A 65986-nucleotide genomic window follows, 5' to 3' on the forward strand; every position below is an offset into this window, starting at 1 on the left:
GACAAAAAAGCTGGCTACTATAGTCGAGTTCTTTCACTTGCTTTTTTTCTAGGAGGGATTTGTTTTTATTGGTGATATACGGCATGTGGCCGCTATAAATAGGTGGTCGCTATGAAAGACAAGTTTGATTGTATTAACTTACATGTATATTACTTATGGCAAGGAGCTTCAAACAGTTCTAGAGATTTATAAAGGCCGTGTCACACCTTTCCATGCAAGCTTTGCATGCTACTTGCAAAGAACAAATTTTGCAACCTGGAGGTCCCAGCAGATGACCCTCACATGACCCGCAACTGACTACCTAATCCTATCACGTATCTCACCCGTAGTTACCCGGAGTTGTGCATGCAAGTCCTCTACCTGCACCCAAGTTTTAGCCCTGTCATACCTTTCCGGGCAAGAAAATGTACCTGGGCTTGATGTGTGTTTGGATTTCCCTGCACGCAGGACAATTTTTTGCAGGTGGACAAGGATTTGGGAAAGTTTCACATGTGTCTTACTTGCTGGACCCGTGCTTCTTATGTTCAGAGAGCGACTACCAAGTCTCACGCATTGTGAGTGAGACTCGAGCATTTAGGGTCTGTCTCACGATCTCACGCATGACACCCATTTTTCTCACGCATTGGGAGCATAGCTTAAAGGATTAAAGTGAGAGTTGCAATTGAAGGCATATTTCCCTTTTGTCTTTCAAAATAAGTAAAAAATAGTCACTTAAGTATGCACTAGCTTGCACCATTAAGAGCTAAAAATTGATAAAGCTCCCTACCGTGGGAGGGCGGAAACCCCCTCCCACACCCTTCCCTCGCTCAGTCACTTCACTCCCTCGCTCAGGCACATGCGCGCGCGCCGAGATGCTGAGTCATGAAAATCTCACTCATAAAAATTTTTTGAACTTGGCATCTAGAATTTCTATGTATGTTCTACTTATGTCCATTCCGTATGACCTGCGTGTAGGCGCATGGATGGCGAGTGAGGGCTAACAACTTCGTGGAGGAATTCCTCTGAAGGAATTTGATATGGCAGACGTCCAACTGAATGTCATGCAGATGACACGCGCTTGCGGCGCAAAAGTATAGATCCATGGGCAACTTACATGCTTCAAGCAGGTCAACTGCCTTTGACTTGTGGCATCTACAAGTGTTCGTGTGCCTCCTACTGGTGTTCTGCGTGGACCTGTGCAGGCAATCTCCAGGACTCAACCACAAAAGTTTTGGTCATGCTCAAAGCTTGGCTGCAGAAAATCAGACTTGCATGCGCACCTCCGGGCAACTATGGGCGAGAAACGCATTATGTACTGTCGGGTGTGGGCCAACTGCTGGGAGGTTCGGGTAGCAAAAAATTTCCCCTGCAAATCAACCCACAATGCTTTCCCAGTATAAAGTAGACATGGTGTGACAAGTCCTTTAGCATGCTCAAAACTTGTTCCGGGTGAGTCGCGGGGGTTTGCTTGCAGAGGTACACGTAGAACACCAGTAGCAGCAGCACCTCGCAGGCAACTCCCATGCAGGTACTTCGCAGCCCCCGTATGTCGCTCTAACTGAAAATGGAATAGGTTTTGAAGCTCTCGCCAATACAGTGAATACACACAAGTAGCAGGTAAGTACATTTGTATACTGCGCCTAGCAGGTACAGTGTACGTACTAGACGCAAGTACGGAACTCACCAACATCCTTGTCCACCCGCAGAAAATGTTCCTGTGTACTGGAAAACCCCTACTCGCAACAAGCCCATGTAGCTTACTCAGAAAGGTGTGACAGGGCCTTTAAGATTCCTTAATTTGGAGGGGGGGGGGCATGGTGCCCATTTGAACAAACTGATAATTGATATCCTTTCATCCTAGGGATGCAACCTGACAAGTTTGGTGAAAATCCGTCATGGGGTTTTAAGAACAACATGAAAATATAAAGTTTATACACAACAGATGCTGGACGAAGAGCAATCACAAAGGCTCACTTGAGCCTTTGACTCAGGTGAGCTAAAAAAGTTATGCTGATGACTTACTTCTGTGCAATGATTTGTGATCTGTAATTTAAAATCTTTCAAATTAAAATATGTGCAACAGGAAATTGGGAAAAAAAGAGGCAATTATTCCTCCATAAAAGATAATGTAGATTCTCCTAAAAAGATATGCACAGCCACTCCCTCTAAAAAAACAAGAAATCATGATACAGTTGTACATTTGTATACATTTATATATGAAAAATATATGCCAGATTAGTATAAAATAATCTTTCCATATCTGTTACATATGTTACATATTTGATTTTATATGTACAAACTCTAGCAAGACCATACAGTGAGTCTTTATGGTAGATTGCTCTGCCAGTATGAAAGTTAGCATGTCTGAGTTAGGGGCTGTTATACAAGCAACAGGGTTATAATGATTTTTTTTTTTAATTACATTTTGGTGACATCTGCTTACTACATGTAGTTTCTAATGCTGTGTTTATACCATGTTCCTGGGAGCCATGACAGTTTCAGGCCACTGTGGACAAAAAGGGATGGACATGAGACAATGTGGTGGGAAGGGATGGGCAAACGTGATAGGCCATGACTGCTGTGGATGCCATGTTGGGTCTTTCAACTGTCAAAAAAATTTGCCACGGCAGTCCCTGTGCTAACGAGAAACCTTTTAGGCCATAATAAAGCGGAGTGAATGCAACAAAGCATGACAGGCCGTAACAAATCTTGGAGGTGGTCCGCAGTGGAATGCAATGGAAAACATTGTGTAGTCTATCCTCACTGGAGCGAACTGAAACAAACAAGACTAGAATATGGAGGGGGGAAAACATGAGAATATCCTATCTACCCATGGTGCACTGCATTTCAAGCAAATGGCTGCCTTGGCTGCCGGGAACATGGTGGAAACATAGCATTAATAAACTAAAACATGCACATTTACCACATATTTTGCAGTCTCACTATATTTGCCATTACTTGTTATCGAAAAGTGAAGAGTACTTGGAGATTGGTTATCTTTGACCTAATGGCAGTCATTCACTTCAAAAACAAAAACAAATACAGTGTATAATTTTTGCAGCTTTACTGAAGCCATCCATCTATTTGCCAAATGTTATGCATTTGTTTATTTTTATGGTTTCTGTTTTACTTTGTTTTACTGACCACAAATAGTACATCAATTACAACGTACATTAATTGAAGTGTACATACTATGCTTGTATACATTCACAAAAAGCATATGAGGAGAAAATGGTTTGTGGAAATTAGCACTGCATTACATTTAGGATAACAAACATGCAAGTATCCAACATTTTGATCCACATGTGAAATAAAACTACATGTACATGTACAGTGTCTATGACTCGCACCATGTCTGATCCTCACAAATGTGGTCTCAGAATGTGTGGAAAATATCAGAGGAAAAGAGAATGAAAGATAACAGGAAAGCCACTGCAATTATTGGCAGTTGAAGAAATTGTATCTCATGACCATAACAGGCTAAAAAAACAAAACAAAACAACATACCATGGAGCAGATTATACACAAGAAATGTGGTGTGTACCGTTATAGTGTAGGATTCCAGGCTTGCTTGGTCAAACACATTTTACATTAACATGTTCAAACCATGCAAAATACTGTATTTGCATGACTGGACAAAAATGCATTTACCTCAACCCTTTAATTAAGCGATGTGACAATATGCTATCCTCAAATCAGTTATGTAGTATGTCAAGCATCTATCAAGGCTATAAAATGTTGACTTTAGAACACAGTTTAATCCAACACTGCTTGTAAGGCTTGATTGCAAGCTGATGGACTTTTTTTCTATTGTTTAATGAGGTACACTGTACACCAGTATTTTTCAAAGGACAACTTATTTTTCCACATCAAATATTTTTTTTTTTTTTTTTGTCATTGTCCATTCATCCCAGGTCTTAGTAATGACTGTACAGCCCTGGTGATAAACAGATGAAGTAAAAAGAAAAAATGATAATAATAACAATCAAATACAATCAAATACATACAATGTAATAAAGAAAAAAATGTAGAGAAAATATGTAGAAGACTTGCATATGAAAATGGGTAGAGAATACAGCTTCCAAGTGTATTCAAATTGAATATGAAATAGCATGGTCACTCTAATGAGATACTTGTATATAAATGATGTCTTTTCTCATGACAATCAAATTCAATGTATACTCATGATTACCAACATGTCTAGCAATCACCTTCAACAAACCATATGCACTGTAATGTTACATTGTATTTAACACTGTCAGTATCACCATACTGTCAGGTAATCTTTCTTTTTTTTTTCAATTGATAAAGATGAATGAACACAATACCAAATAGAGTGACCCTCTTCAACAGTCAAAAGAGAGTAGGAAATGTACTTCTTTAAACTGACAGAATACAAGCAAAAAGATGATTTTTTTTTTACGCGCAAACACAATTTGTACATGAAGAGTTTGTTCGCAAAAACCGATAAGTCCATTTTTGAAGATTTTGAAGTACGTTCTCTGTCATAAAGTACAAAATGATATCTTTAAAATAATATATTGGTCACTACATGTAAAGGTACATTTTTGAAGTTATGGTCAAAAGAAGCAAAATTTTTCTTATTATTCTCTTTATTTTTCTCGACCTTTAATCGCAAATATCTCCATTTGGCAAATATGGACTTATCGGTTTTTGCAAACAAACTCTTCACATGTACATGTAACTGTGATATACATTGTATGTTATTCTAAACATCTATGTCTTTCTAAACATTCTTCATGAATGATGCAGGTACATAATATCAGTATATACAAAACATGAAGTCAGCTGTATGCTACACAAAGGTCATGACCCATTATATAATGTATAGCAGTGGAATTTTCACTGATACAGTACCTGGTACTCAAGATTTAGTGTTGCTATTACAAACAAATCCCCTTTCAAATGTCAGCTGTCAAAACTCAAGGGGATAACATTTGTTGAGGTTTCATTGTTCTTGAAATAATTATGCTATAAAAAGAGAGGCAGATTTTTTTTTTTTCAAAACTCAGTTGTTGAAGGAAAACTGACATGGAGGTGTAATTCAACAAAAATTGAATTGTATTACACTTTATCAAAATCAATTACAGTCATTCTAATCATGACATTGTGACAACAGCCTTATGATTACTGATCATATCAATATATACAATGGTCTCTACACAGGGGGGTGACATCAAGCAAGCCACAGTCATAAAGCAGTGGTGAGATCATTCTTTGGGTGGGTTTAGAATGCTGAATTGTGAGACACAATCTAAAAGCCACCACACAGGAACAGAACAAATTTTGTTCGTACGTATGGAAGGAGGTATCCTCTTGCCCAGGTGGTCATAAAGAATGAAGTGCGCACAGGCTGCTAGTTCTGACCCGGACTTGGCGTGGTAAGGAACAATGGTTGAGACTTGGATGACGTCATCATCTGGTTTGGGCTGTCTATTGAGGATAGTCCCACCTCCTAGCTGAATAAGGTTAGCCAATTCAGTCTTGGAAGGTGTTGGGTGTGTGAAGGTGCCAGAAAAGTAGAAGTGACAGCCATTAAACAGTCCTGGGAACTATTAGAATGAGAGCAAAGTGAAGGGACAAAGTGTCTTTACTAATCAGAAAAAGTTTCATTTCACTATACTATGCCTTTCCCATTGACATTAACATTGCCACACAATACAATGTGTATAGGCTGCAATGGGATAGCTTTGACTACAATCTCACCTGAAAGAAATCTGTCTATAGCAGACTGTTTGTAATTCGTATTACCTGCCAATTGTACATAAGAGTGGTATACACTTCGCACTTGTATTTACAAAGGTGCATTTATTCAAATACGCATGCTTAAAATGAACATATATTTCAAAATAACTACTGTAAAAGTGGATATTTTCGCGTGACTAATTTTTCACGCTTGGCCGGGTCGGAAGAGTTTCGCATGTTTTTAATTCCGCTGAATCAAGACATCACGCACAGGCACATATGGCAAGCAAAAATATTCGCGTGCTTTTATTTTCGCGCTAGTTTCTGGTTGCGCGAAATGCGCGAATATTTGAACACCGCGAAAATTTCCACTTTTACAGTACTTGGAATACCGTTGGTTTGACACAGCAACATGCAAGCAGACTGATTTTCTCATTTGAAATAGGTCGTAACTGTAGGACTCTTGTACTTATACCTTTATACACAATTACATTTCTGTACCAGTATATGTGCAGCTGTGTTAAACAGGTTTTGTTTTAATGAAAAATGCATGGTCACATTTTTCTTGTTAAAATTGGATTCACATGGACAACTATAACATTACTGAATTGGCATTGATTACCAGAAATCCATGGATTTTGTATTTAGTTGATCATGGTCATGTAATTCTGTCATGAGTATTCATCATTTTACAGCTTACAATCTTTCCTTCATAATAAGACACACAAAAAAATCATCTTGCAACATTTATTTTGAATTATGATTCAATATTTCATTGTATTTTTCAGAAGTAGACATTTGAAGTCTACAAAGCTAAAAAGCAAATGTTGATTGGTTGTAAAATGATGATCCCTGTTATTGTCATGAGGCAAGATCATGACTATGACAGTGTCTTTGTATGAAGAAAAGAATTCACCTGTTTCTGCAGGTTTTCTCTAGCCCTCCTAGGAGCTTGGCTCTCAGGATCAGCTACTGTTCCTTGAATCTCAAATTCAAATTCCTGGACTCTCTTTCCTTCATTGAGGCAGCTCTCCACCCCTGCAAAGAGACAAAAAATGAGACTTACAATTGTACATAGAAACTAAGTTTGTTACATTTAGTAGGTCTTACATACAATGTCTTACGAATAGTAGCTAGTTTGAGGAAAGTAAGCCATCTGTTCTGACAAGGTTACAGTGTGGGAAAAAAATAGGAGGGGAGGGGGGCAAAATGCCTGGGATGACACTATACATTTCTTAAAATTCTAACATTAGAGATATATATTTGATGTCTAATTTCACCTTGATGCTATTATCTCTGTAAATATCAGTAGACACACTGACAGTCTCTTTTTCATTTTCATTTTTTTTTTCTGTGTGAGTCTACTAGAATGCAAAGACTGAGAAAAGTGTATGACCCTGAGTATCCCAGATTCATGTAAATTTCAAAGCTGAGGTATACATCTAAAGCCTACCAAATCTATCCCAAGAAATATGAACATCAAAAACTGCTTATCTAAGGAATATCTGCTAGGTGTATTCAGTAATACTGTTTGCTTGGTTTGAGGACAGTGTAAAGTTTAAGCACACTTACATTTAAATGGCAGGACCCATCTGCCGGTGAGAATAGCTTGCATGTATTTCATGGTGCGCAAACACATGTTACTTTCCTCACAAGACGTGATAAGATGTGTGACTTCCTTGGAGAACTTTTCTACCACTCTCCCCTTCAGTAGTTTGGCACAGGTCTGTAAAGCAGCTTTCTCCTTAGATTGAAGCCCTGAATGACAGATAGAATAGAGAGTCAGCCTCTTCAAATCCTTGAAAACATATTATACTATGTTTGGTTCTGGTCCCTAGTAGCAGCAGGCATTGCATAATGATTCAGATTAATGATTCTTACATCAAGTTATTTTTACTGCAAACTGACTAACAAACTGCCCAGTACGTATTTACATCAACAAAACGTCGGGTGAAAATGATAAGGGCATGAAGTTGCCACTAAACCCATAGTGTTCGAGGCAACTTAACGCCCATTCATTCTCAACCAATGATGACTGCAATGTAGTGCTGGCTCTATCAATACACCAGCCTAGTGTCCAGGTACATTGTATGTACATGGATGTAGGAAATATACAGTGTAACATAGAAATTGACTTAAATCAAGTCCATTGGACTGAAGCATGAATCATATTTTAAGGCTGAAAGCTGATAGTCGTGGTGGTCACTAGTGCTCTCTTTTGGAGGAAGGGTAGAAAGAAGGATCAAATATTTCAAGTGAAAGAAAACATCAGTTTCCTCTTTTTCTGGACTTTCTCTGCAACAGTAAGACGATCAACACTTCCTGCCTAGAGAGTCAGCATCTTCATAGACTGTATGAAAGACATGTACTTTTAACAGACATATAAAGAAGAAACTATCATGCTTTCTAACATCATATTCGATACATATTGTGAATTTCAATTGTGTAAGACTGAGACACAAATTTCTGGAGGCTCATACATTAATAAACTGGTACACACACTGACATCTCATAGTGAAGGGTATCCTTTATTCATGATTCTCAATGTGCTTCAATCAGGAATTCTAGGCTACTTCAGTCTTCTATCAGTGGATTCACAGAGACTCCACCCCAAGCACCTTCTGATCTTGAGATTCTCCCGCCTGAAACCCCTAGCAAACGGGAGACCTCAAGTTGATGTGTGCGAAGCGCGAAGTTCCTATGGTTCTAGATGTTCTCTGGTGCTACAATATCTAAGGCTTATTTTTTCAACATACGATGGCAATAAGTAAGAAATCCTTTCCATCGGGAGACACAGAGCCAGGGCAGGAGAAATCAAATCTCAAGCAGGAGAACGGGAGATTTTGCAAAAATGGGCTTTCGGCGGGAGATCTCCCGTCGAAAACTGGAGAGTTGGAGTCTCTGGATTCATTGTACAATAGTATCAACACTTTGTGACTGAGGTGGAAGCAGCTTATTAGCAATTGTTTTTATATTCTCATGTGTAATAGTGCTCTGGTGAATAATTATTTACATTGCCATATCCACAATTCATATGTGTGATGACTGGAGACTAAAGTTGATTGTCAAATCAGTCTTATTAGTGCAGCATTTGTATTGATAAACATGTAAATCAAACACAGCAAGCATGGAGTACTGAGTAGATACGATTAGGGATATGATCATTGTATCTGCATATACTAGTAGTGATTACATGACCATTTAGTACTCTTGCCATTTGAAATCATTGTGATCAACGGTATATCTTTGTCAGTAAAGAACACTTAGTTCTTCCCAATATGTTGTAGTCCCCTTTTATCTTGTCATAAGCATAGTAACAGGAGGCATCTTACACCAAGCAACAATGGTGGTTACTGATAGCAGACACAAGTACAAAATAAATCTTGTGGACTTTCAATAAGTCTTGAAGTGCATAATTTCTCAGCTGCTTGCCCTCAGCAAAATTTAGAGTGATAAACCTAATCTACATAAAATATGCTTTTATTGTCAAATTAACTAAAAACCATGAGGAATGAAAGGACAGGAGGAGGCCAATTAAAATATAAGAACCCAATTTACCAAAACAACCAATCAAAGCAAGTACCGGTAGGGCAAAGATGACAATTAGCTAAGGTGATTACATAACACCAACTTGAACAAAGGAATCAGATGTGGGACAGAGCTGGGAGTGAAATGGACGAACACATATAAATTTATGATTAATGAAGGTAATGAGACAAGTACAGTAGCTAGGTCAAGTGAAAATGGGTGCCAAGCTAAAGACCTAAAAAAAAATAATACTAATAAATTTCATTAAATACCAAACCAGAAATAAAACCTATCTTGAGAAAAGGAAGCCCAACCAAATGTCATCTTATCTAATGTATACTTAACAATGACCTCCTGGTACTGCAATTCAACAACACTACAAATTTTCCTTTACTAGTACTTTTATAATAAAGTAAGTCACTTTATTGAATCCTTGTCTGTCTGTACATCTTACCGGAGGCCAGGAGGACAGGGTGCTGATCCCATAGATGCTGACGGGGAAAAGTGCCGGTTATATTTCGGTCTGAAGTGACATCAGCCAATGGTTTGGTCATGAGAGCCTTCTTCATCTGTGATGTAGCAGCAAGGTCCAGGGGGGTCAAGCCATGGACATTTCTGACAGAGGAACAAAAGTTTGGTGGTTTAAAGGTTACCCATTACCTTTGAAGATATTGATATCACCCTACTAAATACAATTCTTATGAACTGGATTGGTTTTGACACATAGACACAAACTAAGATAACTGACAGTTATCAGAGGGCTCACAACTAACTGGGCCCCATTTTATCAAAAAATATAATCAATTAATAAATTTCCTTACCACACATGCTGCCACAGACTTGTGATAGAAATCAACTTTATAATCATACCTCTTCATAAACAGGGCCCTGGTATCATGAAACTGATGCCATATTTTCTGTAACTATACAAGACATATCAAGGATACTTTAAATTTTACAAGGCTTACAAACAAAGATATTCTTTCTTCAGCACTATGAATTACCAACATATGATTTTCAGCCATTCATTGTGATGGAAATTGTTTCTACACAACCTCACCCGGGTCTGTTTCATAAAACTCGTTATCAGTGACAACTGCCACATTTCTATGACAAATTTGCTCTCAGCCAATCAGATGCAAGGATTTCAGTAGCTTATAACAACTATGACAACTTGTCACTGCAATAACAAGTTTTATTAAATGGAGCCCTGGTTTGAGTGTTTATGCATGCACTTGGTTCCAACCCAAGCTATAACAAAAGATTGTGACATCATCACTTCTGCACTCTATACATAACGTTTGTGTGCATAACTACAGTACAGTCAAACCTGTCTATAGCGGCCATCCAAGGGAGACGGGAAAAGTGGCCATTATAGACAGGTGGCCGCTATAGACAGGTAATCCATCTTTGCATTGCTTACATGTACACGTGTCACTGTTGTATCCTTACATGTACATGTGTACATGTAAATGTATGTGTGTACATATGCACAAGTGTGTTTCATGCATTTAACCATGCCAGTGTATAAGAAATTGTTGCACAGTAGTATGTGTACTATCGTGAAGAAAGCTTAACACTAGTGCATTATTATGACTGAATGAGGGATGAATGCAGCGGTGGCGATCACTGAACGTTGCCCGCACGGCTACAAAGCAGAAAAACACACTGAATTATCGGCTCGGCTACGGCTCCATTGGGTTTTGGGCCGCTACAGACAGGTTAAAATCTACCGCGGGAAACAAAATTTGTGGCCGCTGGCCACGTTAGACAGGTGATCGCTATACACAGGGTCTTAACATTGCTTTTCTCTCGGGGGATTTTTCAGTGGCTGCTATAGACAGGTGGCCGCTATAGACAGGTGGCCGCTACGGCAGGTTTGACTGTATTCATATCACAACTAACAAAAAGTTGTGTGATGAGAGTTTTGGTCCAATAATGAAACATATTCCCACAATTATACAAACATTAACCCGTTAAGGACGGGCTGACTTTGCTATCAACATATACACCTAGAGACATCTGCCAGAGTATTCTTGGGACAAGTCTGTAACAGGTTAGTGTATGGGGAGTTCAATTCTCTGCAGTGTTGACCAGCTATTCTGAAAGCATTTCAACATCATGTAAGCAGCATGAAGTGTGTGTGACCATGTCATATGCAAGTGTTGCATAATATGTTGCTCACACTACTTGACCAGCACTGCATGGAGAAAAGTTTCTGAGTTTTGAAATCTCCAGTATTACTCAATCATAGCCGATTTTTCTTTCTTTTATGCGAGAGAAAAGGAAAGTTCTCTCTGCTCTATTAACACCAACAACACAGATGATTACAAAGTACAATGACTGTTATGGTTGTTGACCAGAATTGAGTTTATGGGTGATGTAATTCGATTACAACTTCAGATCGTGATGTATACCTAGGTTGCACTTTGGCTCCTTCGCTTCTATGGCACTCGGTTTCTCAATATCTAACATGGATCTGTTTCCAAACCTATAGAGGGCTTGTGACATGAGGTATGAATTTTGATTTTGACGTCTCTCAAACAAACAGTGCACATAGTGATATCACTGTTTTGAAAGATCTTTTAACAAATTCATTTTCCTTGGACAATCCTTATCTTTTTGAGAGTCACTTCAATACTGTCTTCATACCAGTTTAAAGTGAAGAAATAAAGTGGAGATGCAGCAGAAAACTTTTGATCCAATTCAAATAAACAATGCCAAGACTGATCTCTTCCTAATTCTTCAGTTTTTACATTAAAAAAAGAATCTCAATGATTTAACATATCTGTATGATCAAGATACTAGAAGAGAATATCACAGAAATGACTTTTTGAATGCATTCCACTGATCCTCATAGAGCTTGTACAAACCTGACTTGAAGAGACGCCCCTCGCTGTCGAAGAGTACGCACAACATCCAGCCTGTTATTACTGACAGCATCATGGAGTGGAGAATCATGCTCAAAACCAGGAGCATTGATGAGAGCTCCGTAGTCCAGGAGCAAGCCAACAAGAGAAGTGTGACCATGATTACAGGCTTCATGCTGTGTATAGATAATAATTTGTCAGTGTGATATTTATCACACGGATTATACAGTACAAGGTTTGCATACGGTTACACTGTGTGATACAAACTAAGATTGCTTAAAGAGCTACAGTTGGTTCTTGAGTCTGAATTGATTACTAAATTTCTTGTATTGCTTTCACTTACAAGTCTCATTGCTGGATTTCATACCTTGATATGTGGCACAAATACATTTGACACACTAACAACTTCTTTAATAATTTTGCTTGCACATTTTGCAAAACAGGGCACCATTGAAACTTTGCATTTCAAAGCAACTCAAGAAATCAAATACAAGTACACTGTATCTTTGTGCAATGCAGCTGAAAGATCAAATGTGACACTGCACCTCAAAACAAACAAAAAGTCGCCAGACACGAATTTTTAGTTAAGACCATATTCTGAAAGAGCAGACTTTAAGCTTTAAAATGATGTATAACTCAAATCAAATGGACTCTCCTAACCTATCTTAATATTGGAAAGAAAGCACAAACTCAGGAAAAGTGTAAACTGAGAAAAGAGGCTCTGAAGTACAGTGTCTATTCAAGCGCTTAATCTTTACCAAACCGTGCTGGATGTGCGATGAATGGGACAAAAAAGAGGAAGTAAACCACCAGAATAACAACAATGAAGGGATTATCAGATTAAACTGAAATTAAGCATGTACCATTAACACATTCTGTCCATAATTAATGCCAATTTTCAAAGCAGTAGCACTATCCTTTCAAAAGTTATTAGAGTTGAAAGTGAAGAGTGTGGACAAGGTTTTTCAGAAATGAAAAAGGGATTCTACAGACACACCTAATCACACTATTCTACCAAAAATGTTCGAGATAAACTGCTTAAAAACACACTTTGCTGCCCGTTTTATGATACCAAATTTTAGCATAATGTAAACGAAGACCCGCTCTTTCAGAAAATATGAAAAAGTCAAATTCGGCTAGGTTGACCCATTTCACTTATTTTCAGTCCTCACGCAAGATCAGTGAGTGCGACTTTATGTTCGTTTTGAGGTGCACGGTCACAAATGCAACTTGAGGGGTCTGTTTGCATTTGATCCTAAATAAAATTGCCTTTACTCAAAAGTCATGTTTTTAGCAAAAGGGCCGGGGAGCCAATAAATCAATAGTGTGATAAATCCGAGAGAGAATTAAGACAAGTTTGAGAAGAAAAGGTCAGTTGATGAGGTCAGTTGATGAGGTCTTACAAGTGGTGTCCAGCCAGCGTTGTCCTTGACGTTTGGGTCAACTCCTCTCTCCAAGAGGGACTGTGCTACATCCATCTCTCCCTATTGATAGCCACATGTCATATGAAAGAGACTGAGAATCAAGACACAGCACTCAACAAACCATACATTTCACAACATGCAAATATGGCAATACATCACTATCTAGTGTACTATTTTAGATATTCACAAAGTAACATTGCCTAAATCAAACAATGGTGTTATAATATGACAGTACCAATATACAAAAGAGGGTACATTGTAGTAATCTACAATTATGTAGTTTGTAGTAAAGAAAGCTGGTTCAAGTGTCTGATAATGACACTAGGTGCTATTACGACAAGTACTTATTGAAAACTTTGTGGAATGCATAATATCTCTTCCTCAAAACACTGATGGGTCTTACTGGACATTCTGAGACAAAGTTAAAGCTGAAAATGACATTTTAGCCAAAGTTCAGTAATCTCTAACATGCACAGACATGCCCCTACCAGGAAAGATACACTGTACAATGTAATTGAAACAGTTTTTGTAGAGATGAATTCAACCAAAATGTAGTCCTACAATTCTGTGAATGCAGCAATATTACAAACTGTAGTAAAACACATCACCAAAGTTTGAGGATAATTGGAGAGTCTGTTATAATAAATATGTTTTGAAGTTTTGGTGTTGCCATCTCCGGATATAAAGTCAGCAACAGTTCATTATGTCACGTAGCAGTAAAACAATATAAGACAATGAACACAATTCCACACATTTTCATTTTCCTAGCATAATAAAAAGCACTTGACTCACCTTTCAGAAATTAAACCAAGGAATTAAACCAAGGAATGCATACTCTCATTACAAACTGTACTTGTAGAATTCTCTTTACATTTTCCTTATTGCTCTAATATGGCTACAGTATGTTAGAAATTGCAGTACACTTCTTCTCCAGCGATGACAGCAAACAGATTTAATCAAAACTTGTCACTTATTTATCAGTCTCTGTAAATGTCAATGCAGCAGGCTGGACATAAAGACAATTATTTCAAGACTTATCCTATACTGTAAAATTGTCCAGTGTAGACTTGAACCTTGAATTTACCCTCAAATCTTACAAAACTTTATTTCTGTTTTGCTATACCTTTGTCAAATTTGAGAAAACATTTTACATATATATATGCCCAATAATTTACTCACCCCCCACCCCACCAAAAAATAGATAGCTTTCACGATGTGAACATGACCTTTGATATTGCGAGATAAAGAGAGAGAAAGGCAACTTTATTAAAGAGTAAAAAACAAAGGAAAACTTGAATGATAGTTGAAATTCACCACAAACACATGTACTGTTTTTCAATCTCTTGCCTGTCCTATCAAAGATTCTAAAATACAAAATAGAAATAAATGTTTAAACACTCAATGTTACAACTCTTTTGTTCTCTCTCTTTATTTCAAACTTACCTTAATGCAGGCAACATGCAGAGGAGTTTCTCCTCTCTTGTTCTTCTTGATGATGCCATTGTGTAGTGAAGCAGAGCTAGGTTTGAGAGAAGAGGGCCCATGTCCCCCTAAAGTTCTTTTCTTTCTGCTACTTCCTAACAGACTGCAGTCAGGTGACTGTACCATCTTGATGTCTTTTCCAGTCGATGTCTGCACGTCTCCTTGTACAATCACTTCAGAGTTAGACTTGTCCTCTTCTTCATTGGTTGCCTTTTTAGGATGCTTTTTTGTTTTTCCCTGTTCCTTTTGAGATAACCTCCTCTTTCTCTTCTCTACACATGTTGATCTTGCTGCAGCTATCCCAGCATCACAGTGCTTCGCATCTTTGGCTCCCTTCCATTTCATTCTTCTTACTCGAGAGGAAGACTTTGTTTCACACTTCTTTGCTCCTGTGGCTTGTTCATCTTCATTTTCTTTCATGTTTTCACACACACCAACATTTACTGTATCAACAGATCCACTGTCATTGATTGTGTGGTCATGTGACCCTTCTTCCTTAGCACTAATTGAAGTCTGAAGGTTTCCATCAGAGAAAGACACATGCTTGCAAGGCACCTTATCAGGTGCTTGCACAGTGGCCACAGTATGCCACATTTGGTTGGCTGCAGCAAGTTTCTTTAACTTTACAGCACGTTTAGCTTTAAGCTCCTCTTCTCTTGTAAGTTTACGTGTTTTCCGACGTGTTGGGTAAGCCTCAAGATGATCAATGTATGTTAACATCTGTTCTGACGTGGATTTTTTCAGAGTGTCCATGCCTTCCCTTGTGTCCAAAGACTCACATAGTGTGTTGCTCTGTATCACATGGCTTTCCCTTTCCTGCAAAGAATTCTCAGGATAGTCTCTTCTACACTTGGTGTCTTTTGGTTTACTCAGTTCCTCTCTCATTCTCTTTGCATTTGAAACATTGGCATTATGATTATCACACGGCTGGACTCTTTTGCAGGAGCGAGATCTTCTTGGTATATGACTAGAAAGCACACTCTCTTCAGCAGTGCCCTCTGAACTATTCATAGACATGGACTCACTTTCAGACCCATGAACATCGAAGTTGGTTGCAGTATCTTCACTTTCAGCAGACTCACTCATGAATGAAGCTTCCTCGGGATTTGGTTTTCTTTTCACGGTGGCATCGTTTTCAGGAGCAGAGTTGATGAGTCGATGTAATCTCCTATACAGTCTGACAACCATACCAATCTCTCGCTTGATCTGAAGATCCTTGGCCCAGGCAGGAGCTTGACACACAGGGCAGGAGTTTCCTACATGCTGCGTGGCACAATCCCTGACAACAGTATGGTAAGTATGAAAGAGTAACTCATGAATGTGAATTTACATCATAATAACTGTGATTTCTCAGAATACTTTAACTACTCCCATTAAAAAAAAAAAAAAAATGTTTAAAAGTAGAGTGAAGTTATGAAGAAACAGACAAGACTGAGACGTGGAAGAGTACATGCAGCAAAGCTTCTGGACCAAAGTTGCATGAATGTGACTCTGCGGTACTCTAGCTTAGCATTAAAACATTGCTAGTATCTGCATTGTGGTTTAATATGCATCGAGAATTTACAAAACTACATATATGTCATTGTGAACGTCGGCTGCATTAAAGTCAGAATTCTCAGCATTCAATGTCAAAGTCTTAAAGCATAAAAGGGGTCTTTTCTGATGCCCTGATTTTGATAGACTCCACTGATCTCCTACTATATAACCATAATCTACACTGTACAATCATCGTTCTACATGCACACACATACAATAGTGCTGTACTTCGAAAAAGAAAAGTGAACAGGAGATTACATTAATCAGGGAGGTGATTCCCACCTCCCTGCATTAATTCTACAGAAGTACAATTACAAAACACTTTGAACAGAAGCAATGTGTGAGTGTTAATGAATAATCTATTCCAACAACAGAGAAAGTCATTAAAAAGTATACAGTACAATCGAGGTCATGTTGTTCATAGAAGAAACATTGAAAGAGAATCCAAGAAAATTTGTAAGACTGAGTCAATCAACCCAGGGATGAACAAGAACATACAAAAACAAGTGTAGATTATCATTTATTGGTCATTCCATTGCACTGGGCAACCTTTATGACATACAGTATACTAGAACTGAGAAACTTACTGTTCACATACAGTAAGTTCAGCAATGTTTGCTATTATACAGTGTGTATCAATTTCAATGAGAAAATCTGTCCAACTACTGTATACGCTATAATTTTCGCGTACATAAATTTTCGCGAATTGCCGCTGTCACACATTTTCGCGAGTGGTTAAATTCGCGATTGGGGGACCAGAGAAAATATGAAGTGGCAAAGAAAGTGTGAATTTTCAACTTACTAGCAAATAAGAATGATACTAGTTATACACTGCATGAAAAAAACTTACCAAACTCTGCGAACTAGTAAGTTAGAATTCAACATTTTTGAAGTGGTTAAGTCCATCGCGCTAGATTTCTGATGAGTGGTCCCCTTGCGATAATGGATTGGCTCTCTACAGTATTCGTAGGTAGACGTGGACGTGCGTAAACAAGCTTAGCCAGTATGGTCTGTTCGGTAAGCCGTGACATGGTATACTAGTACTGAAATGTTCGTATCATCAAGGAAAGGGATTCATTTTGGAAGGTAATATTTTCGCGTGTTGTTAATTTCGCGAATAGCTCCCGACTCGCGAAATTCGCGAAAATAAAACCCTCGCGAAATATATAGCGTATACAGTATGTGAAAAGTGCTTAAGCATCATGGCTTTTTGTTGCTGTTGTTGTTGTGAAGTTAATTTATACAAAACTCTACAGTGTATTCTCATAGCAAATGGTTGTAATAAATATAGATGTACTGTACAAATGTAGGCCTATGCAATGAAACTTCCGTAGTGTGGTAAGATCTACAATGTTTACTGTAGTTAAACTTGTGACACATAGGCCTTTTAAATACACAATTACAACTTGTATTTTATAAATTTTAAGAAACTGAAGGGGAAAACTTGAAACTACAGTGTATCTGTAGGCTTACATAACAAAAATAACATCATCCTGTTCTCATTCATTCATCATGTAACTGAGATAAAAAGTAGGATTTTGTGCTGTACATGTAAGTATTCCTAAAGTAAAAATGATCCGCATGTACTTACCTGCAAATAAGATGAGCACAGCTGCCCAGGGTACATGGTTCATTTAGCAACTGAAGGCTAGAATAAGAAAACATTGAAATAACCAAATTTGACAACTTCATATTGTTTGAAAGTATTCAAGCAGAGAATAGACTAAACAGCTATTGGCTAATTCAGACTATACATTGCTTTGAAAAATGATACTTCGCCATCCTGTTGACCTCCTTTATGGTTGGAAACTTCAGGACAAAAAATTCATTTTTTATGAATATTACACATTCCATCACTTTGATACTGACAGCGATTAATATCCCCCCTGCTTTCTGAAAGTGGTTCCGGTTAGTCAAGTGCTCTTTCATCATGCTAGCGTTAGAAAATTGAATTCTTGTGAAATTCTCATTACATTTCTTTGTATTGTTGTCCACACATACAATTACGTCATAACCAACCTCCACTCCAGTACCATAAAAGTGGATATTTTCGCGCGCATAATTTTATGCGCTTATTACAAAGAATTTCGGGTGTTTTTAATTCCACGGACTCAAGACCTCAACTAGGCCTACTGGAAAATATGGCAAGCAAAAATATTTGTGTGCTTTCATTTTCGGCCTAGTTTCTGGTTCCTGTGGTTGCTGGAAATGCGCAAAAATTTCAACACTGCGAAAATTTCCACTTTTACAGTTAGTAGAATATGTCGTTAGATATCTAACAAAAAGTTACAGTAATTACACAAAGGCATGGCATGGCCATGGAGAAGGTCTTACCATACTGCACATGACAGAGATCGTTCAAGAGATGTCAGAGCGCTCTTTGTTGAAGCCCACGAATCCATGCCGACATTTCCGGTCATCTTGAATAGCTCATCAGTAGAACCTCTATAACGTTACACAGGGTCTGTTACAACCACCTTTCAAGTGAAACGATGAAATGACGTTTGACAAATAAATCTACATCGAATTCATAAGAAGTTTGCGGGTGACAAACAGAACTATACCAAAAATGACTATGATTATACCGGTAGTCTCTGCTTATATACGCAGTAAATTTATATTAAGATACGTCGCGCCACAGAATTCAACCTTCCCGCGTTTCTATGCATTTATGTGCTGGTGAAGCCTACGGTACACTCGTGCGTATACACAAGCGCACACAGTGCGCAGGAGCGGTACGATACACGACCCCGTCGTCCCATGGCGTCGAGTTCTGTGGTTTGCTGCTGCCCTCAATGTCTACTTCAAGATGCGGTGTGTAAAAATAGTCGCTCCCTCGCCGCAGCTGGCGAATTCTCAGCTCTGTAATTCTTTTTCTTTTTTTTTGTGCTCGCTTAATGAAAAGAAAAAAAGATGTTTTGAGTCTTGTATCATAACCGTGCTCAAAACAATACTCAGGCACATCGTGCCGCAAGTTGTGGTGGATTAGGTCAAAGATTTTAGATCCAATTATGAATTTGTACAAGCTATAGGCCTAAATATCTAGGATTATTGTAGATTACCAAATAAAGGGCCAGTATGCCCTCTTACTCCTTAAAAGCATCATAGGCCCTACATGTATTGCACGTTTTATTTCGTGACAAAAATACAAGTTGTACAGATATGAATGATAAATAAGCCTGTATGCATCCCCAAACTTCTGGACAATACCAGTCATAGCTGTCACACGCAGAATTATAAGGGTGTTACATGCAGGGTCCGCAGAACGGGGGGGGGGGGGGGGGCTGCAGCCTCCCCCCCCCCCCCCCCACCCACACACACATACTGTGGGTTCGTGAAAAAGAAAAAGAAAAGAAAGAATAAAAGGGAAATAATCGGGGGAAAATCACAACACCCATGAATTTGAATTTCCAAAGATTCCGCCCTTACATAAAGTTCCCGTCTAATTTAGCACCGGCGCGCCGGTGCTACGCCGCGGCGTAGCAAAAAGGAGGGGGGGGGGGGGCTGATGGTGGTGGTCACCCCCTCCCCCTTAAGATTCTGAATAATATTCTGATCGAGTGCACAAGACTTATCTCTTACATTCCGATAAATCAGTAGTCCCATGTACAAGGGCTAAGGGGAATATCCCCTTTTAAACAACCCTATTTCCTCTCTCCGTTCCCCCGATCATTTTTTTTTTTGTAATTTCCCAAATATTCCATCAAATATGCATATAGGAGATATCTCAATTTAAACTTTAAAAGGGCAATTTAGTTCCCTCGTACGCTTTCTCCCTGTCCCCCCCCCCCCCCCCGCCCTGTGCATACAGGTAGACTATGGCTACACTTCAAACATATGCCACAAAATGTGTGCACCGATTAAAAAGTTTAACTGCATGCAATTTCCCTCGTGCAGGAGGGATGTATGTAGGGCTTATCCCCTCCCACATCATCCTGCTATGTCTCCTTCCACAGACTTGCTACATTTCTCTGATTGACAAATTTCCAGATATTCCAACAGAAGTGTGCGCCAGATTGTTGAATTTCAGTTCCGAAGGAAAAAAAAAAAGCTCCTTCGAAGAGGAGTATCTTGCCACCCTCCCATTGATTGGTCCCCTCTATTGAGCAGCTAGATATTCCCACAAAATGTGTGCTTCAGATCGCTTTATTTCAATTTTAAAAACGCGAAAGATATCCGTCGAGCGGGAGGGGGTATACCCTCCTACACCCTCCCCCGCCTATGCCTGTCTACTCTATTTCATTAGACTTTGTACCTACACACAGATGATGCACACGCGGAATAAGAGATAAATGCCGTGATTTTGCTAGTAACACTTCCCTGAAAAAAAGAAGGCCATAAGTAGTCCTATTGCGCCAAAACTTTGCACCAGATCGCTGAATTTCATATCTGAAAATGTAAAATCACCGTGTGGGAGGAGAAGTATCCCTTATGTACACCTTCGTGTGCATGCCTATTCTGTTTGATTGCTTAACAGACAGCGTTCATGAAATTCATTGTAAGAATTAGTACAAGAAGTTAATTTAAATGTCACCACTTTATAGGCAAATTGTTCAATAATTATCTACATCAAAATATCTTGCTACTTTAAACAAGTGGGGCCGTTTCAAGTCGATAAAACACGCAAAATAATGCATCAAATTGCACCATTTACATCATCAAAATGCAAAAAGTTCTCACCACCGTGGGAGGGAGGACACCCTGCTATGTCTCCTTCCACAGACTTGCTACACTTCTCTGATTGACAAATTTCCAGATACTAGTATTCCAACAGACCTTGACACCCCCCCCCCCCGTCCCGCAGCCCAGTCCCCCCCCCCCCCCCCCCCCCACCTCCACACTGAGAACGTTCCGCGGCCCCTGTGTTATAGTTGTAAAATTTATCTAGGAACAATTTGTCTAATTCTATATCATATTAAAATTGTTTTCCTCATTAAAGAAGACAAACATTCAATAAGGTTTTCGTCTTAACTCCTACGATAGGAAATACTGTACTTGCTGACGTTGTATCTGTGTGTACTCTCTAAAAAAAAAATCGAGTGAAAATATTCACTCTTAAAAGAGTGAATACAAAAAAGAGTGAACTTAGAGTGAAATTGGAGTGAATTTTGAGTGAAAATGTTCATTTTCACTCATTTTGGAGTGACCTCAGGGATCACTCGAAGATTCATTCAATTTAGCATGATATTGTCACGTGATCACGTTTTACGCTGCGCTCGTTCATTCAAATTCATTCTTGGGCATCCAATTTCGCATTTACTGCAGTCAATTTAGCAGACACGTTTATGCTTTTATTCCCTTTTTTCACTTTCATTCATTGTTTGCAAACATCATAACGTTTCATATTTTTGTATTAATTTTTTCTGATATAATCTTCGCAACAGTACTTTCAAAATATGTGTCTGTGTTTATAATGTTGGATAGCATCATTTCATTCACAGATACATTAATATTAAGTTTGTTTTGACATTAATTGGGAGAGGAGGTTTCAATTTACATCGTGATTATTTCTTTCATCTACAGGTTTCATTATTTTCGTTTGGTGGGTGTTATATTGCCTTAATCATCATTAGGAATAGAGTTCTTGGATCAGCTCTAGCCATCAATTTGTCAAGGTTATTACCCTCCAATGCTTTTATGATTCTTTCCCTGTCTTCTTGAGAGATACGCCTGTGTCTAACTATAGTAGTGCTGCAATGACTGAACATAAGAAAGTGAAGTGAATCTATGGTACTGGTGCATGTATAGTTCTGATAACATGTATGAAAGAATAGGGGCGTTACAGCACAACAAACTTGAGTTATTCATGGTCAAAGATACCTTTACTATAATTATGCTTAACAGTGTGTGGATGAAACAAAAATTCACATTTAAATACGTATAAATCACAGTTCTCACCTTTTCAAATTAGAAATAACATTACGCCAATTTGAATGAACATGTTTGGAATTTGACTGCCCATACGCGAAATTGAATGACTGAAATGCCATTTTCCGCCAGTGCTGGCGAATTTGAATGACTGAAGAGCACGTGCCAATTTGAATGCCCGTTTTACGAATTCGAAAGACACATGTCCGAATTTCATTGATCGAAACGCTAAATTGAACGAACAAGTTGCAATTTTGAATGACAGAATTTGCAGTGACGAGGATTTTCGCTAAATTGAATGAACCTTTTAATATCAAATGGACTGACAAAAGTGCGAAATTGGCCGGGAAAACCTATATACTATATTATGTCTCCCATCTCTGTCACAATGATTTACCTTTCATGTGAAAAATCAGCCATGAATTATTATGAATCATGGACATGTATATTTCTGAAAGTGAACAATGTTGATTATTTTGTACCATACAGAAACAATAAAATGAAATGAAACGAAATGAAATATAAACCAACAGTGACGTTACCCTCATTCATTTGTTTTGTTAATTCAATCAATCAACATTGTTGAACTGGTGTCGTTGTCTGAAACCATTGTGTTATTTCATAATTTTCTATTATCATCTAAAAAAAAAAAAATCAATCGACTGTTTACTCAAACGTTCCATTACATTGTGTAATTGGGTATTTTTGATATTCCTTTTAATCTGCTATTACGCATGTAAACCCTACTTTCTTTTTCACTACAATACCAATTGAAAAATTCGAATATATATTTCTTTGTGTGGAAAACAATCATATCTGAAATGATTTCAGGTTACTTCGCAAGCCAATTAAATACTGACATAAGGTACAGACATCACAAGTTCATGTAATATGCGTATTGAATAAAGTAACGATAGTATCACTACTCAGGAAAACATGCGTATATAAGTTCACAATTATCACCAGTGTTTATTTTGTCCAATTCTATAGCGATAATTTCGCCGCTCTATTTGTTCGTGTTTTTTTTTTCTGAATATTAATATGAATACACTCTATAAGAAAAATAGAATCAACTTTGCACAGAAAAATACGTGAGACACAATTGTAGCACCTTTACGGATTCAATTTTGCACCTTTCAGACCATGAATAATTATGCAAAGTTGCGCCTTTTAAGGTGCTCACTGATCTGAAGGTGCAAAATTGCAACCGTAACGTGCTATGATTTGTCACAGGAAAAGGTGCAAAGTTGAACCTATTTTTCTTATAGTGTGTGCGATATTATATGATTATTGGTGGAATAAGTTTCAACTTTCACTTGATAAAAGACCGCAGGAGACATCCACCAAATTTATTGAATATTTCTGTCACCAAAACTTTCACTGCTCAAAAATTTCGTGTTACAGATTTCGGTTCAGGCAATAATTTGAGATAATTTAATCCCAATCAGACAGTCAAAATTACTATGATGACACGATACATTGAAAAACTAGAAATGTCGCTATGGCGACTGACGCCTCCGCCATAATGCATTATTCTCCCAATAGGTGTATGGTACAATGTCTTCACAATGTGTGATGACAGTTTCACATAACTGGCAGAAATATCTTGAATGTTCACTTTCCACGAACTGGGTTTGCTATAATTGTCTATTAAAGAGTGCAGGTACGCATATTTGGGGAATTGAAAATTTTTACTTGACTTCTGACCGATCTTATTATAAGTTTACGCATTGAGTATAATTTTCAAGGTATGAAGAAAGAGTGTAATTACAGTACAAAATATATCTTTTTTTTTCATTTAAACCTGACCTTTGACCCTTAACATTTTACCTTTGACCTTCTGGCTGGAAATTTCCAAGAGAATCTCCATTAAGTAATACATGTACATATATCAAATTTTAAAACTAATAATGCAATCATTGCATATACTAGTATATGAGGAAAATAGTAACATTTTGAGGAGTTGAACTTGACCTTTGACCCCCCTGACTATTGACCCATGACCCCTAAATTCCCTAGATAATCCCTGCCAGTCAGTACATGCATAAATGTACCAAGTTCCATGAAGATACATTGAACTATTTGCGAGAAAAGTGATATTGCAACATTTTCACCTAACCTTTGACCTTTTGACCTTTGACCTTATGACATGAAACTCTCTCTGGATAATCTTTACGCAGTAGTACATGTCTACACAAAGTTTCAAGAAAATAACTGCGGGCATTGCACAGATATGGGGGAAATAGCAACATTTTTAGCATTTGACCTTGACCTTTTGACCTTTGACCTCTTGCCAATGTCACTAAAATCTACTCAACTAATTGTCCCATCATACATCATCCTTGGACCAAGTTTGGTGAAAGCTGCTTCATCCAGTTTTGAGTTATCACGTAAACAGATACATTTTAGGATTTGACCTTGATATTTGACCTTTGACCTCTGTCCGATTTCACTGAAAAACTAATCAAGTAATTGTCTCATCATACATCATCCTCCAAGAAAGTTTGGTGAAATTTGCTCCATCCAGTCTTGAGTTATCGCGTAAACGGATACAATTTCATGATTTGACCTTGACCTTTGACCTTTGACCTTTAGCCGATTTCACCCAAAATCTAATCAAATCATTTCGCCATCATACTTCATACTTGGACCAAGTTTGGTAAAATTCCAGTAAATATTACTCAAGTTATCGCGTAAACGAAAGCGGACGGACGGACGGACGAACGGACAACCCGAAAACATAATGCCTCCGGCACCACTTTGTGGCGGAGGCATAAAAAATGGTGCACATTGCGTGTTTGCATTTGTTTTTGCGTGTATTTGTGAGCACCAGACTAAAAGTCTGGGAAACCCATGAAAAAAGGAAGGACACAATTATAGAGAAAGAGTGTTTGTTTGTGTGTGTGTTTGTTTGTGTGTGTGTGTGTGTGTGTTTGTGTTTGTGTGAGCGTGTGTGTGTGTGTGTGTGTGTGTGAGTGGGTGTGTGACTGAGTGGGTGCAGTGTATGTGTGTGTGTGTTTGTGTGTGCAGGCACCTAGGAGGTTATAAAGGACATGGCAAGGATGGAGAAAATGAAATAATCGAAAATGTAAAAGCATTTGCTGCGATGATGACTTATGTTCAGCTTGTTTTTTTTATCGCTGCTATTTTGCTTTACAATGATGCACTTCTGTTAGTTACTATACTCGTAAAATTTTGGCTAGTAATCATTCAATATGGTAGTTCACAAAATAACTTTCATGTAACAAAAAAAATAGCACACTATTCCCATATAAGTACGACGATTTATGTGTCATTCCTAGTAACGATATAATCTAGGTTTTCCCGGCCAATTTCGCACTTTTGTCAGTCCCATTCCTAATTGCTGCATTCAGTTTAGCAAAATTTAGAGTAGATGACATGTTCGGTAGTTCTCTTCATTCAATTTCATTTTGGATTATTCAAATTACCTTTAGCCTCATTCTAATTAACACTTTTTAGTTTTTCAATTGAAATTCGTAATACAAGCATCATTTCGTTATTCGTTCATTCAATTTAGAATGATATAGTCACGTGATCACGGACATGCTGCACTCGTTCATTCAAATTCATTTTTGGGCATCCAATTTAACATCTTTTGCAGTCATTATTTAGCACGCATGTTTATGCTTTGGTTCTTTTTTAATTTTTTTTTTCAACATAGTTATTGTTTTGCAAGCTTCATTACATTTCATATTTTCGTACTCATTTCAGAGATTTTGGCAACAGTTTTTTTTTCTTCTTCAATGTGCTTACTGAGTCTTCCAGTCCGAAGATAGTGCATTATGTGGCCACAAGTTATCTGGCCGTTGAGCGCTTTATTCCGAGTGTGTCGACCACTTCTAGGAAGTCAAGGTTATGATCATCAAATGTTCCTATAATTCTTTTTCTGTCTTCTTGAGAAATACTTCTGTATCTAACTTGTGCTGTCATGACTAGAAGATGAAGTTAATCTGTAGTTTTGGTCATGTATATAGGCCTAAAATGACATGTATTGAAAGAAAATGGGCGTTACAGAACAACAAACTCGAGTTTAACAGTGCGTGGATGAAACAAATAGTCACATAGAAATACGTGTTTAAATGTTATTACCTTTCCTAATAAATAACATGACATTAATTTGAATGAACATGTTTGGAATTTGTCTGCCCATACGCGAAATTGAATGACTGAAATACCCCTTTCGGCCAGTGCTGGCGAATTTGAATGACTGAAGAGCACGTGCCAATTTGAATGCCCGTTTTACGAATTCGAAAGGCACATGTGCAAATTTCATTGATCGAAATGCTAAATTGAACAACCAACTTGCAATTTTGAATGACAGAATGTGCAGTGACGAGGATTTTCGCTGAATTGAATGAACCTTTTATCAAATGGACTGACAAAAGTGCGAAATTGGCCGGGAAAACCTATCATATATTTATCACCATTTTCATCAATGCTATAAGATCACCATTTCATCCCCCCCCCCCCCCTCAGCATTACCCGTTGGTCATTGTGGTACATCCTGCATGGTAAGAAGGAATTTGTGGATGAATTTTTTTTTCTAAGGATTAAAAACAAGAACCGCCTGGTTTGTTTTGTTTTGTTTTTTAGTTAGTTAGTTAGTTTGTTTGTTTGTTTTTTGGGGTAGTGCGCTGATACGGGGTCCTATCACATGCATGTTTCGTTGCTAACGCCCTGAGAGGTACTGTAAAACATGATATATTCGCGGCACGAAATTTTCGCGAATTGGAGCCGATGGCCTTTTTCGTGGCATGAAATTTTCGCGAAATGCCGCTGGCGTTCAATGTATAGTGTAGACAAGAAATTTCGAGTGCATTTTAATTTCGCGAATCTTAATCGAAGTTCTCACTTTGCTGTAACTACCTGTACTGCAATTTGGAACGACTGGAAATACAAGCAGTATGTCATGCATAAAAGGAAATGAAAGCAAAAACAAAGACAGTGTCCCAATCAATCGGCTACCGGAAGCAACTGATTCTTTTATTTGACTAAATTCTGACATTGTGCACCTTACAGGTGCCTAACATAATAAACTAGGAAATGAATGATTGCTGAATTACAGACAAAGCTGGTGACTGCACTGCGAAGAATCACTCTAACGAGGGTTAACGAGAATCATTGATCTGTAACTTACATAAAGAAAATAACTTTTTAGAATATTTCGTGCACTGTATACTCTCTAAAAAAAATCGAGTGAAAATTTTCACTCTAAAAAGAGTGAATACAAAAAAGAGTGAATTTCGAGTGAAATTGGAGTGAATTTTGATTGAAAATGCACATTTTCACTCATTTTGGAGTGACGTCAGGGATCACTCGAAGATTCTGGAGTGATCCCTGACGTCACTCCAAAATGAGTGAATATGAACATTTTCACTCAAAATTCACTCCAATTTCACTCGAAATTCACTCTTTTTTGTATTCACTCTTTTAAGAGTGAATATTTTCACTCGATTTTTTTTTTAGAGAGTAATGTCTAGTCTCCTTTAATCATAATTATTATGTGTGGAGTTAATCATCAGCATATTATTCAATGTATTTCTAATTTGAAGGTACACACAAACTTCTATCTGAAACTGCGACACTGCCTTAACCCTAAAAAGACTGGGCTTTTTTGAAGGTTTTGAGGACTGGGGACATCATGGATTCCCCCCCCCCCCCCCCACCAAAAAAACAAAACAAAACAAAACCAAAAAAAAAAAAAAAAATCTCGGCCATGGAATGTCCGATTGTCGCCAAATTCGTCATGCACTTAGTTTATGCTGCATATCCGACAAGATGGTTGTCTAGTGATCCCTTAATTGTGGAATATGTGAAAGGAAATTGTTTGACATGTATCTGTAAGAAAACTGATTGTCTAAGATGAAAAATTAGGTAATTAATTAAACAATACTCGTTATACATACCAAACTCGAGTATCTTGGTATTTCTTATGTAAAATATCGTTTTTATTTCTTATGATTTATATTCTTTTATGTTTTTTTTTTGTATTCAGAACAATTAATTTCAACTTCAGATCAGATTTCAATAGCTGAAAATGGACTGTGCAAGAAAAACAAAAGAAACACATTAGAATCTTGCAAAACCTCATTCAATTTTACACGTAGACACATACAAATACACCATTTTTTGACTGACATGTGACCGTAAAATATTACGTAACACCGTAACCGCTGCAGGTATATACGCAAATTAGCTATTAAAAGATGCGTAATACTCTAAAGAAAAAAGTCGTGAAGTCTTGCGGTGAGATCTTATAATTTGGAAGTTATCGCGAAATTTCCGGAGGGGGGGGGGGCATGATGCTCCCCCCAGTCTTTTTAGGGTCAAACTGCATAAAGAACGGGACAAAGAACATTATACACAAAAAACAACAACAATAACATTCACATCGTCATTAAGGTAATAGCCCAAAATACTGAATGAAAAGCACAATTTTAGACAGCAATAATCCATAGCGAAGTACAATGGTACCGCACACCGTGAACTATAGTGGGGCGTTGTAAGAAAGTCGAGTTGCAATTGATTGCAAATATATATTGCAACTTGCAATCAATCTCAAGTTTCCGTTGCTAACTGCACGTTGCAGTTATTGATTGCAACTTTCTTTCAACGCCCCCTAAAATAGTACAGGCAATCCACTTTATACTTCAAAGTATGACCATGAGAGACATAGCATTAATGTGCAACTACATACAATGTACAGATATAATTATTTCTGACCTCAGTGTGACCATAGAAATACCCTGTAGTCCACATAATGCTACTGCAAAGTCATTAATCATTATATACACGAACCGTTAAATCTGCCGCCATTCACAATACATTACGTTAGACACAATTATACAATTGTCGATTGTGGTACATGTTATTTTAATTGTTCCTCTTCGTTTCTGCATATCAGGCACCAGCTCATTGTACCCATCATCTATACTCATCTAACTGTGATTCAAGAAACCACACACATAAGTATATTATTTATTACCAAGACATTATGTACCTCTGCAGTTTGGATAGATTAATGGTACCAAACAATAAAGAGCACTTGCAGTTCCACCACTTTTATTCGATAATAAGATGGTACAACACAATTAGTAACAACAACATCATAACACTCATAATTACAGTGAAGATGTTCTTCTCGCGACCTGTTGACCGACCGTAGCCCTATACAGTTTACTAGACCTATGAGGTGGGATATACCCCTGTCCATTGGTGATAGCTTATTGGCTTGCCCCTCTGTGTTTGTCAAGTTTGTGTTTTTAAAGTGAAGAGTAAGGAAGCAAGGAAACGAAGGGAGAGACAAGAACCTAATAAATATGTGTACTATCATAGCGAGGGGCATTAGATATGATTGTTGCTTTCTATAACTCTTTCTGAGGAACTTGGGACAGTGTGTACAACGCTATCGGATTTTCTGTGCCGATCAGAACTGTATAGGCCTAAATGCCTTATGTGCCAAAAGGTGGTCTATGTAGAAGATACTGTCTTTGAATATCATCAACGTGACTTGTACGTATCCTTTATGGATTCCATCATCATGATGAGTAAACTAATCATGAATCATCGGAAGTTGCTTATTTCAACAAGTTGGAGTTCAACAAACGGTCAAAAGTCAAAACTGACACGACACTGTCATTGACACACTCTCAGGAAAATTTCTCGCTTTGTAAATACGCGACGACGTTGGTTGTTTAAGGAATTACCATGTTTACATGTTTGTGTAACTATAACTTTTGATTGTACGTGTCCTTTGATTTGACAACGTGCCGCAGTGAAGTAAGGGACACAGATTTTGCCCCACATGATAACCACTGACATAAGGTGATTTACTGGGACATTGACTTTGCAGTGATAATAAATCATGGGCCTATAATCACATTCATCCCTATGTAACTAATATTGTTTCTAAGCCATATAGAGCCACTTTGAGGTATTACTTAGCCGCATTTTCATTAACTTCGGTACTTAGAATAGACCCATTCAGCATCAGATCCAACATGGCAGTCGTGCGAAGCTTTCTTGGTACCTTGTACTGGTTAGGCGTAGTGTCACTGTTTCTGAGAATGAACTCATGCAGACGATTGAAAGTACCGCACTCCACAATATGAACATGTGGCGGAGCAATGGAGCCTTTTACCCGAAATGAGTTGTAAGAGAACGAAAGCCGGCACAGCGCTCATCATCAACCTGAAAAAACAAATCGATAACAACAAAAAAGAAATACTGAAGCACAATGTCACTGTACGAAATTGAGCTTTGGCCTTTTTTACAAGCAACACCATAGCACTAATTTACAATATACAAGTGCGACGCTCACTTTATGATAGAGAGAAGATAGATAGATAGATAGATAGATAGATAGATAGATAGATAGATAGATAGATAGACTGATTACATTTATGAATGTTCTTCCGGATTATGAATTCGTTTATATGATTATTATGTGGGCAGCGGTGTGTCCTAAATGACACAAAAAAAAAAAAAAACGATTTCGTAAGTCCCTAGGAGTTTTGGCAGTCACAGATCAGATTGCAATCATTTTGTTTAAGACCAACTGGATTTCCCCAAAGGACACCCTTTGACCTTCATTGTGTTTGCAAAATATTATGAGATTGAAGGATTGTGACTCTGCGAGATATTAATCTAAATTACAGGAAAAATGGCACATTGCAGATTTATGTTAGGGATGTTTCAGGACTATCTCACCATAGAAAGAATTTAAGATAGTTGTACCACTGTATATTGATATGCAAAGTATTGTAGTGAGATCAGAGCGATTGACATGACCACAGCTTGGCTGAGTGGCTTTTTTCCTAATAGCTAATTCCAAAAATATTATTGAAGAGATATTATGTGAAGAAAAGCTAAATGGAGCAGTCTAAGAAGTGCACCCACCTTATTGAGGCAGGCATGATTCAATTCTCTCTCAGATGGTGTGTGTGGTCTAGCTCCAAGAAGATGGACGTAATGGGGTCGATGTTCAGATTCCTGTTCTTAAACTGCATCCAAGGAAGAGAAAATTATTAAAAATGGGTAACATTGTTTATTATCACGACAAACAACTTTCATTTAACGAGAATTAATGAAAACACTGTGAAAACATGACACCAGGACACCTCGGTTTATTCCTGGCGGGTGATCATTACAAAGAATTTAATTAAGATGTGTGCTTATACCCCCCCCCCCCCAAAAAAAAAAAAAAATCATAAAAATAAAAAATAAATACATACATAAATAAAAAAACAAAAATAAAATAAAAATAAATAAATGAATAAATAAATTAATAAATAAATCAATAAATAAATAATACATTGCATAAGTATATCATGTATATGAGGGCTATAGACATTAATCTACCATCGTAATCTGAATCTTTTGACTGCTAGGCAAAAAATTCTTCTCCTTCCTGACTAATAGAGAAAATCTTTATCTAAGCGATCAAAAACAGAAGCCAAACCATTAACGTTGGGAAATACGTTTCTTATCTAAAGACGTTTGAAAACTATACTATACCTAGTATAGGATATGTAAATGCTATAAAAACTGCGCACCTCATGATTATTTTAATACACGTTGTTCTCAGCCTATAAGAAATTGTCTGTCGTTAATTTCGATTTATCATTTTCTGGAAATCATTGTAGGCCTATATAGACATTACATATTTGTTGTTTTATCGGGTGCTTGTCACGACCCATGCAGCCCACGGGCTGGATAATATAATATTAATAATAAAGGGAAATAAGGCCCATGAGTCCGACACTAGGCAAAAAAAGAAAGAAAGAAAGAAAGAAAAGGGTCGCAAAAATGGCATTACATCAAGAGGCATAATGAACGCAGTGTCAATTTCGTTGGCCCTCTGTTGTCTTGTGTCGAACTCCTGGGCCGTTATGAGTTGTGGGTGTCGGGCTCGGGGGATTTCCCCGTTTTGTCAATATTGTGTTCAGTGATATCGGGAGGACATTATGGATTATAAGATATTCACTTAAGTAAATGTGAGTGTGTGTGTCGGGCAGGGGAGGAATGATTATGCATATCGTTCCCTAGCTCAAATCTAAAATCCCTGTCGGCAATAAATAACACCTCAGTCTGAGACACGAACCCAGCTGATTAAGAAGAGTGCTCTCTGCAACTGCGTAGTCCATCAACTCCAGGCCAGGCCACTGGTCTACTGCCGCCTCCATGCATTGCTGCACCGTCTGCTGGTCTAATTTTTCAGAGTGTACATTCAGTATCTGGCCTTTCCTGGATAGACAGATTGAAAGTTTCAAAAAATAGCAAAATGATAAAAAGTGCATGTTTTGTAGGCCTATTCAAGTGTACACACCTTCGCTAAGCATAACACATGTGACATATCACGTTAATACCTAGCTGATGATAGTGAGCAAAAATTGAGCCGGAAAAAAAAAAATCAAAACAAAACAAAGTCATATAACGTAAGTTTGATTGAAATTGGAAAATAATCATGGTCCATTCATAAATTGAAAGTTAACATCTGAACTCAGCCCTGTCGGAATTTTGTTTCTCTTTTGCGATTAAGATTCGATATATTTTTTATCATTCATTGAGAAATATGAAATAAGTGAAATGAAATCAAATTAAATTAAAGATTCGCAATACTGTTTTTGTTTTGTTTTCTGAAGCATGATGCTAAAGTGGTTTGAACTAGCTTATTTTGTTAGAATAACATAACCCATGCTTAACTTCAACTAAACTTGATAAGCATCACTCTCAAAACTTCTTCTAGATTACAAAATACAAATTATGTAAAGAACTGTAATGAACATAACAACACAAAACACAAATCTATAGGGCCTACAAACGATAATATAATGTATATAAGTGTGTGTTGGCTGCATGCAAAGACATATGGAAAGTATCATTAGAACAATAAATGAAATCATAAGCCATCGTATTCAGAAAATTGGTAATAATCATCGAAAGGGTAATCACAACTAAATAACTAATAATGATAATAATAATAAGGTCTTATTTACCCAGGGTAGCCTCTTCAGTGTTGCCACTGCTCTACCAGAGGGCCCTGCTATTACTATTACCCTAGCGTTGCCAGGTACCCATTTATACACCTGGGTTTAGAGGGACATTGTGGGTAAAAACATCTTGTCCAAGGATGTAAGCACTGGGCGGGATTCGAACTCACGGTCCTCCGTTCGGGAGTCGGGAATCTTATCCACTATGCCACAGCGCGCCCCCCCCCCCCCCCCCCTAATGGGTATAATGATTATCGAAAGATACCAGTTTCTAAATATAACCTAAAACATATATTCTGTAACATTCTGTTTAAAAGTACAGTTTTTTGTTGCTTGATTGAATGTAAAAAAAATGTTGTTTTCTGGATATGAGTAATTCCATTGTCATTGTTAATGTACATAACACGAATGTTTTTTTGCAGAAATATCGACGCATTCAATTCATTATTGTAATAATAATTATGTAATCGACCATGACCTGTACCTGTTCACCTGTACCTCGGTGAGAAAATATTTTGTCATATCTTGCTAATCAGTGATACAGGTGATTTTACTTTGTATAAACCTTTACTGAAAACAGACAAATCTCTCCTTTCCCTTTCTTCTTTCAACTATCCTATCTCTACGCAAGTCATCCCTCCCTCCTATTCCCCTTCCGATGTATATTATAATATTATGTTATAGTGCTACGGGGGCTGCACGTAAATCAAGCCACGCTTATGCTGTAGCCCCTGTGTATTATTCATTGTTGTATGTTTTGTTGTACTTTTGCTGTACATTGTACAAAGGCAATAAAGAAGAAAATGCTCTGCGAACAACTTATATTTATGTTTGTACATGAATGTGTATGTACAATGATGACAGAGAAACCAATAAATCAAATCAAATCAAATCGAATCGAATAAAAAATGTGATATATGGTAGATTATTGAATCATTTATTGCGCCAGATATTATCAAACAATATCTATTTCGTTTAAAATCCGTGTTTGGTCTTGGCAAACATATTTACATTTCGAAGGGAATACTCTGTAGTTTGCATAAATATTCGATTGGCAATACATCTGTATATTCAAATAAGATGTGATGAAAACATTGAAATATAACAATTAGATTCACTCTTTTCCATCTGCTTTGTATAGGGTCGACTCCTGATTGATTGTATTATTCATTATTTCCGGCAAACATAATATTCTTGTCTGTTTAAACAATGCCTGAAAACAGCTTAAGTTTTGTTACTTTAGTCATTTCGATATTTGTTCTTGTTTGCAAATGTTACTCTAAGTTGTAAAATCAGGTTTCTGTTTTTTGTGTTCTTTATTTGCTGGGTATAGATACATTGTGTTAAAGATTGGACTGAAATGCAATTTCGTACCAGATACGGGCATGCAGGGTAGAGGAGAGATGGGCCCTATGTAGCCATGAATACATGGTCAAGTTTACATAGAGAAGGAATTATGACAAGATTCCCAGAGAAAAGGAGTAGGAGCCTACAAATATATCGGGGGGGGGGGGGGGTAGGTAAAATTTGCTGGGCACTAACCTGTACATGAACTCGACAACTGGCGTGTTTTCATGATATCGTGTAACTCGAACCACATCGCCGTATCTGAATCGATAGATCCCAAAGATCTGAGTGACTACCATCTCGTAGACGCCTCCGACTTTCAACTCGTCAATGAAGAATGTTTGTGGGCTCTCTTCGTGCCTGTCACAACGAAATATATGATTATATTACATGCATATATATATATATATATATATATATATATATATTTCTTAAAACAAACGAAACAGCAACGAAACAAAAAACAAAACAAAATGGTATTCGCATACAAATTTATACCTTTTATATCCGTTCTGCCCAACAAAACTGTAAAGGCTCTCGAATGATAACGCTCAATATAAAAAAAGAAAAAAGAAAGAGAGATGCTATAAAAATACATAATGATAATAGTAATACTAATACTACTACTACTACTAATAAAATGACAATAATGATAATAATTATGCTACTAATGATGATGATGATGATAATAATAATAATAATAATAATAATCATAATAATTATAATAACAAAAGTAATACAAATAATATTCCAAATTGAACATTTCGGAAATTTGATTCTACTTAATGTGTGGAAATGCCTATTTCACGGGAAATACAATACTTCTGAATCATGTGCATTGATATGAACAGAATGACTTTTCAGTCATTATAGAATAGGCAGAGCTCTATACTATCTATAATGTAAAAATCATTTTGGATATTTTTGAATTTGACCCCAATTCTAAAACATAAATATCAAACGTGAGCTTACATCGAAATTCGAGCATCTTCTTGTCAACACCTCCATACATATCAGCTTTTTTGAATTGCTACGTATCATTTCATTTGATTGTTATATTTCTTTTTCGGTTTTTTTACGTTAAAAAACATTTTTCCCTAATGTGTGCTTTGGTGTATGTTACCGTTACTGCATGGTACAAGGAATTAATTAATCTAGAGCCTTTTGTTTTTGATTTGAATTATTCAGGACTTTTTGCAGTAATGCTTTGTGACCAACGGCGTAGCCAGGATTTCATCTTAGGGGGGGCGGTTAGTCTGCGAGGGAGCGAAGCGACCTAGCCCGAGCGAGCGGAGCGAGCGAGGGGGGGGGGGGGGAGGGTGTGGGAGGGGGGTGTCCCCCCCTCCCACGGTAAGAACTTTTTGCATTTGGATGTTGTAAATGGTGCAATTTGATGCATGTTTTTGCGCGTTTTATCGACGTGAAACAGTCTCACTTGTTTATGGTAGCAGTTTATTTTGATGTAGATTATTATTAAACATGCCTATAAAATGGTATAATTTAGATACACTTCTTGTATTAATTCTTTTCACTAAATATCATGAACGCGACTGAACCCGAGCGAGCGGAGCGAGCGAAGGGGTAGGGGAGGGTGTGGGAGGGGGGTGTCCCCCCTCCCACAGTAAGAACTTTTTGCATTTTGATGTTGCAAATGGTGCAATTTGATGCATGTTTTTGCGCGTTTTATCGACGTGAAACAGTCCCACTTGTTTATAGTAGCAGTTTATTTTGATGTAGATTATTATTGAACAATTTGCCTATAAAATGGTATAATTTAGATACACTTCTTGTGTTAATTCTTTTCACTGAATATTATGAACGCGACTGAACCCGAGCGAGCGGAGCGAGCGAGGGGGTAGGGGAGGGTGTGGAAAGGGGGTGTCCCCCTCCCACAGTAAGAACTTTTTGCATTTTGATGTTGCAAATGGTGCAATTTGATGTATGTTTTTGTGCGTTTTATCGACGTGAAACAGTCCCACTTGTTTAAGGTAGCAGTAAATTTTAGTGTAGATTATTATTGAACAATTTGCCTATAAAATGGTATAATTCAAATACACTTCTTGTATTAATTCTGTTCACTGAATATCATGAACGCGACTGAACCCGAGCGAGCGGAGTGAGCGAGGGGGAGGGGAGGGTGTGGGATTCCACGGTAAGAACTTTTTGCATTTTGATTTTGCAAATGGTGCAATTTGATGCATGTTTTTGCGCGTTTTATCGACGTGAAACATTCCCACTTGTTTAAGGTACATAGCAGTATATTTTAGTATAGATTATTATTGAACAATTTGCCTATAAAATGGTATAATTTAGATACACTTCTTGTATTAATTCTGTTCACTGAATATCATGAACGCGACTGAACCCGAGCGAGCGGAGCGAGCGAGGGGGTAGGGGAGGGTGTGGGAGGGGGGTGTCCCCCCTCCCACGGTGAGAACTTTTTGCATTTTGATGTTGCAAATGGTGCAATTTGATGCATGTTTTTGCGTGTTTTAACGAGTTGAAACAGTCCCACTTGTTTAAGGTAGCAGTATATTTTTTATTGAACAATTTGCCTATAAAATGGTATAATTCAAATACACTTCTTGTATTAATTCTTTTCACTGAATATCATGAACGCGACTGAACCCGAGCGAGCAGAGAGAGCGAGGGGGGAGGGGAGGGTGTGGGAGGGGGGTGTCCCCCCTCCCACGGTAAGAACTGTTTGCATTTTGATTTTGCAAATGGTGCAATTTGATGCATGTTTTTTCGCGTTTTATCGACGTGAAACAGTCCCAATTGTTTATGGTAGCAGTATATTTTAGTGTAGATTATTATTGAACAATTTGCCTATAAAATGGTATAATTCAAATACACTTCTTGTATTAATTCTGTTCACTGAATATCATGAACGCGACTGAACCCGAGCGAGCGGAGCGAGCGAGGGGGTAGGGGAGGGTGTGGGAGGGGGGTGTCCCCCCTCCCACGGTGAGAACTTTTTGCATTTTGATGTTGCAAATGGTGCAATTTGATGCATGTTTTTGCGTGTTTTAACGAGTTGAAACAGTCCCACTTGTTTAAGGTTGCAGTATATTTTAGTGTAGATTATTATTGAACAATTGCCTATAAAATGGTATAATTTAAATACACTAGTCTTCTTGTATTAATTCTTACACTGAATATCATGAACGCTGTCTGTTCAGCAATCAAACAGAAAAAGCATGCACACGAGGGTGTAGATAGGGGCATATCCCCTCCCACACGAAGGTGATTTTGCGTTTTCAGACCTGAAATTCAGCGATCTGGTGCAAATTTTTGGTGCAATACTTCTCGCGGAGCTTTTGCGTTTTTAGAATTGAAATAAAGCGATCTGGGTATAGCCACAGTCTACTTCTTTGCATGGCGGGGTGAAGGGGGGGGGGGGCAAGCAGGGAGAAGGCGTGGGCGAGTGTTATCTCCACCCTTCCCTTCCGATGGAGCTTTTATCTTTTTAAGGTTGAAATTGAGATATCTCGTATACGCATAATTGATGGAATCAACATTTGGGAAATCACCCCCCCCCCCCCAAAAAAAAAAAAAAAATGATGGGGGGGGGGGGGGGCTGAGGGAGGAAAGGGTCGATTAAAAGGGGAAATTCCCCTTATACATGAGGGAACCTTCAGTTTTCGGAATATAAATAATAAGTCTTGTGCACTCAGAATTATTCAGAATTTTTTGTAAATCTAAAAAGTGTACTTAGCTAGGGAAAGAGGCACAGAGGGGGAGGGTTTGGGAGGGGGATACCCCCTCCCAAGCACGAGAAATTTTGCATATTTTGAATTGAAATTCAACGATCTGGTGCACACTTTGAGTGAAATATTCAAAAAAAAATATCTTATTTGATGAAAGGTTGCAAAGGAGACCCGCTTCATGTGCATGCATACAGTATACACGCATTTTTTTTTTCCGCCTCCCAAATCCCCGGTCCAAATCTTAGGGGGGGGGGGGGGGGGGGGCGACCGCCCCCATCGCCCCCCCCCCCCCCCTGGCTACGCCAGTGTTTGTGACATAGATGTAGTTGGAAAGACTTGTCATGACCATGAAATACAATCACCGTCGAGTGAAAATCTGTTAGGTGGATCTGAACCCCAAACACTTTTCTTACATGTTTTCTTCAGGGATGAACTCAAAGACAGTAAATGTTGGCATCAGCACGAACTCGTCCTTTCCCTTTTTGGTCGGTGTGATGTTCATTGCCATCACGCCCTCTGTGGCACCAAGAGCTCCTCCGTAAAGGGGTAGTCCTAGTGGCAAAATGAGAGCAAAGCAACATTTGGATACAAAGCTGCTCATCTGAATCGGCTTTATTTTGAATATTTTGATGATCATGAATGCTGTCAAGTTCTGCCAGCCTACTTAATATTTCCACCGGAGTCACCTATATAGCTTGATGTAGATTTTGATGACAGCTAGAGGAGCGTTTCTCCTTAAACATGAGGCATAATCCGCCAAAATGTAAAGTTATTGTTTTGCCATAATAGAACATACCTGATTATCTGAACAAGGCTGGATTCGCATGAATGAATTTCATGAGAAATTTTCAAATGAGAGATTGAGATTTCCAACTAGTCTCGAATCTGATATGGATGACCATACCAATTACTTGAGAATCCCTTAAAACAAAACAAAACGTGCCAAAAGATATTGCCTTTCATAATTTCCGACATATATAACATTATGTCCGTTCTACTTATCTACTTAATATCTGTCTATTCTCTTACTTCAGTACTTTGTGCGCACTGACACCTGGCAGAAGTCATACGTTGCTGAGATTAGTTTCAGTTCCAGTGGAATAAAAAAAGAAGAAAAAAGTAACACTGTGCCTTTATATAAAATATATAATTCACCTTTCACATACGACCTCAAGAGTTCGTCTTTCAGGCCTACAGAGTCAATGGCTTGTACTCTGAGTAGGTAAGGCCACACCCTTGCCATGATACCTTCGAAGCCTTTTTCAAACTCCGACCTTAATTCTGCGGCTCGCTCTGGATTTCCATTACCCATTGCTTGCTCCAAAGCGCGATGAGTTTTCGGGGGCAGCTTCTTCGCGGATACCGTCCCATTTTCGATGTCGAGAACGATGTCAGGCCAACACTTCTCGAGTTGTCGCATGGCAGACATGAGATTTGAGGTAAAGCTAGCGTTGAAGCTTCCGATGTTTCGATCCCGCAGGCCAAACAAGAGGTGAACGTAGATTGCATCATAAGGGTCGAAAATATCAAAGCCGTCTGATGGCGTTGAATGTATGACCAGTAATGGTCTCATGTAGGCAGGGATCATAGAGGCAGGGGCCATGAGTGTACCTCCTTCAGTGTACCGCATCTTAGGGGCAGTGTATAGGTAGACTTCGTGCTGAAGGTAATAGGAATTACCGAAGTTTTGAGTCGTTGTGTGACCAACTACTGCTATAAAATTTGTGTATACTCTTGAGAAGAAAGACTTTGGATACGGTAGCATTTTGGATTTTCCCGTTGTCCCGGAGGTCAATGAGAATCGTACAGGAGGTTCCCCCGTAAGGACACCCGTCTCTCCTTTTGCCATCCGCTCTATGTACGCCTGGTATCGCTCGTATTCCGTTAATGTGTGTTTCTCTCTGAGGTCTTCCAAAGACGAGATTGCCGATAGATTGTAATCTTTCCCGTACTCTGTCTTTGCGTTTGCTTGGAGAAAGGACTTCAGTAAGTCTTCTTGTGCTTGGCGAGGAGTCTTCCATGCCTTCTGCAAACTTGACAGTTTTCGAAACCGAATAATGGCGAAGATAACCACCAAAGTAAAGTGGATATATGCTGTCTTCAGATTGTGCCCGTAGGATATGCGATATGTGGACATCCATAGGGACATGATGGCCAGGAAAAAGCTCATGAGACCGGCAAACCCTGTTGACAATAAACAAACAATAACATGGAAAAGAGCATTGTAATGTAAGGAGAAGGGCTCCACTGCAGCTTGGCGACCAGTGAGCGAATGATGTTTTTTTTTTTTTTTTCGACATTTTTGGCAAGAATAAGAATAATAATGAATTCAAACAGCTATGAACAACAGCCCATGTGCCAGATTCTTAGAAAAAATAAAACGAAATATTGATGTTGTACAGTACATTTGTAGTTGCATATATATGCATACATATAGTACGATGTACATGTATGTAGTTTGACAGGTGCTGCTCAGAGAAGACGCCGCTCCGCAGATACTTTTTGTAAATGGAGACGGATATCACTATCAAAATAATATGGATGTAAACAGTTAATACTGATCTAATAATGTTACGTTTTGAGTTTGTTTCAATATATATATATATATATATATATTTTTTTTTCTTTTTTTTTTTTTGCTGATATGGAGTGATATTGAACAGAGAATTGTTCGTGTTTACCAGGGGTGATGTTTCTGATACAGTATGCATGAACGTGCAAATGAATAGCCAGATATTCCGTTTAAGTTTCCTGTTTTGAATATGGGGCGGTGTTTTTGCATGGTTTGAAAGGACGGTTTGCTTTTGAACACCTGTTTACTAGGGGTGGTGCTTTCTGTCATGTGGGAATGTGTTGTCTTTTTGAACATGAAGCTTTGCTCTTGCATGGTTGGAAGGGACGGGTTGGTTTTCACACCTTATTCTTGATTTGCAAATACATGTGTCATGTATGTATGTGCATGTGTGTGCAGGGATATTGATGTGCGTTTAATGTTTATTATACACATGCATGCATAATATGTACATGTCTAAGACATTATGGTGGTTTGTTTGAAGCATTTTCAGGGTTCACTTGGCCTGATATTCATATCAGACATGAGTACATTTATGTTGGTAAAAAGCACTGGTCTGCGAGCTGCAGAGAAAACAACGTTCAATGTCACGCAGAGGTGCCACCATTCCCTTGCGTCTCCTTTTATGCATGACACCTGCTGTACAAGACATAGTATACTGTGAAGGGATGACACATGCTAATTGTAATTATGTTATTTGCAGGTAGAAATTTCATCTAAGTGGCGACGGTATTATTTAAATATGTTATGAGTTTGTTTCAACTTGCTCTGCTGAAATGGAGTGGTATTGAACGGAGAATCGTTCGTGTTTACCAGGGGTGATGTTTCTGTCAAGCAAGAACATGCAAATGAACAGCCAGATATTCTGTAAGTTTCTTTTCTTTTTTTTTTCTCTCTTTTAATTATGGGGCTGTGTTTTTGCAGGGTTGGCAGGGACAGTTTGGTTTTTAACACTTGTGAAAGTTCATACAGGTTGGTTTATTCATGATTGGGTTGCATACATGTACACGTGTACGTATGTACATTGTATGTGCATGTGTGGGTACTGAAAAGGATGTGTTTCCATGTTTATAGAATACATGCATGCATAATATGTACATGTCTATGACATTATAGTAGTTTGTTTGGGGTATTTTTCAGGGTTCATTTGGCATGATATGCAAAACAGACACTAGCATTTTGGTAAAAAACATAGGTCTTCGGGCTGCAGAGGTGTAATTGAAAACTGTGTACATTCTAATTGTAAATGTGTCATGCAGAGGTGCCACCATTCCCTTGTCTCGTTTTGTGCATGACACCTGCTGTACAAGTGTACTGTGAAGGGATGACACATGCTAATTGTAATTGTGTTATGCACAGGAAAATATTCATCTAAATGGCGGCGGTATTATTTGTGGCCAGTGTGATCAAGACAATAATGGATGCTGAAGTTAATAGTGATTTTAACATGTTAAGAGTTTGTTTCAATTTGTTCTGCTGATATGGAGTGGTATTGAACGGAGAATTGTTCGTGTTTACCAGGGGTGATGTTTCTGATACAGTATGCATGAACGTGCAAATGAATAGCCAGATATTCCGTTTAAGTTTCCTGTTTTGAATATGGGGCGGTGTTTTTGCATGGTTTGAAAGGACGGTTTGCTTTTGAACACCTGTGAAAGTTCACACAGGTATAGGTTTATTCATGATTGAATTCCAAATATACGTATGTATGTGCATGTGTGGGTACTGAAAAGGATGTGTTTCTATGTTTATAGAATACATGCATGCATTATAAATTTTTGTACATGACATTATTCTAGTTTGTTTGAGGAATTTCTCAGGGTTCATTTGGCCTCATATGCAAAACAGACATTAGCATTTTGGTAAAAAGCATCGGTCTGCGGGCTGCAGAGGTGTAATTGAAAACTGTGTACATTCTAATTGTAATTGTGTCACACAGAGGTGCCACCATTCCCTTTGCGTCTCGTTTTGTGCATGACACCTGCTGTATAAGACTTAGTGTACTGTGAAGGGATGACACATGCTAATTGTAATTATGTTATGCACGGGAAAATATTTCATAAAAATGGCGGCGGTATTATTTGCGGTCAATGTGATCAAGCCAATAATGGATGCATAAGTTAATAGTGATTTTAATATGTTAAAAGTTTGTTTCAATCTGCTCTGCTGATATGGAGTGGTACTGAACGGAGAATTGTTCGTGTTTACCAGGGGTGATGTTTCTGTCATGCATGAAAGTGCAAATGAATAGCCAGATATTCCGTAAGTTTCCTTTTGTTTTTGAATATGGGGCGGTGTTTTTGAACGGTTTCAAAGGACAGTTGGGTTTTCAGCACTAATGCCTCTTGTGAAAGTTCACACAGGTTAGTCTATTATACGTATCTACATGTGTGTGCATGTGTGGGTATGGACAAGGATGTGTTTCTATGTTTATAAAACACACGCACGCATAATGTACATGTATGTGACATTATTGTAGTTTGTTTGAAGTATTTTCAGGATTCACATGGCCTGATATGCATGTAAACAGGCATGAGTATGTAGGTAAAAAACATATATCTGCTGGATGCAGAGGTGTATTTGAAAACTGTGTACATGTACATTCTACATTTGTAATTGTATGTGTCACGCAGAGGTGCCGTCATTCCCCTGCGTCTCGGTTTGTGCATGACACCGGTTATACAAGTGTACTGTGAAGGGATGATACATGCTAATTGCAATTGTGTCACGCAGAGGTTGGTATTTCTTTTATGGGTGGATATCACTTGGGGTCAGTGTAATCAATATGGATGCTAAAGTTAATAGTGATTCTAATATTATGTTAAAGGGATGGTACAGTGTTGGTGGAGTTGAAAATTGGGCTTTTGGCTTTTTGTGAGATACCAGGAAGACTCTTGGGACATAGTACAGAGCGTACCATTTTAGGAGGAATTCGGGGTTTGTTCGGTGGGGATCGGGTTTGGAATGGCTGGGGCATCCAAAAGCAGAGTGAAACACAGCAATCGTAATAAAATGTGGGTCCCACACTTTATTGGAATCGCTCTGTTTTGGATGTCTCGGGCGTTTCGGGGCCGGTTTTCTTCGGATAGACGTTGAATTTCTCATGGAATTACATGCTTTTTCATATTTCATAGGAGGTTTCTCATTATCTCACCAAAAAATGTTGGAAACCTGAAATTGGGTCTCAACCAGAACTGTATAATCCCTTTAAGAGTTAGTTTCAGTTTGCTTTGCTGAATATGCAGTGACATTGAACAGAGAATTGTTCGTGTTTACCAAGGGTGATGTTTTTTGACATGCATGAACGTGCAAATGAATGGGCAGATATTCCACATGTTTTCCTTTTGAATATGGGGCTATGTTTTTGCATGGCGGAAAGGGATAGGTTGGTTTTCAACACCTGTGAATGCTCACACAGGTTGGTTTATTCATGACTGGGTTGCAAAAGTGTATATCATACATGTATGTGCATGTGTGTGTATGGATATGGATGTGTTATTATACATTATATGTCTATACATACATGTATGCATAATATATACATGTTTATGACATTATATGGTAGTTTTGTTTGAAGTATTTTCAGGGTTCCCTCGACCCGAGATACATGACAGACACGAATACGTTGGTACGAGGCATACGCGGGCTACAGGGGTGTACTAGTATTTGAAAGCAGTGTGTACATGCTAATTTTAATTGTTTCACGCAGAGGTGCCACCTTTTCGTGGCATCTCGGTTTGCAAACATTTTTTCTAAGTACTCTGGGGGTAGGTGTTCCCATGGAGCTTCTTTTGGGGTTTTGGGTTTATTTTATCTTTAATTGTTGTTGAGGGGTCGCTTGAGACTCTTCGGGTAAGCAACCGAGTTTTGGTTAGCACGCCCTCTCCCGTGTGTGTTTTGCTATTTGTCTTTTGTAGTCTATTGTGTGTAATTCATTTGAAAACTACTTCCACAGGTTGTCCTTTTGCACGTTTTCTGAAGGTATATTTACCTAATGCAGGATAATGTAAAATTTATTTCGATGAATTGTCGTGGCCTAGCGAATAGCCAAAAAAGGCAAGATGTTTTGTTTTATCTGAAGTCAAAAAAGTATGATGTTTGTTGTATTCAAGACACTCATTTTATACCGAGCACTGAGGCAGAAATCCGTAAGGAATGGAAAGGTGAATGTTTTCTTTCATGTAATACCTCAAACTCAAGAGGTGTCGCCATATTATTTAAAGACACAATCCCAGTAAAAGTTAATAGAGTTATGATAGATAAAACAGGAAACTTTGTGATATTAGATTTGAAATTATATGAATATAATCTGACATTTATATCTTTATATGGTCCGAATACTGATAAACCTGATTTTTTTGTTGACCTTCAAAAGATTATATTAGAATTCGAAAACCCACATACTATCCTTTGTGGTGATTGGAACTTAGTTCAGGATACAACCCTCGATACATATAATTATGTACATGTAAATAACCCTAGGGCCAAAAAACAATTAGACACAATGAAAAATGATTTAAGTTTATGTGATCCATGGAGAATATGTAATCCGGATGAAAGATGTTATACGTGGCGGCAACAAAATCCCTTTAAACAAAGTAGATTAGACTTCTTTTTGATATCCTCCGAATTGCTCTCTTTAGTTTGTAACACTGATATTTCTTCAGGTTACCGTACTGACCATGCTAAAGTTTCTCTTAGTTTAAATCTTAATGAGTTTAAACGGGGACCAGGGTTTTGGAAATTTAATAATATTTTATTGAAAGATGAAATATATGTTCAGAAAATTAAACAAATTATAAAAGATACAATTATATTTTATGCAAAGGGAAATGTCCAGTTTGATCACAGTGACAACGTAATTGGTGAATGTCAGCTGACTGTTAATGATCAGTTATTTTTTGAAACTTTAATGATGATAATACGTGGGGAAACTATTTCTTACGCTTCTTATATTAAAAAGCAAAATATTGATAGAGAAAAGGAATTGGAGAAAAATATAGAAAATTTAGAAGAAAAATTATTACTGTGTAATGATAAAAGCGAAATATTAGATGAAATAAATAAACAGAAAGAAGAATTTGAAATATTACGCTCAAAAGAAAATGAAAGAATCGCAATGAGAAGCAGGATTAAGTGGATGGAATTAGGAGAGAAGCCCTCAAAGTATTTCTTAACCTTGGAAAAACAGAATAATGTTAATAGACAAATTCGTCAGCTCTTTTGTGAAAATGATATTATTATGAATCAGTGCGATATACAGAAAGAAGTGTTTAAGTTTTATTCCAGTTTGTATGAAGAAAAAGAAACCACAGATGTAGATTTAGACTTATTATTGTCATCTTCTGACATACCAAAACTATCACAACAAATGTCGTTATCATTAGAAGGTCCCTTAAATGAAGAAGAGGTATACTCTGTGTTAAAAAATATGAAATGAAATAAATCTCCCGGATTAGACGGTTTTACCGTGGAGTTTTATCGTGTTTTTTGGAAGGAAATAAAATCTTTTTTGTTAAATTCTTTAAATTATGCTTATTTTTCAGGACAAATGTCGGGAGCACAAAAAATGGGAGTAATCACATTAATTCCAAAAGTAAATCAACCCCGACAGTTTCTAAAGAATTGGCGTCCAATTTCTTTATTGAATGTAATATATAAACTGGCATCTGGTTGTATAGCAAACAGATTTAAGACATTTTTATCATATTTGATACATGGAAATCAAACCGGATTTTTGGAAGGTCGATACATTGGTGAAAATATTCGTTTACTGTATGATATACTTTTATATACAGAGTTACATGATATACCAGGTTTGTTACTTTTAATTGACTTCGAAAAGGCTTTTGATTCTGTGTCTCATAAGTTTCTTTTTAAAGTTTTAGATTTTTTTAACTTTGGCCAATCTATGAAAAAATGGGTTCAGTTGTTTTACAACAATGCTACTTCCAGTGTTTTAGTGAACGGTTATTTTACAGATAGATTCAAAATAGAACAGGGCTGTCGACAAGGAGATCCCTTGTCACCCTACCTTTTTCTGTTGGTCAGTGAAATTCTTGGAATTATGATTAGGCACACAAATTCTGTGGTTGGGTTGCAAATTAATGAAAAAAATTTTAAAGTATTACAATACGCAGATGATACACTTTTAACACTTAACGGATCAGATCAAGATCTAAAAGATGCTCTTGAGATTTTTGATACTTTTGCTAACATATCGAATTTAAGAATTAACCCCAGAAAGACTAAAATAATATGGATAGGAAAGAATCGGAATTGTAGAATTAAATTATTGGAAGATTGTAATTTTGACTGGATTTTTCAGGGTAGGTACTTTAGGTACCTGGGAATAGAATTTTCAGTTAAATTATATGAAATGGTTGAACAAAATTATTGTGAAAAAATGAAAGATATTACAAACACAATGACCTCCTGGTCTAAACGATCACTTACTGTTTTAGGAAGAATTACTGTAGTTAAATCATTATTGATGTCAAAATTAAATTATTTGTTGTTATCACTTCCTGAACCAAATTTTAAAACATTGACAGATATAAATCGTTGTTTTTATTCGTTTATATGGGAAAATAAACCTGATAAAATAAATAGAAATCAAATGTGCCAGCTATATTGTCATGGTGGTACTAAAATGATTGATATTTTCATGCATGCTAAATCTCTTAAAATATCCTGGATCAGAAGGTTTATTTGTGATCCGCAGACTGAAAATTATACGTTCCACATGTTCCGTTCTTTCTTGCCCCAACCAATATCGTTTCATTTATTTATGGGGTCACTGTACTACAAAAAACTTGCCAATGTAATGTCTAATGATTTTTGGAAAGAGGTACTTCTGGCTTTTTCAGAATTTCTACAAATCAATACAAATGATAATTGGGCAAGCCAGCCTCTTTGGAATAATCCTTTGATTAAAATGAATAATAACACTGTATATTTTAAGTCTTGGTGTGAAAAAGGTGTACGTTTTATAAATGACTTGTTAGATAATGATGGAAAATTTCTTTCATATTTTGAATTTCAGAGGAAGTTTGATATACAAACTAACTTTCTTCAGCACGGTGGACTGTGTAATTCTATCCAATCATTTGCAAAAAACCGCATGTCGAAAATAGCAGACCCTTTTATTCCTCATGGTTTAAATGTAATACTGAAACATAAGAAAGGTTGTTCTGATATTTATCAAACGTTGTTAAGACACACGTCAAAACATTGTAACAGTTTTGTTAAGTGGAGTAGCATGTTGGATCTTGATGATGAAACATGGTCTTTATACTGTTTAATTCCTTTTGAATCAACTATTGATATTAATATGAGGTGGTTTCAATTTAAGATTCTCAATAGAATATTATATATGAAAGATGCTCTTCTAAAATTTGGTTTTGTAACAGATAAAAAGTGTACGTTTTGTAATGACAGTGAGGAAACCATAATGCATATATTCTGTTCATGTCCTTATTCAAATAATATATGGAATAAGTTTGAGCGATGGTTACTTTTGAAGATAGATAAACAAATTGTATTTACAAACCAACACAAGTTATTCGGATTATATGGTCTCAACAACAGTGCATTAAACTGTATGATGATTGTTATAAGAAGAGGAATTTTTTCAGCGAAATTAAAAAAGACCGTTCCGTCATTCGAACATATAATATCTGAGATAAAATGTTATTTTGAGATGGAAAAATGTATAAGTCAAATGAATAGTAGAGAAAAAACTTTTGTGAAGAAATGGGCTTTATTTATTAAGTGCTTTTGAATATTAAAATTGCATGATATTCATAGTGTTTTCAGGGTTATTTCTGCCAATAAAATAAAAAAAATGATATAAGTTATATGTTATATGTACAAGTGCAGTAGGCCACTCTTTGTCGATGTTTTGTATTTAAAAAATTATTTGTAAATGTGACTTTCTGAATATGTGTATGAATAAAACACCCTGTGGAAGGGAAAAAAAAAAAAAAAAAAGAGCATTGTCATCAACAGCATAACATATATACATATATATATATACATAATTTATAAAGATGGATCGTTATAGCAACTAAAAACAGGCATTGATTTCCATGGATTGTCTTGATGAACTACAGTAATCTTTTTACTTGAAACATGAAATTATATTGTTCTACAGAAAACAATAGAGGGACACTAGTAAAGCAGCGCGCACCATGATGCAGTCAGAGCACAGACCTTGTAAACATAGCAAACAGGGAAAAAATTGTGTCCTTGCTCTATCTATAAGCCCTTAAATATTGCAGACACACATATTCTTTCTCACAAATCGACCCCATTCAGATCAAACTGAAATGAAAATTCAAAGTTCACGGCCAGACATTTGAAAGGACTTCCTGCCATTTCGAAACAGACCTGAGGATAGAAAAAAAAAAGTCGCTCTCTTTTGAACATATGCGTTGATGCTTTTCATCGGAAAACAACGATATGACTCGGTGTGGTTGGCGTGCAAATGTGCTGCCTATTCACCATTATCATGTGTGAACGTCCGGTTTAGTTAGGTGATCCGAGTATCCTCTCGGATCACCTATTGTATCTGTACGGATTCTTTCTTCTTCTTAGGTGATCCGAGTATCCTCTCGGATCACCTTCTGTATCTGTACTGATTCTTTGTTCTTCTTTTTATTAGGTGATCCGAGTATCCTCTCGGATCACCTTCTGTATCTGTACTGATTCTTTATTCTTCTTTCTTTGTTTCTTTCTTTATTTCTCCTCAAAAGTTGTGCAGAGGTTAGCTCAGAAAGTGCTATGCCTATCAAGTTCAAACTTATACCATGTATGTATCGTGTCCCAAAGACGACAGATCAAGTAAAATCATTGTGATCAGTTGACCGTGACGTCACTATGACGTCATTATATGAAAACACATTCTCAATCATATCTCATTAATGGGATGGAATTTTTAAATGAAATTTACGTCACATATATTTCAAGTCAAGCGAATTCTATTCATATTGTCAAAATTTATATTTTCTCTTAAAACGTGCGCGTACGCGCGCGTTGAAATATTTGTATGCTCCAATCAAGCCCAAAATTTTTTTGCACACGTTTCAGACCATTTAGAGCATTTTTTGAAAAAATGAAAAAATCGGACGGACGCGTACGCGCGCGCGCATATACGCACGCACAGCTCATATGCAATAGAAATTTCCCATTTTTTTCACTGTGATCAGATGTCTGAAATGTGAAGGAATATTTCTACCAAGTTTCAAGTCAATCCGACTCAATATGACGTCATACGGGCCCGTCAAAGTTGAAATTCCGCGCGCGCGTCAATGGCGATAGACAGTGCAACTATGCCAAAAAACCGCAAATCTTAAATCCGATTTTACTCGTCAGGATGGACGGTGACCCCCCATTTCCTTTACATATTCTGAAAGCTGATGAGTTGTATATGTCATTTCATGGGTTGGCGATGCTGAAAAAATGATTAAAAGATATCAAATTTCTTAATAAAGTAAAAAAAGTAAATTTTCAAAATGACGTCATCAAATTTCAAGTTTACTCGAGCGTATCTCACTTATCCTTTGCCAATTTTCACCCAAATTTCAATATGTTGTAGCTTATGAAATGCTCTTTCATAAATTAAATACACAATTTTCATTAGATGACGACATCACCTCGAAAAAATGGATTGAAGGTAACCTTGTCAAATTTGACCAGTTTACGTGTAATCTCTATGGGAGTGCAATTTTTATGGAAATGAAAATTGACATGACTATCTTTATCGAGCACTAGCTCACTTATGCTTTAGTGAATTTCTCTAAGGTTTTAATATGTTGTAGCTGAGACGTAGGGCTATCGTAAGTGTGCCCTTTGTTTTTTCATACGTTGTCGGGATCACGTGAAAAAACTTGGTTGAAATTAAAGTTTATCTTCGATGTATTGAGATATTCCTTTCTTTTTGCAACTTTATGTGCAATAACTCAAGAAAAACATACCCTATCACCACCATATTTTGCACATGTTTAGTTCATGTCACGAACATTATTTCATAAAATAACAACTACTTGATCAGACGCCATCTTGGGTATGTAAATTAGGGTCAAAGGTCATAAATGTTTCATCCTGTATCTTGGTGAATACATGACCTATCTTTCCCATATTTTGCACACGTAAAATCCATGTTACAGGGATCATTTCATAAAATAACCACTTTTTGCTCAGATGCCATCTTGTCTGTGCAAAGTGGGGTCAAAGGTCATATGTACTTCTTTTTCTATGTTCGCTATGACGTGTTATCTCTATGGGAGGGAATTTTTTAGATGTGAAAATTGACATGACTCTCTTTATCGAGCACTATCTTACTTATGCTTCGGTGAATTTCTCTCAGATTTTGATATGTTGTAGCTGAGACTTTGCAGTATCAGGACTCGAATCATTGATAAAAAAAATCGGATCACCTTAATTTGTCAGTGATGACAAATTACAATCTCTAGTTTTCCTTTATTAGGTGATCCGAGTATCCTCTCGGATCACCTTCTGTATCTGTACTGATTCTTTATTAGGTGATCCGAGAATCCTCTCGGATCACCTATTGTATCTGTACGGATTCTTTCTTTCTTTCTTTCTTTCTTTCTTTCTTTCTTTATTTCTGGACAAAAGTTGTGCAGAGGTTAGCTCAGAAAGTGCATTGCCTACCAATGTCAAACTTATACCATATATGTATCATGTCGCAAAGACGACAGCGCAAGTAAAATCATAGTGATCAGTCGACCGTGACGTCACTATGACGTCATTATATGAAAACACATTTTCATGCATATCTCATTAATGAAATGGAATATTTCAATGAAATTTACGTCACATATATTTCAAGTCAAGCGGATTTTACTCATATTTTCAAAATTCATTTTTATTTCAAAAAGCGCGCGTACGCGCGCGTTGAAATATTTGTATGCTCGAATCGAGCTCAAATTTTTTTTGCACACGTTTCAGACCATTTGAAGCATTTTTTGAAAAATTGAAAAAAATGGACGGACGCGTACGCGCGCGCACATATTTGCACGCACAGCTAATATGAAATAGAAATTTTCAATTTTTTCACAAGAATCGGATGTCGGAAATGTCAAGGAATATTTCTACCAAGTTTCAAGTCAATCCGACTCAATATGACGTCATACGGGCCCGTCAAAGTTGAAATTCCGCGCGCGCGTCAATGGCGATATACAGTGCAACGATGCCAAAAAAACGCCAATTTTAAATCCGATTTTACTCGTCAGGATGGACGGTAACCCCCCATTTTCTTTACATATTCTGAAAGCTGATGAGTTGGACATGTTATTTCATGGGTTGGCAATGCTGGCAAAATGATTAAAAGATATCAAATTTCTTAATAAAGTAAAAAAAGTAAATTTTCAAAATAACATCATCAAATTTCAAGTTCACTCGAGCGTATCTCACTTATCCTTTGCCAATTTACACCCAGATTTCAGTATGTTGTAGCTTATTGAATGATCTTTCATTCATATCCTTACAACATTTTGATTGGATGACGGCATCACTTCGTAAAATTGGATTGAAAGTAATATTGTCAAATTTGACCAGTTTACGTGTTATCTCTATGGGAGAGCAGTTTTTCTGGCAGTGAAAATTGACATGACTCTCTTTTTCGAGCACTAGCTCACTTATGCTTCGGTGAATTTCTCCCAGATTTTAGTATGTTGTAGCTGAGACTTTGGGCTATCGTTAGTGTGCCCTTCATTTTTTCATACGACGTCGGCATCACGTCGAAAAACTTGGTTGAAAATGGCACGAGGCTTCGATGCAGCGTCATTTTGCTTAATACACAGGGCCTATGGAGAATGAAATAGGTCATTGCGTAGCGCATCCGACTCGTAATCCTAAGGTCCCTGGTTCGAGCCTCACCCCTGCCAATATTTTTTTTTTTAATTTTTTAAACACTTTTTTTCTTCTTTTTCTTTAGTTAATCTTAATCTCCCTTTCCTTACTTTATCTTTTTCTGATTTTTTTATGCTTCTCCTTCAAATTTCTATAAAATAGCATAATTTTTTCTTTATTTTTCTGTCTTTCTACTACTTTCTGTGCAATAGATGAACAACAACAATGGCTATCAATCCCATATTTTGCACATGTTTAGTACATGTCAAGTACATTATTTCATAAAATAACAACTACTTGATCGGACACCATCTTGGGTATGTAAATTAGGGTCAAAGGTCATAAATGTTTCATCCTGTATCTTGGTGAATACATGTCCTATCTTTCTCATATTTTGCACACGCGAAGACCATGTTACAAGAATCATTTCATAAAATAATCACTTTTTGCTTAGACGCCATCTTGGGTGTGCAAAGTGAGGTCAAAGGTCAAATATACTTCATTCTGTTTTAGCTTTCTCTCGCACTTGTCAATTATAGACCACAAAGCACAGTCGTTGAAATTATCTAAAAGCTGATCTTCGATGTATTGAGATATTTCTTTCTTTCTGCAACTTTCTTTGCAATAACTCACGAAAAACAGCCCTTATCACGCCCACATTTTGCACATGTTTAGTTCACATCACGTACATTATTTCATAAAATAACAACTACTTGATCGGACGCCATGAACCTATTGACTGTGTAGGCCTACATGGAATCTTCCTCGTCTAATTATGTGTGTTGTAATGAAATGTAAAATAAGTAGACTAGAAAAAAAAATCATGGTTATGAAACATCAATTATTAAAAAAAAAAGTTTGTATTTCATTGTCTCTCACCTTTTCTCCCTATCTCTCTCTCTCTCTCTCTCGCCCTGTCCTTTCCATTTATACCTGTCTCTTTCCATTCCTAAAATGTAATGCTGATAAAGATATTTTCCTATGTCATAACAGGCCACGTGATAATGACTTCTCACATTCATGTCTAAGGGACTTTCAATCAGTGAACCCTTTGACACTATAGTAACAACTTCATTCGTAGATTTTTTTTTTCTCCCAGTATATTTCATTCTAAGCAAGTTCACTTTTTTAATTTGGTCTTAATTAAAATCATGTCTAGCTGTGGATAGTACATGGAACACACACACACACACACACACACACACACACATCATGTGAAGATGGTTAGGTGTTGTACTTGCTGAAACAAAAATGAGGCAAAAGCAGTCATTGGTTTTAGGTCACTGGTTACACAGAATTTATTCCTCTTAACATGCACATCTGTACAAACTGCATACAGCCAAGGCGTATACATATGATAACAATACATTCTGAATACTTATGACATTCACATAGTATACTAAGTACACATCAATTTAACTCACTTCTGGCCACCTTGAACCAACTGACTTAAGTGTGGGACCCACACTTTATTACGATCACTTTGTTTTACTTTGTTTTTGGATGTTTCAGTAATTCCAAACCCGATTTTCATCAAATAAACTTTGAATTCCTCTTAAAATGGTATGCTCTGCACTATATCATAAGTGTTTTCTTGGTATCTTGCAAAAATTTAAAAGCCCAATTTTCATCTCCACCAATACTGTACCATCCCTTTAACTGTCTCTGAAGTTCAATGAGGGTGGTCAATTTCTACCACTTGGTATCCTTCATTCATTTTACATGACATTGTAATCTTAATAAGAACTGCGTATGTTATATAAAACATGATATACACATGTGAGTATCTCTTATGGCTATTCAAACCTTTCTTTGCTTGATTCAGCTCACAGTACGAACAGCACCTCTATCATAAATATATCAAACTACAGATGAGGACAACTTTTAGAGGCGAAAAATGTTTCATCCGGTATCTTGGTGAATACATGTCCTATCTTTTCCACATTTTGCACAAGCAAAGACCATGTTACAAGAATCATTTCACAAAATAACCACTTTTTGCTCAGATGTCATCTTGGGTGTGCAGAGTGGAGTCAAAGGTCATATTATATACTTCATTATGTATCTTCATTACTGTATACGAAATTCGGTACCACAGATGGCAGACCTGACTCCCTTTTCTAAATGAAAATCCAAACGTCACACGGCCAATGTCCCCTCAACACCGATGAAACCTGTATGGTCATGCCTATTTGGATCAGGACTCAGATCATTGATTTCCAAACAGATCGGATCACCTAATTTGTCAGTGTTGACAAATTCTAAGTCTAGTTAGGTGATCCGAGAATCCTCTCGGATCACCTATTGTATCTGTACGGATTCTTTCTTTCTTTCTTTCTTTCTTTCTTCCTTTATTTCTGGACAAAAGTTGTGCAGAGGTTAGCTCAGAAAGTGCATTGCCTACCAATGTCAAACTTATACCATATATGTATCATGTCGCAAAGACGACAGCGCAAGTAAAATCATAGTGATCAGTCGACCGTGACGTCACTATGACGTCATTATATGAAAACACATTTTCATGCATATCTCATTAATGGAATGGAATATTTCAATGAAATTTACGTCACATATATTTCAAGTCAAGCGCATTCTACTCATATTCTCAAAATTCATTTTTATCTCAAAACGCGCGCGTACGCGCGCGTTGAAATATTTGTATGCTCAAATCCAGCTCAAATTTTTTTTGCACACGTTTCAGACGATTTGGAGCATTTTTTGAAAAATTGAAAAAATTGGACGGACGCGTACGCGCGCGCACATATACGCACGCACAGCTAATATGAAATAGAAATTTTCAATTTTTTCACACGGATCGGATGTCCGAAATTTCAAGGAATATTTCTACCAAGTTTCAAGTCGATCCGACTCAATATGACGTCATACGGGCCCGTCAAATTCAAAATTCCGCGCGTGCGTCAATGGGGATACACAGTGCAACTATGCTAAAAAACCGCCAATTTTAAATCGGATTTTACTCGTCAGGATGGACGGTGACCCCCCATTTTCTTGACATATTCTGAAAACTGATGAGTTGTACATGTCATTTCATGGGTTAGCGATACTGAAAAAATGATTAAAAGATATCAAATTTCTTAATAAAGTAAACAAAGTAAATTTTCAAAATGACGTCATCAAATGTCAAGTTCACTCGAGCGTATCTCACTTAAATTTCGCCAATTTTCACCCAGATTTCAATATGTTGTAGCTTATGAAATGCTCTTTCATAAATGTAATTAAACAATTTTGATTTGATGACGACATCACCTCGAAAAAATGGATTGAAGGTAACCTTGTCAAATTTGACTAGTTTACGTGTAATCTCTATGGGAGTGCAATTTTTATGGAAATGAAAATTGACATGACTATCTTTATCGAGCACTAGCTCACTTATGCTTCGGTGAATTTCTCTAAGATTTTAATATGTTGTAGCTGAGATGTAGGGCTATCGTTAATGTGCCCTTCGTTTTTTCATACGTTGTCGGGATCACGTTAAAAAACTTGGTTGAAATTAAAGTTTATCTTCGATGTATTGAAATATTTCTGTCTTTCTGCAACTTTCTTTGCAATAACTCAAGAAAAACAGCCCCTATCACCTTCATATTTTGCACATGTTTAGTTCATGTCACGAACATTATTTCATAAAATTACAACTACTTGATCAGACGCCATCTTGGGTATGTAAATTAGGGTCAAAGGTCATAGATGTTTCATCCTGTATCTTGGTGAATACATGTCTTATCTTTCCCATATTTTGCACACGTAAAGACCATGTTACAGGGATCATTTCATAAAATAACCACTTTTTGCTCAGATGCCATCTTGTCTGTGCAAAGTGGGGTCAAAGGTCATATGTACTTCTTTTTCTATCTTTGCTATGACGTGTTATCTCTATGGGAGGGAATTTTTTAGATGTGAAAATTGACATGACTCTCTTTATCGAGCACTATCTTACTTATGCTCCGGTGAATTTCTCTCAGATTTTAATATGTTGTAGCTGAGACTTTGCAGTATCAGGACTCGAATCATTGATTAAAAAAAAGATCGGATCACCTTAATTTGTCAGTGATGACAAATTACAATCTCTAGTTCTTCTTTCTTTGTTTCTTTCTTTATTTCTCCTCAAAAGTTGTGCAGAGGTTAGCTCAGAAAGTGCTATGCCTATCAAGTTCAAACTCATACCATGTATGTATCGTGTCCCAAAGACGACAGATCAAGTAAAATCGTTGTGATCAGTCGACCGTGACGTCACTATGACGTCATTATATGAAAACACATTCTCAATCATATCTCATTAATGGAATGGAGTTTTTAAATGAAATTTACGTCACATATATTTCAAGTCAAGCGAATTCTATTCATATTGTCAAAATTCATATTTTCTCTTAAAACGTGCGCGTACGCGCGCGTTGAAATATTTGTATGCTCCAATCAAGCCCAAAATTTTTTTGCACACGTTTCAGACCATTTAGAGCATTTTTTGAAAAATTGAAAAAATCGGACGGACGCGTACGCGCGCGCGCATATGCGCACGCACAGGTCATATGCAATAGAAATTTCCCATTTTTTCACTGTGATCAGATGTCTGAAATGTCAAGGAATATTTCTACCAAGTTTCAAGTCAATCCGACTCAATATGACGTCATACGGGCCCGTCAAAGTTGAAATTCCGCGCGCGCGTCAATGGCGATATACAGTGCAACTATGCCAAAAAAACGCCAATTTTAAATCCGATTTTACTCGTCAGGATGGACGGTGACCCCCCATTTTCTGTACATATTTTGAAAGCTGATGAGTTGTACATGTCATTTCATGGGGTGGCAATGCTGACAAAATGATTAAAAGATATCAAATTTCTTAATAAAGTAAAAAAAGTAAATTTTCAAAATGACGTCATCAAATTTCAAGTTCATTCGAGCGTATCTCACTAGTCCTTTGTCAATTTTCACCCAGATTTCATTATGATGTAGCTTATTTAATGTTCTTTCAAACATAAAATAACAAAATTTTGACTGGATAACGGTATCACCTCGTAAAAATGGATTGAAAGTAATCTTGTCAAATTTGACCAGTTTACGTGTTATCTCTATGGGAGTGCAGTTTTTCTGGAAATGAAAATTGACATTACTATCTTTATCGAGCATTAGCTCACTTAAGCTTCGGTAAATTTCTCCCAGATTTTAATATGTTGTAGCTGAGACTTTACGCTACCGTAAGTGTGCCCTTTGTTTTTTCATACGATGTCAGAATCACGTCAAAAAATTGGGTTGAAATTCAGGCTTATCTTCGATGTATTGAGATATTTCTTTCTTTCTGCAACTTTCTTTGCAATAACTCAAGAAAAACGGCCTCTATCACCCCCATATTTTGCACATGTTTAGCTCATGTCACGTGAATTATTTCATGAAATAACAACTACTTGATCGGACACCATCTTGGGTATGTAAATTAGGGTCAAAGGTCATAAGTGTTTCACCCTGTATCTTAGTGAATACATGTCCTATCTTTCCCATATTTTGCACACGCAAAGACCATGTTACAAGGATCATTACACAAAATAACCACTTTTTACTCAGATGCCATCTTGTCTGTGCAAATTGAGGTCAAAGGTCATATGTACTTCTTTTTGTATCTTCGTTATGACGTGTTATCTCTATGGGAGGGAATTTTTTCAAATGTGAAAATTGACATTGACATGACATATCGAGCACTAGCTCACTTACCCTTCGGTGAAGTTCTCCCAGATTTTAATATGTTGTAGCTGAGACTTTGCGCTATCGTTATGTGCCATTCGTTTTTTCATACGATGTCGGAATTACGATAAAAAACTTGGTTGAAATTAAAGCTTATCTTCTATGTATTGAGATATTTCTTTTTTTCTGCAACTTTCTTTGCAATAACTCAAGAAAAACACGCCCTATCACCCCCATATTTTGCACATGTTTAGTTCATGGCTCGTACATTATTTCGTAAAATAACAACTACTAGATCGGACAACATCTTGGGTATGTAAATTAGGGTCAAAGGTCATAAATGTTTCATCTTGTATCTTAGTGAATACCTGTCCTATCTTTCCCATATTTTTCACACGTATAGACGATGTCGCGAGAATCATTTCACAAAATAACCACTATTTCATCAGATGCAATCTTAGGAGTGCAAAGGTGGGTCAACGGTCATATGTACTTGTTGCTGTTTCTTCGTTATAGTGTATACAGAATTTGGTACCTAACATGGCAGATATGACTCCCTTTGCTAAATGAGAATGCAAACATCACACGGCCAATGTCTCTAAACACAGATGAAACTTGTATGGTCATGCCTATTGCGATCAGGACTCGAATCATTGATAAAAAAAAAAATCGGATCACCTTAATTTGTCAGTGATGACAAATTACAATCTCTAGTTAGGTGATCCGAGTATCCTCTCGGATCACCTATTGTATCTGTACTGAATCTTTCTTCTTTATTTCTTTCTCCTCAAATGTTGTGCAGCGATTAACTCAAAAAGTCATTCACCTATGACTTTTAAACTTATACCATATATGTATCACGTCATAAGAACGACAGATCTAATGTATCATTGTGATCAGTCAACCATGACGTCACTATGACGTCATTATCTGAAATCACGTTCACATTCGTATCTCATTAATGAAATGGAATTTCTCAATGAAATTTACATATTATATAGTTCAAGTCAAGTTCTATCGATATAATTAATAAAATTTCATCGCGACCCTGGTAAACGAGCGCGTACGCGCGCGTTGAAATTTTAATATGCTCCAATCGAGCTCAAAATTGTTTTGCACACGTTTCAGGTCATTTGGAGTATTTCAGAAAAAATCGACGGACGCGTACGCGCGCGCGCATATACGCACGCAAAGCTCATATGCGATGAAAATATCCCGTTTTTTTACACGGATCGGATGTCTAAAATGTCAAGGAATATTTCTACCAAGTTTCAAGTCAATCCGACTCAATATGACGTCATACGGGCCCGTCAAAGTTGAAATTCCGCGCGCGCGTCAATGGCGATATACAGTGCAACTATACCAAAAAAACGCTAATTTCAAATCCGATTTTACTCGTCAGGATGGACGGTGACCCCCCATTTTCTTTACATATTTTGAAAGCTGATGAGTTGTACATGTCGTTTCATGGGTTGGCGATGCTGGCAAAATGATTAAAAGATATCAAATTTCTTAATAAAATAAAAAATGTAAATTTTCAAAATGACGTCATCAAATTTCAAGTTCATTCGAGCGCATCTCACTAATCCTTTGCCAATTTTCACCCAGATTTCAGTATTTTGTAGCTTATTTAATGCTTTTTCAGAAATATTCAACACAATTTTGATTGGATGACGGTTTCACCTCGTAAAAAGGGATTAAATGTAATCTTGTCAAATTTGACCAGTTTACGTGTTATCTCTATGGGAGTGCAGTTTTTCTGGAAATGAAAATTGACATGACTATCTTTATCGAGCACTAGCTCACTTATGCTTCGGTGAATTTCTCCCAGATTTAAGTATGTTGTAGCTGAGACTTTTTGCTATCGTAAGTGTGCCCTTCATTTCTTCATACGATGTCGGAATCACGTCGAAAAACTTGGTTGAAATTAAAGCTTATCTTCGACGTATTGAGATATTTCTTTCTTTCTGCAACTTTCTTTGCAATAACTCAAGAAAAACAGCCCCTATCACCTTCATATTTTGCACATGTTTAGTTCATGTCATGTACATTATTTCATAAAATAACAACTACTTGATCTGACACCATCTTGGGTATGTAAATTAGGGTCAAAGGTCATAAATGTTTCATCCTGTATCTTTGTGAATACATGTCCTATCTTTTCCATATTTTTCACACGCAAAAACCATCTTACATGCATCATTTCACAAAATAATCACTTTTTGCTCAGATGCCATCTTGTCTGTGCAAATTGGGGTCAAAGATCATATGTACTTCTTTCTGTATCTTCGTTATGACGTGTTATCTCTATGGGAGGGAATTTTTTTAAATGTGAAAATTGACATGATTGTCTTCATCGAGCACTAGCTCACTTACCCTTCGGTGAATTTCGCCCAGATTTTAATATGTTGTAGCTTAGACTTTGCGCTATCGCTTTAAAGCCCTTCGTTTTTTTCATATGGTGTCGGGATCACGTCAAAAAACTTGGTTGAAATTTAAGCTTATCTTCGATGTATTGAGATATTTCTTTCTTTCTGCAACTTTCTTTGCAATAACTCAAGAAAAACAGCCCCTATTACCCCCATATTTTGCACATCTTTTGGTCCATGTCACGTACATTATTTCATAAAATAACAACTACTTGATCGGACACCATCTTGGGTATGTAAATTAGGGTTAAAGGTCATAAATGTTGCATCCTGTAGCTTGGTGAATACCTGTCCTATCTTTCCCATATTTTGCACACTTGTAGACGATATCGGAACAATCATTTCACAAAATAACCACTTTTTCCTCAGATGCCATCTTGGGAGTGTAAAGGTGGGTCAAAGGTCATATGTATTTGTTGCTGTATCTTCGTTATTCAGTGTATACAGAATTTGGTACCAAAGATGGCAGATATGACTCCCTTTTGTAAATGAGAATCCAAACATCACACGGCCAATGTCTCTAAACACAGATGAAACTTGTATGGTCATGCCTATTGCGATCAGGAATCGAATCATTGATTAAAAAAAAATCGGATCACCTTAATTTGTCAGTGATGACAAATTACAATCAATAGTTAGGTGATCCGAGTATCCTTCGGATCACCTATTGTATCTGTACTGATTCTTTATTTCTGGACAAAAGTTGTGCAGAGATTAACTCAGAAAGTCCTCAGCCTATCAATTTCAAAATTATACCATATATGTATCATGTCACAAAGACGACAGATTTTGTAAAATCATTGTGATCAATGGACCGTGACGTCACTATGACGTCATTATATGAAAACACATTTTCATTAATATCTCATTAATGGAAAGGAATTTTTCCATGAAATTTACGTCACATATAGTTCAAATCAAGCGTATTCTACACATTTTCTCACATTTCATTTTACACTCAAACCGTGCGCGTACGCGCGCGTTAAAATGTTGACATGCTCCAATCGAGCTCAAATTTTTTTTGCACACGTTTCAGGTCATTTGGAGCATTTTTTGAAAAATTGAAAAAATTGGACGGACGCGTACGCGCGCGCACATATACGCACGCACAGCTCATATGCAATAGAAATTTCCCATTTTTTCACACTTATCGGCTGTCTGAAATGTCAAGAAATATTTCTACCAAGTTTCAAGTCAATCCGACTCAATATGACGTCATACGGGCCCGTCAAAGTTGAAATTCCGCGCGCGCGTCAATGGCGATATACAGTGCAACTATGTCAAAAAACCGCCAATTTTCAATCCGATTTTAATCGTCAGGATGGACGGTGACCCCCCATTTTCTGTACATATTTTGAAAGCTGATGAGTTGTACATGTCATTTCATGGGGTGGCAATGCTGGCAAAATGATTAAAAGATATCAAATTTCTTAATAAAGTAAAAAAAGTAAATTTTCAAAATGACGTCATCAAATTTCAAGTTTAGTCAGGCGTATCTTATCAATCCTTTATCAATTTTCACCCAGATTTCAGTATGTTGTAGTTTATTTAATGTTCTTTCAAACATAAAATTACAAAATTTTGATTGGATATCAGCATCACCTCGTAAAAATGGATTGAAAGTAATCTTGTCAAATTTGACCAGTTTACGTGTTATCTCTATGGGAGTGCAGTTTTTCTGGAAATGAAAATTGATACGACTATCTTGCTCGAGCACTAGCTCACTTACCCTTCGGTGAATTTCTCCCAGATTTTAATATGTTCTAGCTGAGACTTTACGCTACCGTTAGTGTACCCTTCATTTTTTCATACGATGTCGGGATCACGTCAAAAATTTTGGTTGAAATTCAAGCTTATTTTCGATGTATTGAGATATTTCTTTCTTTCTGCAACTTTCTTTGCAATAACTCAAGAAAAACAGGCCCTATCACACCCATCTTTGGCACATGTTTAGTTCATGTCACGTGCATTATTTCATATAATAACAACTACTTGAGCAGACACCATCTTCGGTATGTAAATTAGGGTCAAAGGTCATAAATGTTTCATCCTATATCTTGGTGAATACCTGTCCTATCTTTCCCATATTTTGCACACGCAAAGACCATATTACAAGGATCATTTCACAAAATAACCACTTTTTGCTCAGATGCCATCTTGTCTGTGCAAAGTGGGGGCAAAGGTCATATGTACATCTTTCTGTATCTTCGCTATGACGTGTTATCTCTATGGGAGAGAATTTTTCTAGATGTGAAAATTGACGTGATTGTCTTTATCGAGCCCTAGCTCACTTAACCTTCGGTGAATTTCTCCCAGATTTTAATATGTTGTAGCTGAGACTTTGGGCTATCGAACGTGTGCCCTCCACTTTTTCATACGACGTCGGCATCACGTCAAAAAACTTGGTGAAATGAAAGCTTATCTTCGATGTATTTTCATATTTCTTTCTTTCTGCAACTTTCTTTGCAATAACTCAAGAAAGAACAGGCCCTATCACCCCCATCTTTGGCATATGTTTAGTTCATGTCACGTACATTATTTCATAAAATAACAACTACTTGATCTGACAACATCTTGGGTATGTAAATTAGGGTCAAAGGTCATAAATTTTTCATCTAGTATCTTGGTGAATACCTGTCCTATCTTTCCCATATTTTGCACACGCATAGACGATGTCGCAAGAATCATTTCACAAAATAACCACTTTTTCCTCAGATGCCATCTTGGGAGTGTAAAGGTGGGTCAAAGGTCGTATGTATTTGTTGCTGTATCTTCGTTATCTAGTGTATACAGAATTTGGTACCAAAGATGGCAGACTTACTTTTCTAAATGAGAATCCAAACATCACACGGCCAATGTCTCTAAACACAGATGAAACCTGTAATGATGGTCATCAGGATTCGAATCATTGATTAAAAAAAAATCGGATCACCTTAATTTGTCAGTAATGACAAATTACAATCTCTAGTTAGGTGATCCGAGTATCCTCTCGGATCACCTATTGTATCTGTACGGATTCTTTCTTCTTTAGGTGATCCGAGTATCCTCTCGGATCACCTTCTGTATCTGTACGGATTCTTTCTTCTTTTTAGGTGATCCGAGTATCCTTCGGATCACCTTCTGTATCTGTACGGATTCTTTCTTCTTCTTTCTTTCTTTATTTCTCCGCAAAAGTTGTGCAGAGGTTAGCTCAGAAAGTCCGCTGCCTATCAATTTCAAAATTATACCATGTATGCATCATGTCCCAAAGACGACAAATCTAATGTATCATTGTGATCAGTGGACCGTGACGTCACTATGACGTCATTATATGAAAACACATTCTCAATCATATCTCATTAATGGAATGAAATTTTTCAATGAAATTTACGTCACATATATTTCAAATTATGCGCATTCTACTCATGTTCTCAAAATTCATATTTTCTCTTAAAACGTGCGCGTACGCGCGCGTTGAAATATTTGTATGCTCCAATCGAGCTCAAAATTTTTTTGCACACGTTTCAGACCATTTGGAGCATTTTTTGAAAAATTGAAAAAATCGGACGGACGCGTACGCGCGCGCGCATATACGCACGCACAGCTCATGTGCAATTGAAATTTCCAGTTTTTTCACTTTGATCGGATGTCTGAAATGTTAAGGAATATTTATACCAAGTTTCAAATCAATCCGACTCAATATGACGTCATACGGGCCCGTCAAAGTTGAAATTCCGCGCGCGCGTCAATGGCGATATACAGTGCAACTATGCCAAAAAACTGCCAATTTTAAATCCGATTTTACTCGTCAGGATGGACGGTGACCCCCCATTTTCTGTACATATTTTGAAAGCTGATGAGTTGTACATGTCATTTCATGGGGTGGCAATGCTGACAAAATGATTAAAAGATATCAAATTTCTTAATAAAGTAAAAAAAGTAAATTTTCAAAATGACGTCATCAAATTTCAAGTTCATTCGAGCATATCTCACTAGTCCTTAGTCAATTTTCACCCAGATTTCAGTATGATGTAGCTTATTTAATGTTCTTTCAAACATAGAATTACAATATTTTGATTGGATAACGGTATCACCTCGTAAAAATGGATTAAAAGTAATCTTGTCAAATTTGACCAGTTTACGTGTTATCTCTATGGGAGTGCAGTTTTTCTGGAAATGAAAATTGACATGACTATCTTTATCGAGCACTAGCTCACTTAAGCTTCGGTAAATTTCTCCCAGATTTTAATATGTTGTAGCTGAGACTTTACGCTACCGTAAGTGTGCCCTTCGTTTTTTCATACGATGTCAAAATCACGTCAAAAAATTGGGTTGAAATTCAGGCTTATCTTCGATGTATTGAGATATTTCTTTCTTTCTGCAACTTTCTTTGCAATAACTCAAGAAAAACGGCCTCTATCACTTCTATATTTTGCACATGTTTAGTTCATGTCACGTGAATTATTTCATAAAATAACAGCTACTTGATCGGACACCATCTTGGGTATGTAAATTAGGGTCAAAGGTCATAGGTGTTTCACCCTGTATCTTAGTGAATACATGTCTTATCTTTCCCATATTTTGCACACGCAAAGACCATGTTACAAGGATCATTTCACAAAATAATCACTTTTTACTCAGATGCCATCTTGTCTGTGCAAATTGAGGTCAAAGGTCATATGTACTTCTTTTTGTATCTTCGTTATGACGTGTTATCTCTATGGGAGGGAATTTTCTTTAATGTGAAAATTGACATGATTGTCTTTATCGAGCACTAGCTCACTTACCCTTCGGTGAATTTCTCCCAGATTTTAATATATTGTAGCTGAGACTTTGCGCTATCGTTTCATTTCCTTCGTTTTTTCATACGATGTCGGAATTACGATAAAAAATTGGTTGAAATTAAAGCTTATCTTCTATGTATTGAGATATTTCTTTCTTTCTGCAACTTTCTTTGCAATAACTCAAGAAAAA

The 65986-nt window shown here is 37.2% G+C and overlaps 2 protein-coding genes across 2 annotated transcripts; both read right to left on the reverse strand.

Moving 5' to 3' along the window:
- Window positions 1–5210: 5210 nt before the first annotated feature.
- LOC139717731 (BRCA1-associated RING domain protein 1-like) lies at window positions 5211–18951 on the reverse strand. The gene is made up of 9 exons (XM_071629232.1): window positions 18860–18951; window positions 18117–18173; window positions 14951–16268; window positions 13487–13567; window positions 12087–12259; window positions 9668–9828; window positions 7258–7443; window positions 6602–6723; window positions 5211–5552 (listed from the first exon to the last, which is right to left on the reverse strand). Exons 1-9 carry the CDS (start codon window positions 18943–18945, stop codon window positions 5211–5213), a joined length of 2526 nt encoding a protein of 841 aa, XP_071485333.1. The 5' UTR covers window positions 18946–18951.
- An 11399-nt stretch (window positions 18952–30350) lies between these two features.
- LOC139717732 (uncharacterized) lies at window positions 30351–41349 on the reverse strand. Its single transcript, XM_071629233.1, is given in 7 exon segments — window positions 30351–30592; window positions 31309–31416; window positions 32517–32659; window positions 34948–35112; window positions 38876–39014; window positions 39618–40646; window positions 41283–41349. Coding segments are annotated over 7 exon segments (1893 nt in total).
- Window positions 41350–65986: the final 24637 nt, after the last annotated feature.

The sequence above is a fragment of the Diadema antillarum genome, unplaced genomic scaffold (genome assembly GCF_040938485.1).
Source record: "Diadema antillarum isolate AM-2024a unplaced genomic scaffold, OU_Dant_1.0 scf00000081, whole genome shotgun sequence".
NCBI lineage: Eukaryota > Metazoa > Echinodermata > Echinoidea > Diadematoida > Diadematidae > Diadema > Diadema antillarum.

What these genes read in the sequence shown, in the direction of transcription:
- LOC139717731 (XM_071629232.1), bottom strand. Translation starts at nt 18,945, where the DNA reads ATGACCGGAAATGTCGGCATGGATTCGTGGGCTTCAACAAAGAGCGCT. An exon ending in ACGCTGGCTGGACACCACTT is followed by an intron (nt 12,260 to 13,486) that starts GTAAGACCTCAT and finishes ATCTATACACAG; the next exon opens with CATGAAGCCTGTAATCATGG. An exon ending in CCCTGTCCTCCTGGCCTCCG is followed by an intron (nt 7,444 to 9,667) that starts GTAAGATGTACA and finishes TCTGTCATTCAG; the next exon opens with GGCTTCAATCTAAGGAGAAA.